The sequence below is a fragment of the Stenella coeruleoalba genome, assembly GCF_951394435.1.
Source record: "Stenella coeruleoalba genome assembly, chromosome: 18".
Lineage (NCBI taxonomy): Eukaryota > Metazoa > Chordata > Mammalia > Artiodactyla > Delphinidae > Stenella > Stenella coeruleoalba.
The window spans coordinates 8,021,787-8,093,875 of record NC_137164.1 but is presented as its reverse complement, the minus strand read 5'-3'; the positions used below and the strand labels follow the sequence as shown (position 1 = coordinate 8,093,875).

Below are 72,089 nucleotides of genomic sequence, written 5' to 3'. Positions count from 1 at the left end.
CATTTTTATCTAAATTCTTCTCGCATTCATTATGCCAGCCCTTCGCTTTATAGGATCATAGAAACACAAACCTGGCAGAGCCTACTAATGCCCTCAAATCAGCCCGAACGCTCGTGACGGCCATTACTCTCATCCTGTTCTCTTATTTTGCCTTTTGCTTGAGTATGAACACTGATCTGTGCACTGCTTCTTCATTCTATAATTTTACATTCTGACAGCTGGATGCAGTATCCAGAAAAGTGCCCCAACTGTTGGCCTCAGATGGGAGAGTGAGCGGAAGACCCTAAATAAGTAATAAACGGGTTAATTTCTGGATAGCAGAGCTAACGCTGTTCACCTTTGTGCACCTCTTTGTTAACTCATGATGGATATTTTCATTTCATTTGTGGACTTATTCATTCAACAAACCTTTATTGAGTATACTTATGTTGGAGCTGAAGAGTCGGGGGAGGTGGCCTTACAGAGGGTGGACTGAACGGGGCTGTGGGAGGATGCCCAATGCTTTCGTGGAACAGGGACAAGCTTAGGAAGTGCTTTTTAAGCCATGGGAAGAAACGTAGACTTTATGTGGCAGGAAAGGGAGAGTTGCTGAGAAGCTTTAATCAAATAGAAGGGGGAGCGGGCTGGCCACTGTGTGGAGGGTATGCTGGAGAGGACACAGTCTGGAAGCAGGAGGGCCCATTAGATCCACTGCAGTAGCCCAGAAAGGCACGGACCAACGCAGAAGGAACAGAGAAGAGGGAACAAATCTAAGATATACTTAGGAGGTAAAATTGAAGGGATATGTTGAGCAATGGAAGGAAGGGAGAGAAAGATACCTCAGGTGATTCTCACATCTCTAAACTGAGCCACTGGGTAACAGATCCAGGAGGAGGAGTGTTTTATCAGAGACAATGTTGACTGAATATTTCCATGTGCTGAACCTGAGGGTCCTGAGGCACATCCAGATAGCAATGTCTAGCCAACAGCTGGAAACAGAAGTTAGAATTCAGGAAAGAGGTAAGGTGTGGGAAACAAGGAGTCTCGTTCATAGAATAACTACCTAAAATACATTAAAACAAAGAGATTGAAAAGCTACAATTAAAAAATTTTAATCATATAGTTGCTATACATATATATAAGAAGATATTCATTAGAAGCTTTACTTAAAAGTCATTAAAATTCTAAGGCACTAGAGCTACACACAGCTAATTTCAGATTACCATCTACTGAACATTCATTATAGGACTAGTATACCTGGTCTCCATTTGGGTAAACCAAAGTAAAAGATCTACGGAAAAAAAAAAGACAGTATCACAGGGAGTAGGTGAAGTAATTATATGTACACATGGATATTCCAAGCACATATGCAGAAAATTAGTTAGATCCTGTCAATACAATGGTACTGGATTTTAGAATGCACACTTAAGGCACATAAAACTGACAAATGAATAGCAGTAAACACTAAACTTCGTGAAAATATCGAGAAGTTTTATGTTGTGGGATCTGATACAGCAGCTAACTTCAGAATCAAGTTGATGAATCCAAATAAGCAGGGCCAAGCACAGGGCTAGATAGAGGTTAACATCCTCTATTAAATCACAGAGCTGTCCCTGAGGCAGATGCATGTAAGGATGACTTCTCTAGGTATTTTAGGAGTCCCCTGAGCTCCGATGAGAACCAAGGGAGCTCAAAGAGACTCTGGAAGGCAGCCTGGATAGGAGCTGAGGTGAGAGAGAGAGAAAGAGAAATGATTTCACTGGCTAGTGCCAACAGTGGCCTAAAGTTCTTACGTGAGTCAGGCAGCATAGCAGGCTGCCTAGAATCAATACTTTCTTCCTGTCCACATGCCTCTGTAGGCTTAAGACATCTCCCATTCTTCTAGTCATATTTAACATATATATATGTGTGTGTGGATACACACACAGACACACATATGACATAGGAAGATGGTAGAGGGAGGGGATGCCTCATCAGAGTACAGTATTTGAAAAGCAAATAGGCCAAGAGGAAGGAAGTAGTAGAACAACTGATAACAAGAACTTATGAACTGAACATGTACACTGGAGAACAATGAAGAAAAACAGGCTAAAATAAAGAGATGTTTCCAAATGTCATAGCCATACTTAAGAGTAAGCCCATGGAAGAAAAGGGAAAATCCAGAATCGTATACTTATATACCTTTTTTTCTTTTCTGCTCTGGAAAGCTCAGAGAGTGAAAAAGCTTCCAAAAATATGTTAATAATAATTACAGTTTTTGTTCATCTCACATCTGGTAGTGTTATTTTTCTATTCGAGACAGTTAATAACCAGTTATTCTGGAAGTCACACAACCATACCAGGCAGTATCATATACAGACAACTGCTAACAGAACAGCAATCCAGGGCTCAGCAATAAACAGCAGTTTTCCCAGCAGTGGCCTGGATGCTGATTTTTGAGGAAGGCCAAAGCTTACATCATCACAGACTACTATGACATTTACATGAACTGGTGCTCAAGAAATATTTAGCTCTCCTATAAAATTTCCCCAAAAAACTCCTATAAAATTTTCCAAAGAATTTTGACTTTCCTATAGCAGAGTTCTTTTGTCATTTCCTTATCTTTATGTTGTTCAATTTTTACCTTCAGTTTTTTGCTGTTGAAGATTTTCAGAAAAAAATCTGAAACTCAAATTATAATTCTGTAACTATTACCAAATGTAGCAATGAAGTCGCCAGTGGATATAACAGATACATACAGGAAATCCCTAAAAAATTAAAACAGAATATGCAACTGTGTTTCTTATAAAATGGAGATATTTGATTTCTAAGACTTTCCCAGGACAGACCTCTGGGTCCTAAATGAGCTCATGGTCTGAACAGAGCACTCTGTAAAACACTATCTTCCCAGGGGAAAATCACTTCTAACTCATTCTTCTGTTATACGCAATGTAAACCAAAATGTTGTGTACAATAACAGGTATATATTTATATATTTTAACTTTACTGAGTTGTAGATTATATACAATAAAAATTTTAAAAAATATAGCCTATATATCAATTTTGTGTATGTATTTATATAAATTTTAGCTCTTACATTTAAGTTTAAAAGACCAGAAAATTGTTACAGTCTAGGATTATGGAGATGCACTGAATATGCCAGATGGTAAATGTTATAGAGGGCTTTAATTTTTTTGGCATGAAGGCTTTGGGCTTGATGCAGCAGGTCACAAGAAGCTGTTTGTGGCCACTGAGCAGGAGAAGCGTGTGTGGGAAGGTATGTTTTGGGGAGACAGGTCAAGCAGTGGTGTGAACGATGGAACACAGTTAAGAGGGAGAGACCAGAAAATAGGAGAGCAATCTGGAAAAAAGATAAAATTAGATCTGTATCTCACATTGAACATCAGAATTAACTCCAAATGGATTAGAGCTCAAAAGGTTAAAGATGAAAGCACACAAGCACTAGAAGACAACATGAATTCTTCTTTAAGGTGTAAGGAAAGACTTTCTAACTATGAATCAAAATGCAAAGGTAATAAAAGAAAAAAATATATATATATATGCTGACTATTGGTGCTTTCTCATGGGAACCCTCACTGTTGTGTTAGCTCATTGCCTACTAGAATGCTGGGTGATGTGCTGGTCTTTCTGTTAAATGTATTGGGCCAGGGTTTCATTTATCTACTGTGGCTCTATTAGAATGAGAAGCAGCTGCTCTGTGATTTTAGGTCTTCCTTTACTAGAAGTAGGGTATGAAAAACTACAATAGCAGAGTGCTCTGCTCTCAAAGGTCTTCCACCGTTTGCTTTTTTCTTCCAAGCAGCACTTTCTTCCTTTTCTCCGCCTCTGACTAGCCCTTGTATCATATTTAGGGGTTCACCTGTTAGACCCCTACATAATGGTGTAAAAGAAAAATTTAACCATCTCTCACATAAAATAATTCTGGAAAGTTGGTTGTCCAGGCTGGCTTGGTAGATTCGCTATGTCAACAAGGGCTCATGCCACACCGAGAATAGGAGATGTAGTCTTTCATTCCAGGTGGAAACATGCAAACGAAAAAGCAGGGCTAAGTTACTAGGAAGGAAGGAGAGAGGGATGTTGCAATGGTCAACTTGCAATCTCTAAAGCACCCTTCCTTAGCTTGCAGGTCTTAGGAAACCTCTTTCAGGACGCTTTTTAAAAAAAAAAAATTAATTTTTATTGGCGTATGGTTGCTTTACAATGTTGTGTTAGCCTCCACTGCACAACAAAATGAATCAGCCATACACATACAGATATCCCCTCCCTTCTGGACTTCCCTCCCATTTAGATTACCACAGTGTTAGGAGGCTTTTTATATAGTAATTCATGTCTGTTCACTTTACCACTATATTCAATAGCAAAGACTATTACTTCATCATCATTTCATCCTGAGTTCTTATCACAGTCCTTGTCATATACATATGTATAATATGTTGAATTATATTGCTTGAACAACTCCTGCCACTTCTACCCATGGCTTTATCGTGTCATTGGAAATTATAGTCCCTAAATTAAATAGAAAGAGCTTTTCTAAGGAGGGAAGGGTTTACTGTATTTGTTAAAGAGCTCATTTACCTGAAGAAGAGACTCTGTGATCTAAACGGCTGACGGTCCATGCTTGCCCAGTAAAGTCCCCATTAGCCGTGAAGTGGGGACCTCACAGAGAGACATGTGGCGTGCCATATTGTTCTCGCTCACTCCCGCTCTTCTACCCGAGGGCCCCGTCTGCACTTTGGATAGGTGAATTCTTCCCATAAATGGTGACCCATGTTTCTAGCTTCTACTGGTGCACCAGTTTTATACCTTGTTCTTGTTTTCATGACTATTTTAAAGACAGGTTGGCAGGAGGCAAATCAGGGGCCACTAGCTGGGTTCTATTTTATTACAGAGATCCCACATTATAGAATTTCCATGGGAATTGTCTTGTCAAAAAAAAAAAAATCTTGCCAAAACTTCAGATTCTTAATGTATAACAGAATCTTGAAATAGCTGCATTCCCAACAATAGTATCTGTAAAATACATGTCTTTCCATTGAGTCAATAAGACCCATTGATTTTCATTATAAAACCAAAAATACATTTCTCTAGAAAACATCTGGCCCTAAAATATCAGGAAAACCATGTTTCATGATACAGCATATCCTTTAATTTATATAAAGAAAGATTTTGCAGTTCCAGTAAAATAAATAAATAAATGCAAATAAACTCTAATAATATATATATTTTAAATCTACACAATTCTTTTTCTTGTTTTGCTTAAAGCTCTAAATGGTAAATAATATGAAGTTTACACTTTTGCTAAATTAGAAAGTTGCAGCTTTGTAAAACTCTTTCTCCAATATTTTAAAGCAGAATATATTTCATCTTTCCTTGGTTTGCATTCTCAGACATGTTTTCTGTCCCTTTCAGGAGCCACTGCTAACAGAACACTACAGAAATAGAGGAGGATATGTGTATGTAGTATGTGTGTATGTATGAGAGAGAGAGAGAGAGAGAGAGAGAGAGAGAGAGAGAGAGAGGAGGAGAGTGAAAGGGAGGGGGAGGGGAGAGAATCCTCCGAGTCTGAGTCTGAAAAAACTGGAAGAGCAAAATAGTGTTAACAATCCAGAAAGTCTGGCCATTGAATAAACCAGAAAACCTCATTTGCTGAAATAAACACTGAGACTCCGATAAGTCGGCGGAGTCTGTCTTTAGCATATGTTGAAGAAGTTCTGTAGCTTAAAAACTGTCTAAGTACTAAATTTAGCAAATTGAATCTGTTGGATTTTATAACAGGCACCAATTACGTATTTGAATAATTATATATTCAGTTATATTGAATAATTGAACACTTTTCAGTTAATGTGTCTTTTAGGAATATAAACAGGTTGGCATTCCATAAATACGTAACTTTTGATTAGGATCATGAAACTCTGAACTCAGAACATGATCACATATTGTATAATATTTGTTGGAGAAACATGTTGGATTACTTTGGATTTGGCAAATCTCCAGCCCATGGGCCAAATCTGGCTTCAACTCTAGTTCATCTGAATCTTGACAAGTATCCCCCGTGTGAGTGTGGGCCTCACAGCGGCTTCTGCAGCCCTCAGGGCAATTTTATTGCTGGGATTATTCAAATTTGAGAAGAGTCTGTGAAGGTTTAATGATGCTTTGGGAGACCAATGAACTGCAGATTTTAACTCAACAAAATGTTGAAAGACAGAAGGTTCAGCTTCCAGGTAACAGCACCTTAGACAGCACAGCTTTAGAGAACAGCAGTTCACCCTGGACTCCCTCTGGTCCAGAAACCACAGGGCTTCTCCTTTGCTGCTGTTGTTGCTGTTGTTTATTATTCCTTCCTTCTTCCCCCTCTCTTCCTTTTTAGCGTTGGTCCAGGTGCAGAGTAGACTCTCAGTAAACATTTGCTGATTGTATAAAGGGGGGGATATTTCCTTCAACAATCTTTCTCTTTAATCTCTGTTTCTCACCACCTCTCATCGCCTTTTTCGTTTTCTTTTTCACTGTTTCCTTCATTTAAATTAATACAACATGGAGCTCAAATACATTTAGATTCCAATGGTTTTAGTTCCATAAAAGAATTTATTTGCTGAAAAGAATTTTAGGATTTATGTACTCCATGAGTAAAGTGATAAATTGACTGTTTTATAGTTCTCAGAAAAGAAAAAGAGATTATTTTTAAATCTTGGTTGATTTCTCTCTTTGACATTGTAAGTTATTGAGAGAAAAAAATTATTTTATTGCTCTTAACTACTTGATGAACTAACTAAACATCATTATTAGAAAAGCACCAAAAATGATTTTAAGAGAGCAGCATTGAAGTAAGCAAAACTTGCTTTGCTTCTTTTCCCAAGTTACTAGGCTCTAAAAGGTTTACTTTAAACACTCAGGATCATTGTTTTTAAGCTTAACCACGTTACATAAATCAAGAACAGGTATGTCCTAACGAAAAGATACTTAATTACAATTAGAAAAAATGCTTTGACACAAGTATTATCTTAGAATATTCCTCCTTTAGGTGTCTTCCCTATAGTTCATTTCCTAACTTGAGATGGTATATGTGTGCCACACAGTGGAGTGGGACTCCCTTGGGAGGTCACTGCAAATGGGGTAGGAGTGATGACTGGGCTGGGGCTGAAGTTGGGAATGGAGGATCCCTGGAGTTGAATTACTGATGGAGACAAAGCAGAGCTGGGAAACCTGCAACTCTGTTTTCCTTTGGCCACTTCATGCTTCCTTGACTCCAGCCACTCAGTCTACCTTAATGCTTTTCAAAATGCATCCATGATTTTTCACCTACAACCTCTGCTCACATACTGTTCTCCCTGCCTGCAGTGGTTGCCTAGGAGTCTATGTTTGTCCAAATACATATAATGTGTCCTTCAAAACCTGATAAAAGTCCCACTGCCTTCTCATCAAAGCTCTTCCAAATTTCCCAGCTCACAGAGATTTCTCCCTCTTCTCAATTTCTGAGGCAGTTTTTGTTCACAATATATAATTTATTGCTGCCTATATAGTGTGGTGACATTATTTGCTCTTTTGGGTAGATGTTCTCATTCGTCTTCTAAGTTCTAAGCTCTTCAGTGGCAGAGATCTTGATGTCCATGGTGCATTAAAGTGAGTCGGTTATAGTAATTCCTCCGTAATTATCTGTTCACTGTAATATAAAAGGTATGTCTGATCTCAAGTTTGAAGAATCAAAGTGGGAGACTTTCCCCTACTCTTGGGAGCTTTGTTCTTATGAGCAGTAAATGAGATAATACATTTCAACCATGCTTTATTAGCCTTGTTATTTTATGACCTCCTCAAATATTGGCTTTTATGAGAAACGCCTGACTTTTCAATTCGGTTTTAACTTGATCCCTTTTCTAATTAGTAATTCAGTTATATAAGAATAAATACAATAACTGATAATATTTCACTTCCATAGGCCACTTTATACTTTGCAAAGTGTCTTACAGACCTCGTATAATCTTCGTAACAACTCTGAAATAGGCAGGATTAATATTTTTCACCCCATTTTTTTAGCAGGTGACAAATTCAGGCTGACAGACTTCAAATGGCTTCCTCAAGGTCACTTCAGCACTGCCCATGTATCTCAGCTCCTTGTCTAATGCACTTGCCCCACTTTAAAGATTCTCGTTTAGGATTATTTCCCAATGGTGGTGAGAAAAGACGCATGACTTCCGTTTGCTCTGTCAGCTTGGCAGAATTGAAATCTCAAGCTTCTTTTGTGGCTGAGTTAACCTAGAGCAATAAAACTCTGGGAAATAGGGCGATGCTGTCCAAACCCATAGCAGTTCAAGTTGAAGCAGAAAGCCAACTTAGCCATTTTTAATGAGGAAAATGATTGCCAGGATGTTGACAGGGAATATCAACACATTCTCCCTCCTAGTAGTGAAGCCTATTTTGGAAACCAAATACCAATCCATTCTATCTGAATAGAGATTTTTATAGTTACCAAAGCACTTTTAAATACCTATTGTCAGTTGATCCCCCCATCATCCTTCAGTGTGAAGCAGAACAGATATGATTATCCCCCTTCTCATTCTATAGCAGGAAATGGGGTTGCTGGCAGGCTCCCTGAGGGGAGAAGTCCTACAGATCTTCCTTAAGACCACCCAACAGTGGGGCTCTGGGGAAGGGACACACAAGGGCAGGGAACCTTAAGTGTATTGTGGAGTTTCTTGTAATTAATTATTGTTCTTCCCCAAAGTCTTCACTTTCCCTTGTGACTAGTTGTAAAATAATTGTGAAAACAAAAAAGGAGATCTTTGAAAAAGAGGATGAATGGGTAAGACAGGCACTGCTGAAATTGAGATCGGGACAAACCTTTTGTGAAATAATAGGAAATAAACATCTATTGGCTTCTGCCCCTGGTTCCTGATAACGTTTGTTTCTCGATGCTGGTTCCTGACACAAAGCTCCTAAATCCTTTGTAATCTCCTCGTGATAGGAACGTCTTTTGTTCTAATGAGGTGACTTTTGATGGATTCCTGGATTAGGGCTGGTCACCAGAAAGACCAAGCCATGATCAGAAGCTTGGAACTTTCAGGCCCACCTCCCATTCTCGGGAGAGGCGAGAGCGGCTGGCAACTGAGTAAATAAATGATCAAACCTTCATAAAAGAATCCCTAAGAGTGCAGGGTTCAGAGAAACTTCTAGGTTGGTGAACACATCTACAAGCTGGGGGAAGACGCACTCCAACTCTATAGGGACAGAAGCTCCTGTGCTCAGGACCCTTCCAGACCTCGCCCGATGTAACACTTCTCTCCTGTTGTTCAGCTGTATCCACTGAAATATCCTTTGTAATAAATCAGGAGTAGTAAGTAAACTGTTTCCCTGAGTTCTGTGAGCTGCTTATGCATATTACTGAACCCAAGGAGAGGGTCATGGGAACCTCTAATTTTAGCCAAGAAGGACATAAATGGTGGGCAACCTGAGGACTCAACCCTCGTGATGGGCATCTGAAGGAGGGGGCGGTGATAACTCTGTTTAGTGTTAGATATAACACTGAACTGATAACTCTGTGATAACTCTGTGATATCAGGAGGGGGCACTGATAACTCTGTGATAACTCTGTTCAGTGTTAGAAATGAATGGAATTGTAGGACACCCACCTGGTGTGGGACAATCGGTGGGTGTGGGAACAAAGCCCCACCCCTGGCGTATTATGAACGTGAGAACTGAGGAAAACTGTGTGCTTTTCATAGACACCTTTGTGCCCCTTTCTCAGAAATCAAACAGCTCATTTAGAAGCAAGATCGCAAGCTTGGTTTCAGGCTTCAAAATTGGCTGACTTGTTTACAAACCACCTGGGGCTAGGAATGGGGATGGCAAGGACCCAGGAAACATGCTAAGTGTCAAGCTCAGAGAAAATTTTGCTAAATTAAGGATATATTTGACTCTAGCTTATTCTTAATATTGAAAAATTAAAATAGTAATATTTTAGCCCAAATATTCTCACAGGTAATTGGTCTCCATTGAGAGTATCTTTCTTTTTCATAGATATTTTAAAATTGAGGTATAATTGACGTATAACATTGTATTACTTTCAGGTGTACAACATAACAATTTGATATTTGTATATATTGTGAAACTATCACCACAATAAGTCTACTTATCCCTCACCATGTATAGTTACAAAATTTGGTTTTCCTGTGATAAAAACTTTAAAGGTTTACTGTCTCAGCAGCTTGCAAATATACAACACAGTATTATTAACCATAGTCATCATGGTGTACATGTCCATGACTTATTTATTTTATAATTGGAGATTTGTACCTTTTGACACCTTTACCCATTTCAACCCTTACTCCCTCCCTGTCTCTGGCAACTACCAATCTGTTTTCTGTATCTATGAGCTCGGTTTCTTTGTTTTTGTTTTAAACTTCACATATTAGTGAGATTATATGGTATTTGCCTCTGTCTGACTTACTTCATTTAGCATACCTTCAAGGTCCAAACATGTTGTAAAAATTGGCAAGATTTCATTCTTTTTTTTTGGATGAATATATTCCATTTTATATATACATATATACCACATTTTCTTTATTCATTCATCCACTGGTGGTCACTTAGGTTCCTTCCATGTCTTGGCTATTGTAAGTAAAACTGCAATGGACATGGGGGTGCATATAACTTTTTGAATTATTGTTTTCTTTGAATAAATGCCCCGATGTGAATTGCTAGATTACATGGTAGTTCTATTTTTAATTTTTTGAGGAAACTCCATGCTGTTTTCCACAGTGGTTGCACCAATTTACATTCCCACCAACAGTGCACAAGAGTTCCTTTTTCTTCACATTCTCCCTAACACTTGTCATTTCTTGTCTTTTTTATAGTAGTCATTTTAATAGGTGTGAGACGATATTTCATTGTGGTTTTTGATTTGCATTTCCTTGAAGATTAGCGATGTTGAGCATCTTTTTACATACATGTTGGTCATTTGAATGTCCTCTTTGGAAAAATGTCTATACAGACCCTCTGCCCATTTTCTAATTGAATTTTTTTTCCTATTGAGTTGAAGGAGTTCTTTATATATTTTGGATATTAGCCCCTTATTAGATATAGGATTTGCAAATATGCAAATGTTGACTCTTCCAATCCAAGAACATGGTATAATCTCTCCATCTATTTGTATCATCTTTAATTGCTTTCATCAGTGTCTTATAATTTTCCGCATACAGGTCTTCTGTCTCCTTAGGTAGGTTTATTCCTAGATATTTAATTCTTTTTGTTGCAATGCTAAATGGGAGTGTTTCCTCAATTTCACTTTCAGATTTTTCATCATTAGTGTATAGGAATGCTAGAGATTTCTGTGCATTAATTTTGTATCCTGCTACTTTACCAAATTCATTGATTAGCTCTAGTAGTTTTCTGGTAGCATCTTTAGTTTTAGGTAGCATCTTCTTCTTTTCCAATTTGGATTCCTTTTATTTCTTTTTCTTCTCTGATTGCTGTGGCTAAAACTTCCAAAATTATGTTGAATAATAGTGGTGAGAGTAGGCAACCTTGTCTTGTTCCTGATCTTAGTGGAAATGGTTTCAGTTTTTCACCATTGGGGACGATGTTGGCTGTGGGTTTGTCATATATGGCCTTTATTATTTTGAGGAAAGTTCCCTCTATGCCTACTTTCTGGAGGGTTTTTATCATAAATGGGTGTTGAATTTTGTCGAAAACTTTCTCTGCATCTATTGAGATGATCATATGGTTTTTTTCCTTTAATTTGTTAATATGGTGTATCACATTGATTGATTTGCATATATTGAAGAATCCTTGCATTCCTGGGATAAAAGCCACTTGATCATGGTGTATGATCCTTTTAATGTGCTGTTGGATTCTGTTTTCTAGTATTTTGTTGAGGATTTTTTGCATCTGTGATCCTCAGAGATATTGGTCTGCAATTTTCTTTCTTTGTAACATCTTTGTCTGATTTTGGTATCAGGGTGATGGTGGCCTCGTAGAATGAGTTTGGGAGTGTTTCTCCCTCTGCTATGGTTTGGAAGAGTTTGAGAAGGATAGGTGTCAGCTCTTCTCTAAATGTTTGATAGAATTCGCCTGTGAAGCCATCTGGTCCTGGGCTTTTGTTTGTTGGAAGATTTTTAATCACAGTTTCAATTTCAGTGCTTGTGATTGGTCTGTTCATATTTTCTATTTCTTCCTGGTTCAGTCTCAGAAGGCTGTGCATTTCTAAGAACTTGTCCATTTCTTCCAGGTTGCCCATTTTATTGGCATAGAGTTGCTTGTAGTAATCTCTCATGATCCTTTGTATTTCTGCAGTGTCAGTTGTTACATCTCCTTTTTCATTTCTAATTCTGTTGATTTGAGTCTTCTACCCTTTTTTCTTAATGAGTCTGGCTAATGGTTTATCAATTTTGTTTATCTTCTCAAAGAACCAGCTTTTAGTTTTATTGATCTTTGCTACTGTTTCCTTCATTTCTTTTTCATTTATTTCTGATCTGATCTTTATGATTTCTTTCCTTCTGCTAATTTTGGTTTTTTTTGTTCTTTCTCTAATTCCTTATGGTGTAAGGTTAGGTTGTTTGAGATGTTTCTTGTTTCTTGAGGTAGGATTGTATTGCTGTAAACTTCCCTCTTAGAACTGCTTTTGCTGCATCCCATAGGTTTTGGATCATCGTGTTTCCATTGTCATTTGTTTCTAGGTATTTTTTCATTTCCTCTTTCATTTCTTCAGTGATCCCTTGGTTATTAAGTAGTGTATTGTTTAGCCTCCATGTGTTTGTATATTTTACAGATTTTTTTCCTGTAATTGATATCTAGTCTCATAGCATTGTGGTCGGAAAAGATACTTGAAACGATTTCAATTTTCTTAAATTTACCAAGGCTTGATTTGTGACCCAAGATATGATCTATCCTGGAGAATGTTCCATGAGCACTTGAGAAGAATATGTATTCTGTTGTTTTTGGATGGAATGTCCTATAAATATCAATTAAGTCCACCTTGTTTAATGTGTCATTTAAAGCTTGTGTTTCCTTATTTATTTTCATTTTGGATGATCTGTCCATTGTTGAAAGTACTGTGTTAAAGTCCCCTACTATGATTCTGTTACTGTCGATTTCCCCTTTTATGGCTGTTAGTATTTGCCTTATGTATTGATGTGCTCCTATGTTGGGTGCATAAATATTTACAATTGTTATATCTTCTTCTTGGATTGATCCCTTGATCATTATGTAGTGTCCTTTGTCTCTTGTAATTGTCTTTGTTTTAAAGTCTATTTTATATGATATGAGAATTGCTACTCCAGGTTTCTTTTGATGTCCATTTGCATGGAATATCTTTTTCCATCCCCTCACTTTCAGTCTGTATGTGTCCCTAGGTCTGAAGTGGGTCTCTTGTAGACAGCATATATACGGGTCTTGTTTCTGTATCCATTCAGCCAGTCTATGTCTTTTGGTTGGAGCATTTAATCCATTTACATTTAAGTTAATTATCGATATGTATGTTCCTATTACCATTTTCTTAATTGTTTTGGGTTTGGTATTGTAGGTCTTTTCCTTCTCTTGTGTTTCTTGCCTAGAGAAGTTCCTTTAGCATTTGTTGTAAAGTTGGTTTGGTGGTGCTGAACTCTCTCATCTTTTGCTTGTCTGTAAAGGTTTTAATTTCTCCATCAAATCTGAATGAGATCCTTGCTGGGTAGAGTAATCTTGGTTGTAGGTTTTTCTCCTTCATCACTTTAAATATGTCCTGCCACTCCCTTCTGGCTTTCAGAGTTTCTGCTGAAAGATCAGCTGTTAACCTTATGGGGATTCCCTTGTGTGTTATTTGTTGTTTTTCCCTTGCTGCTTTTAATATATTTTCTTTGTATTTAATTTTTGATAGTTTGATTAATATGTGTCTTGGTGTGTTTCTCCTTGGATTTTTCCTGTATGGGACTCTCTGTGCTTCCTGGACTTGATTAACTATTTCCTTTCCCATATTAGGGAAGTTTTCAACTATAATCTCTTCAAATATTTTCTCAGTCCCTTTCTTTTTCTCTTCTTCTGGGACCCCTATAATTCGAATGTTGGTGCGTTTAATGTTGTCCCAGAGGTCTCTGAGACTGTCCTCAGTTCTTTTCATTCTTTTTCCTTTATTCTGCTCTGCAGTAGTTATTTCCACTATTTTATCTTCCAGGTCACTTATCCATTCTTCTGCCTCAGTTATTCTGCTATTGATCCCTTTGAGAGAATTTTTAATTTCATTTATTGTGCTGTTCCTCACTGTTTGTTTGCTCTTTAGTTCTTCTAGGTCCTTGTTAAACGTTTCTTGTATTTTCTCCATTCTACCAAGATTTTGGATCATCTTTACTATCATTATTCTGAATTCTTTTTCAGGTAGACTGCCTATTTCCTCTTCATTTGTTAGGTCTGGTGGGTTTTTACCTTGCTCCTTCATCTGCTGTGTGTTTCTCTGTCTTCTCATTTTGCTTAACTTACTGTTTGGAGTCTCCTTTTCGCAGGCTGCAGGTTCGTAGTTCCCGTGTTTCTGGTGTCTGTCCCCGGTGGCTAAGGTTGGTTCAGTGGGTTGTGTAGGCTTCCTGGTGGAGGGGACTAGTGCCTGTGTTCTGGTGGATGAGGCTGGATCTGTCTTTCTGGTGTGCAGGTCCACGTCTGGTGCTGTGTTTTGGGGTGTCTGTGGCCTTATTATCATTTTAGGCAGCCTCTCTGCTAATCGATGGGGTTGTGTTCCTGTCTTGCTAGTTGTTTGGCATAGGCTGTCCAGCCCTGTAGCTTGCCGGTCATTGAGAGAAGCTGGGTCTTAGCGTTGAGATGGAGATCTCTGGGAGATTTTTGCCATTTGATATTACGTGTAGCTGGGAGGTCTCTTGTGGACCAGTGTCCTGAACTTGGCTCTGCCACCTCAGAGGCACAGCCCTGATGCCTGGCTGGAGCACCAAGAGCCTGTCATCCACATGGCTCAGAATAAAAGGGAGGAAAAAAAGAAAGAAAGAAAGAAGAAGATAAAATAAAGTAAAATAAAATAAAGTTATTAAATAAGAAAGATATGTCTGTCAGCAGTGTGGAAGATGGTTAGGACAGGGGAATGATGGTTCCAACAAAAACTAATATTTATGAAGCCCTTGTTATGTACCAGGCATGATATTAAACATTTATATTACTTAAAGTGATTTCCACAATAACTTTATGAGGTGGTTACTATTATTGCCCCCGTTTTATAGATAAAGAAACTGAAGCACAGAGAGGTCAAGTTGCTTGAGGTAGGCAGAGCCAGCATCCAAAGTCAGCCCTGGGTCTGTGTTGAATCCTTGAACACATTCCCGGCTCTTGGAGCACGGCCATTAGGCACCTAATGCTACAATCCAGAAGGAGCTTGTTATCATTGGTGGCTCTTCAGAGGATGGATTTATACAGCCCCCGTGCTAAGTGTTCTAGCCTGCCATCAAAGAAAGGCCCAGAAGGCACCGATGACGGGATCTTGGCGGACATTCCCGACAGTACTCCCCAGACGACACGCTTCTGGAAATGGTCAGAAGAAAAATCCATTTTGGGGAGCAAACTGCCAAGAAGAAGCTGAAGGGCATTTAAGTAGATATTAGTTCAGAGAGTAAACCTTGGAACCGATCGACGTGGCCAACCTGCTGGACGCTGATCCGCAAATCTGAACCCAGCAAACTCGCTCTTCCCTCAGACTTTTCCACAGGCTGTTCCTCTTCACAGAATGCGCTTTCCCCAGATCCTGGTGGAGTTAAAGCTCTCACTTCACTCAGGTCCAGGCTCAGAGAGGCCCTGCTGACTAGGTTATCCAAAATATCCAACGCCATCCAGCTACCTCCCGTCACTCTGCTTTCCCTCTTAGCCCTCTCTCCACCCACAAGCATTTTATATATTTATATATTTGTTGTCAGTCTCCTGTCTTTAGAATGTAAGTTCCTCAAGGCCAAGGTCTGGGACTGTTTTCTTCATTATCTATCCCAAGTACCTCCAACATGCTTGGCTATAGCTGATGCTCAATAAATTATATGTGGAGGGACTGAGTGAGTGAACTCATGAGTGAATGAAAACCTCTGTATAGGGAGTGCTAAGAGAGAAGAGCTGGCATGCTCATATTTGGGAGCAATTTCTCTAGCTTAACAGCTTTGTCATTGCTCGTGGCTTTGGTGCATGGAACGGCCAACACACGGAGTGATGACAGTAGGGAACATGTGCTCTCAATAAACCACAAGGCTCCTCTGTGTTGAGAACATATTACCTGGAGGAAGAACCATCAGGGTCTGCTAAGGTCACCTTATCTAAAGAAAAGATTTGAAGAAAGTACTCTGGAAAGTAGAAGTAAGTCCAGAAAACAGAGCTGAGATGATTTTGCTGCCCCAAAGGGATTTTATGACTTCAATGTAGCTTCTTTCTGGGTAAGAAATTCTCCAACCACCTTGCAGGGGCTGGTCCGTAATTTTTGCTTGAAATGAAATCCTTTATGAGTAAGTATGTAGCAAATAGTAACAACTTTTAAACCGAAATAGGGAAAAACATCTGGATTACTTGGCAATATAGAAGTCCAGCCTGATGAGGAAAGCCAGGCACTGTAATTTGGATTGCCTCAGGGGTATGATTCATCACGTTATCACTCCTTAGGGGCAGAATGGAATCTGTTTACAAAGGAGGAATTCTAAAAACAGAGAAGCAGCTGCAGATTTTCCTGGATTAGACCAGCCATTATCTCAGGTCTAAGGTAACCTTTACAGCTTTTCTCCCCTTGCTACTCTATTGATTAAGTAAAAGCCAGGTACAATAATTTGGAGCCCTGAGTGGTTGGAGATCTTTGATGGATTGGGAGCTAGGAAGGCAGAAGACAGCTGTTCAACTCCTCCAGACCTTTGTAGTCAGGAAGCTGGGACTTCCAACTATGTATGTTGCAGTGGAGAAGCAGGAAAGAAAAGTTTTTCCAGAGTTGGTTTTATTTTAACATATTTTATTTTTGTAAATAGTTTTGAAGTATAACATGCAAAAAAGTGTGCAAATCTTAACCGTACAGCTGAATATATCTTCACATAGTGAATGCACTCACGTGATCTGCAGACACAGAGTATGAAACTGCATTGCACCAAAGACCGCCCCTCCTACGTCTCCCTCCTATCAATGCCCACTGCCACTGGGCAACCACCACCGTGACTTTCAAAAGCATATGGTTTTTGGCCTGTTCTTTTACTCTACACAAGTGGAATCACACATTCTGCTGTGTGAGTAGCCTTCCTCACTCAGCACCACAGCTGCAAAACTCAGCTAAATTTTGCAACTAAACCTCCATCCATTCTCACTGTTTTCCACCAAAGACTGTATGTAGATCCATCCACTACCCTTCACAGATGAACTTCTGTACTGCTCCAGTCTGTGGCCACTGCAAACAGTGGTTCCATGAACATCTGTATATGTGTCTTCTGGTGAGCGTATGTGTGTACTTAGTTGGGTATATATCAATACCTAGGAGCAGAATTGCTCAGCCACAGGCTCCTCACAAGCAGCAGGTTTAAGTCCAAACTCCATAGCACAGACCCCAGTGCCCTACATTCCATGAACCTGTGGTCTGTTTCAGACCCATCTCTCATATCCCACTCTGCAATTCCTAAAGACTGATTGTCAAGCTATCCCATGTCCTGTGCCAAGGCCATTTATTCCCCTTTCTTGCCTGACAAACCCCTTCTGATTCTTCAAAGTTCAGCTTAAATAGCGAGCCCTTGCCTGAGGAGTGCTCTTAAAGGAAAGATGGCTAGAGGATCCATTTATGGAAGAAATCACTTGAGGCCACGATTGTAGCTCTCTGGTAAGTTCAGTGTGTTAATTTTGAATTAATGCTTTAATTTTTTATAAAATATATGTTCATTACAGAAAACTGAAAATAGACAGGAAAAATGTAGTAAAAAAAATAAATACAAGGTACCCAATGAAAGTGCCGTTGCCATTATGGACTGCTTATGTACCATCATCTTTGTGCTGAAGTTGATGATGCCCTTTCAAACCTCAGTGTTTCTCAACACTATTACTGACTCTTGATACTCACAATTTTCAGTGACTACATAATATTTCTTGCATGGATAGACTAATTTGTTTAACTCTTCCCAGTTGGATTGTTTCCAATTTTTATCGTAAACTATGGTGTGCAGAGGACCTATGTGCACACAGCTTTGCCTGCATTTCTGTTTATCTCCTTGGGAGAAATTGTTAGACGTTGACTACTCAAAACAGACATGAAGATTTTTAAGACTCTTTATACGTATTATCAAGTCGCTTTACAAAAGTATTAGATCACTACTCCCACCTGCAATGTATTAGAGTTTGTTTCACAGCACCCTAACCAGAATTGTGTCTCTTTAATTTTTTTTTTTTTTGCTTTTTCCATTGGGTTTGTTTTTGTTTTGTTTTTCACATCTTGCTGTTATACTTTAACTTCTTTGTTTATTAGTTCAGTTGAACCTTTTTCTTCATATGTTTACTGGCTATTTGTTTTTCTTCTTCTATGAGCTAAGTTAGAATCAACCAGCCTCAAGGTACAGAACTGAACATCGGTGAATATGTTCGATAGTAAGAAGATTCATTTACCTCACTCATTGATCAAATTGAGCTATTGTGTAAACTCTTATCTAAGACTATTTGTCAAATTAAGTTTAGTTTTTAAAAAACCATGTTAAAAAACACATAAGGAAGAACTTAATTCATTCAACACTAATTGATAGTCTGTTGTGTACCATTACTGTGCTAGAGATGGTAGACAAAGATAAATTAAACGTATTTTGCTCTCAAGATGCTCAGAAGTTATAGCATAAAGAGTGTAAAACAGATATTTGGTAGAGAGCAGAAAACTCAGAGTTCATTGTGCACTCAGAGGAGAGGATCTAACTCCTTCCCATGAATTAGAGAAATCAGAAAGGGCAGGAGATTTCTGAAAGAAACAGAGTGAGAAGCAGTTTACAAGGCAGAAAAATAGTTACCTTGTCTAACAGACACCAATTATTAAGGGATCCTTCTGTGTCCTACTGTCCTACTAGGAAAAGGTCAGATGCTTGGTGGGATTGGAGAATAAGGTGCGTTAGGAAGAGATAAGAGACAGCAATGGTTAGTTCAAAGCTAAAATATGAAGCTTATATGTACTGATAAGGAATTTGGATTTATCCTATTTTTGGTAAGGAGTCAACATTTCAAAACAAGAGACTATTATTATCCTTATTTTTCAGCTGAAGAATTGGAGATTTAGAGAGGTTAAGTGATTTGCCGAGTTATGCTGTCAGGAAGTGAAAGAATTTGAAACCATATCATCTGACCCCTGAAACAGGGTTTTTTGTACAATGCTACAATTCTTCCTATTACTCCACGCATCCTCAGCATACCCGTGGGAAGTATGCTCCAGGAACTGTGCTGGATGCTCCAGACAGCAGGAGACAAACCTATTCTGTTCTCTCTGCACAGCACACCTCCACACCTGACACCCCCCACCAACATCACATACACAACAAGAGAGGAAAAGCCACCCACCTACCTGGCAAAGGCTAGGATGTGGGAGATGATGCAGCGGGTGCTGGGCTCTCAACGTCCTTTGTTTTAGGCTCAGAACCAAAGAATATATTCATTGACGACAAGAATACTAATCACACTTCTATTTATCTTCCCACAAGCTAGTATGGCCTCAGATATCAAGGGTTACCGAGCATTTTTAAAAATTTACACCCAAATTGATGAAAGAGAATTCTTATTCAGATAATTAGCCTTTGTAAATTGGAATGAAAGGGAAAAAATGCTTTTTTTCCTGGACTTCAGGATAATCATTCTGTCCCTTATTAAAGACCCATTGTTTGGGAACTTTGGGCCATAATCTAGAAAGGCAAACTCCTACACAACAGGGGTGTAGCTCAGTGGTAGAAAGCGTGTTTTGCAAATCCCATTCCCTGACAGCATCCATGAAAGCAAGTTTTCACTTCTATCCTATCAATCTTCTCTTCACTTTCAATGACCTGGCCTCCAAAGTTAAAGAAAACCTGAAAATACTGTCTGTGTTCTTAAGACCTATAGTTTCCTTCCCAGCACTTGAAAGTTACTGGAGATATTTTGCAGGTCTGTTCAGTTTCTATGAATTATTCCCTTACGTATGGGCAGATGCAAGGAGCTGAAGTGTCGATAAGAGGTTTGCTGTATTTTGGCAGGCTCTCTGCTGGACAGCAGCTCATAAAGAACAAAGTCAGGTGGTGAACCTTGTGCCTAGGATGATGTGAGGGACCGCTCCAGAAAAGGCTGCAATTCATTAACCACCATTCGGAGATGGGGGTTAAGGTTCCACCTGCGATCTAAGGCACGTGAAGTCTCATTGTTTTTCTGCAGCCTGCTAATTGCTCAGGAGATGCACATCAACCCTTTGACAGAAGCCCAAAGCTAGTCACACAGATTTGGTGGCAGAGAATTACCTTCACCTTCAAGCTCTTGACATGGCAACCCCTTTATTTAATTTATTTTTTTAATTAATTAATTTATTTGTTTTTATTTTTGGCTTGTGTTGTATCTTTGTTGCTGCGCGCGGGCTTTCTCTAGTTGTGGTGAGTGGGGGCTACTCTTCGTTGCGGTGCACGGGCTTCTCATCGCGGTGGCTTCTCTTGTTGCAGAGCACAGGCTCTAGGCATGGGCTTCAGTAGTTGTGGCACGTGGGCTCAGTAGTTGTGGCTCGCGGGCTCTAGAGCCCAGGCTCAGTAGTTGTGGCACACAGACTTAGTTGCTCTGTGGCATGTGGGATCTTCCCGGACCAGGGCTCAAACCCGTGTCCCCTGCATTGGCAGGCAGATTCTTAACCACTGTGCTACCAGAGAAGCCTTGGCAAACCCCTTTATTTTGATGTGATTTTTAAATTTATAAAATACATTTGAATATTTATATTTATTTCATTTATATTCTATTTATTTTGATTCCCCATTGATTCTTTGTAGTCTGCCTTTGTACATCATTCTTGACTCTTTTTTTTTTTTGTAAAGAGCACTTCCCCTTTCCTCAAAGGGTCACTGCATGTATACTGGGGAAGACTTGAGAAACGCTGGTAAAGGTCTGGGAATTTTTATGAATTTGCACTGGCCATGTAGCTGCTCAGATTTTAAAAGAAAATATAACGTACACAACTATGAATTGCATTTTCTAAAAATCTACCGCTTTTCATCTGAGATATAATAAACAGCAAGATAAGGTAACTTCTGCAAAGACACGGCCAAAGATTTGAGTTTGATAGAATAAGTTTCTAGAACTAGATGATTTTCAAACTATTAAGTATAAGATTCAAAATAAAAGAACACATGTCTAATATTCAAAGCAAAGATGTTTGTTTTGTCTAGTAAAGTTCAGATATTGACTATTTATTGTATTTTTTATGGGTAACAATGTGATACTGATTACCAAGATAAACCAGAGATAAAGAAAAACAATTATGGGAAATTTCTTCTGATTATATATATATATATATAAAAATATATATATAAAATGGGATCTGAGTTTCTGCTTTTTAGCTTGAAGCCATATATGGAATCTTTTGAAAGATTTATTGATTCTTCCAGGAGAAAGTAATTTTCTTCAGAAACTAAGAAATAGTACCTTCTGTTTATTGTAAAGAGAACATCTGTTAATTATGATTTTTTTTCTTAATTCAGGACTCTTGAAGTGAACAAAAAGAGGGCATTAACCAATAAGAGAAACATTAAGACATCAGTAGATAAATGAGCAAAGAGCCTGAGCAGAAAACAGACAAAAGAGGAAATACGGCTGGAGAAAAAGGGAGGAAAAAATAATGGTTAAAAGTGATTGGTATAATTTCTCAGGGAGAAAACTGCGTTTGTTTAGCAAAACACTAAATGGGCCATTTCAGATTGTGAAACGGTAGCCCTAGGACATGGCCAGGTGGAAATGAGAGGGGGACTACAGGCCTCTGAGAAGCACAGGGCAAGGAGCGCAGGGCTCAGGGGAGAGAGGGGAGCTTGACAAGGTGCGGCCAGGAAGAGGCAGGCCAGCCAGATGCAGGGAACCAGGATCGAAGAAGGAAAGGGATCAATGAGAATTTCCGAGGAGCAGGAATGGCTGGGCCCTTTTATTTATTTTATTTTTTATAAGTAAATTAAAGTAAATGAGATAAGTGTTTTTTTAATTAAAAAAATTTTTTTTTGCCCACGTGGCATGTGGGATCTTAGTTCCACAACCAGGGCTCAAACCTGTACCCCATGCAATGGAAGCGTGGAGTCTTAACAACTGGACCCTCAGGGAGGTCCCAGCTGTGCCCTTTTATGATAGAAATGTCTCATGTTTAACTTTTAGGTTGTTTGCCGTCCTAAGAGGTTTTGTTTACTTGCAAGTTCCATCCCTCCTTTTGCTGCCCCTCGTATGAAGAATGTTTGAGGGGAATGAAGAAAAGGGGACGGAGTGATGAGAGTCACATGAGGTAAGAAATGGGAGAGACTGGGAATTCCATTGATTCAAAAAATTGTAATAAGAATTGACTAGACGAAAAGTATCAAGTCTCCAGATCTGTCACAGTGGACACTAGGTTTTCATCACCCAAGGGAACTGAAGCTACTGAATATTTTAATTTAAATATAATGGAGGGACTTCCCTGGTGGGACAGTGGTTAAGAATCTGTCTGCCAATGCAGGGGACACGGGTTCCAGCCCTGGTCGGGGAAGATCCCACATGCCACAGAGCAACTAAGCCCATGCATCACAACTACTGAGCCTGCGCTCTAGAGCCCACAAGTCACAACTACTGAGCCCACATGCTGCAACTACTGAAGCCCGTGTGCCTGGAGCCTGTGCTCCACAACAAGAGAAGCCACCGCAATGAGAAGCCCACACACCGCAACGAAGAGTAGCCCCTGCTCGCTGCAACTAGAGAAAGCCCGCGTGCAGCCAAGAAGACCCAACGCAGCCAAAAATAAATTAAAAAATAATAATTAAAGAAAAAAATAAATAAATATAATGGAACAAGGTGAAACCAGCAAGCAGGAGAGCTTGCTAACATCCCTGCAGCTTATGTGAAGGTAACAGATTCTTCCTCAAAAGAATAAAAGGTGGACAAATTAAAATAAGCGCCAGGCCCTATTTTAGCTATCAAAATAGGGAGGAAAACATTCACAATGAGCTACAGTCTTGCCGTTTCGTACCTTCATATATCGCTGAAGTCACTGGAAAAGGAGCTGACCTTTTAGAAAAGCAATTTAGTAATTATATATCAAGAGACATAAATATGTCAATATGCATAGATCAGTAATCTCACTGTGAGACTAGATTCTGAGAAAATCATCCAAATATGAAGACGACATCGTCGCTATTTACAGAAGCTAAAAAGTAGAAATGATGTAGATTGGTAACTGTTTGAGTCCACTGATTTGCCTTGTTTTTCTCCTTAATTCCACTGAAATTGGCAAAGAATTAAGAGGAAATTTTTAAGAGGAAATCCCGTATCAGCTCTGAAAAATTAGGGACATTACTATAAACAAGGGGAAAATAACGTATCATTTTTAGACTATATAGCAGGAACCAGAGAAGACTGCTCACATTTCCACATGAGCAAAGAGAGACCTCACCTAGGAAATGAGTGCACAGGACCCGCCAAAGGGACCCCAACGAGCCCTGGGAAACCTCAGACACCGGAAGAGAAGGCCGGCCATCCATCAGTCCACGGGGTGCAGGGGTGATACCTGCTTAACGGCACCCGTTTCCCCCACTTTTGCCCCAGTCTTCACTGACACGGGTCGGCAGTGGGCTCATGATGACAGTGGTCGTGCTGCATTACCCACACAGGGAACAGCAGCAGGGATGGTTCCGCCCACGGCAGCCTCTTCTCTCCCCCACTCCTCACCCCCTACGCCTCACCCCACCGCCAGCAGATTAGTGCAAGTCAGACCTGTCCTCCTGGAGGAAGACCCCGCAGAGCAGGAAGTCTCCACCCCCAAGCCGTGCCTGTGCACCTACCTCACTGCCCAGAACAGTCGCTCAGCCGACAGGTCAGGCTTCTGATCATTCTACCCTCACACCTCCCAGCCCATGGGGACCACACTGTGGTAGAATAAAACTTTAGAAAATGTCAATTTTCCTCTTTCACTATTTGGCAACCGCTGAAAGGTTTAACACGCAATCTTAAACACAAAACAAAGCAAAAGAAAAAAAGCTGCTTCAACTCCTGATACTGAACATACATTTTCTCAAGTTGAACAAAGGAAAATCAACAGATAAATAACAAAATCCTGTCAAAGGAAGAATAACAATACTTTGTTAAAGGATAAATAACAATATTCTGTTAAAGGATAACTTTTTTCAGAAAAGTGAATCATGTTGGCCCTACAAATATAGAACGAACATGTGTCAAAGGTTTCATTTAGTTCATTTTCCAGTAAGTTGTAAAAAAGGTGGGAGGGGCAAGGACAAATCCAAAGAGTAGACACAGACATAAACAATCAGGAACGCAGAGGTGCACTTGTGATTAGACGCAAAACTAGCCTCTTGCACAGAGCAGCCAATCACATCTTCACCTCGTGAAAAGCGTGGTTAGCATGACTGTTGGCCCTCTAAGAATTAACTTCTATCTCTATAGAGTTGCAAAATTGTCAAGCCAATGAAAAGCTCAGATCCCCGCCAAATCCAATAACCTATTAGAATCCTCTAGACCAGGGGGTCTGTGAACGTTTTCCTAAAATATTTCTATAGCTATTTTAGGGGTGGTAAGGTCTCTCTCAACTACCCAGCTCTTCCCAAGGCCTGGGACCAGTGCAGTCCCACAGGGGCCCATGCTCAGAAGAACCCTGTGCTTGGGGTTTAATGCTCTGTGATTGCAGCCTCCAAATTCTTAATAATTTCATCTTTGAATTTGTGTTTTATAAGCGACGTCCATCGGGACAATGGAGCACATGCTGAGGGCTTGGAGCTTGGCTCCCGTGGACCCCCGCCTCCCCACGATGGGTTCTCTGCTATATGCTCTCCACCCCACGAAGCCCCGGGCCCTCTCTGTCCCTGCAACCACTGCTACCCTCCACCTGGGCATCAACCCGGTGGGGGCATTTCCTGGACTCGAATATAAGGAAGGTCAGGGTTGGGCACCTGGTCACTCCTGCTGGCACTTCCACAGCATGTTCAGTGGGCAGCTGGTTGTGTGTGGGGGGGTGGCTCTCACCCACCCCTGATCCAGTAACAATTGTGCCCCAGCATGAAGATGGCAGTCTGCCATCTGGGTCACTCATTTGCCCTGGGTTGGGGCTGTGGATCCCTAGGAGGGGAGATCATTTGGTGGCTAAGAGTGAGTAGCTTATTGTTTTAATTTGGCTTCTCACACATTGTCTGCTTTATCCTTGATGCTTTCAGCCAAATAAGCCAAAGGGCAGCTGATACTGAGCTAGAGATTTACTCCAAGTGTTTCCAGGTTTTCTTTCATCCTCAACTCGCTTCTGCTTGCACTTGTTCTCCTCTCCCAGCTGCAGACTGCAATTCTGACCTTAACCCCATTCCAACTCTGTTATATTTGCTGTCATTTTGGTTGTTTTAGCTTTCATTTGTATGTGTATTGGGTGTTATGTGTTTGTAACAATATAGGCTTAAATTTCTGCATAGTTACTTTCACAGACGTTTTCCTGGTGTCTTATTTCATCACTTTTAACTAAGAAAATTACCCTGGGCATTCTGTTCTATTCTATTGCTCCATCTGCCTATTCTTTCATCAGTAGCATGTGGGTTCCATGTCAGTGTAGAGGGGTGAAGAGACAAGCCCAGGAATTAGGCAGACCCTGGCTTCACAGCTGATTAGCTGTTTGATCTTGAAGAAGTTAGTGATCTTGAACAACCACTTTAATTCCATCACTTCTTCTGTAAAATATGGATAATAATAGCGCCTGTTTCACAGCATTATTGTGAAGATTAGAAAAGATAATGTGCAGAAAGTGGTTAGCATAATGCCCAGCACCTCACAAGTGCTCAAGAAATGACAGTTTATCATCATCATCACTGTCATTAGCTTTCTTTAAGATGGACTTTGAAACCCAGTAGTTCACTTCATGTTTTTAAAGCAATTTTTGCCTGATTATTTTTTCAGTAATTTTCAATCAGTTTGCAAATTTCCAGAACTCTTTTGGGACTTTTAAATTGTAATCATATTAATCCTCTAAGATAATAGGGTCGTTATCTTTAAAAGATTCAGTATTCCCACCTGAGAACTCAGTGGATCTCTCCATTTATCCAACTGTTACATCTATTGGGAGAGTTTGTCATTTTCTTCATATTGGCAACTAGACACTATGCAGGAGGGACATTTGTCAAGGAGAGGCCCACTGCCCATGTGAGGAGCGAGATTTAGCATCATACCAGGGTCAGAGAAAAGGTGGAACCACGAGGGCCTATTTGGAGGGTTTGGGGCATGCAGACTCTGAGAAAAGGCTCCCAGCTACAGAATGTAGGTTTGTGCGCCTCTAATGGCCATCTGCAAACCAGGCAGTGGGCTCTCACCAGAGACCCTGATTTTGGACTTGCCAGCCTCCAGAACTGTGAGAAATTCTAAGCCACTCAGTCTGTGGTGTTCTGTTAGAGCAGCTGAGCAGGCTAAGACATTCACCTTGTTTCCATCTGAAGTTGTGTTATTCCCCTAAGTCTTCTGTGAATTACCATCAAGTGTTAGTTTGGGTCTCAGCTGTGTGCCTGAGTCCCATGGACTTGGGCAGAGCAGCATAGCACAGCCTGGGGCAGCCTGTGGAGCGGGTAGGACGACTTGGTGAAAAGAGGAGAGCGAAGCAGGCCCTGGAGATAAGCCACTGATTGACCTTCAGGATGGATTTCTAGAAACATGCAAACTTAGATTCCTTTATCCTCCTACTCTGCCCCTCAATCTTCAGTCCTTTTCAGACCTCACAAGACAGGAGTAGAGACCTCTGGTAGGAAAGCCAGAGACTAGATCAACATTTTAAGTTAAAGGAAGCATTTTCCCAAGTGTTCTCTCCCCCCTGCTTCTCTCCTTGCGGACTGACCTGGGGCCTGCATGATCTCCCACTGATTTCAATCTGGAGATCTGAGGGGTTGGGTAGCACCCGACAGGAGAGAAAAATTGAAAACTGATTGCTTGCTCTGAGCTTAAGGTGGTAACAGGAGGAAAGAGAAAGGCAATCTTCTGCTTCCATTCTACATTGTGTCGGTTGCCTGGAGAGAATAGTGAGGGTCCCCCATACAGGCACCCAGTTGACTTTTTAATAAGCTAAGACATGAGCATTTTGTCATGGAGCAGAGAGGGCTGACCCTGGCCTGCTTTTGGGGATAAGAACCCTATTGTGGCCGAGGCCTCCCTCAAGCCAGGTTCACATGTTTATATTTGTAAAGCTTCTTCCCCTTCTCTGCCTTCCTGACTACACCTTCTGAGATCTGGAAGTCTCAGATTTTATCCAGTTATCAAAAAGCCTCATGAGGGCTTCCCTGGTGGCGCAGTGGTTCCGAGTCGGCCTGCCGACGCAGGGGACACAGGTTCGTGCCCCGGTCCGGGAAGATCCCACATGCCACGGAGCGGCTGGGCCCGTGAGCCATGGCCGCTGAGCCTGTGCGTACGGAGCCTGTGCTCCGCAACGGGAGAGGCCACAACAGTGAGAGGCCCGCGTACCGCAAAAAACAAAAACAAAAACAAAAGGCCTCGTGAAAACACTTTTAAGACTAAACCAGGTCTAAATCACCCACTTGCCTCAGACCTACAGTCAAATGGAGGTTGACGCTCACACAGTTGAGTAAAACGTCCTTCTGCTGGGAATGTTGCCACATAGACTGTGAATTTTGTATACAGTTGACCCTTGAACAACATGGATTTGAACTGCAAGGGCCCATAAAGACAGGTTGTTTTGTTTTGTTTTGTTTTTCACACACACACACTGTATTTTATTTTTACAAGAAATAAATAGACTGACACCAAGCACTGTAAATGGATGACCGCAACAAAAGCAACAATGACCGCAATTACCAAACATGAAACACACTCATACTATGTCATAATATTGACATTCAGTCCAGTAATCCTCCACTGTAACAGCTCCTTTACTTTGTAGTGAAAATTGATTTGTATATTTTTTGCTTCTGAGTCCTTGTGGGATTTTTTTTTATTCAAACAGAAAGTCACAAAAATTATAATCATCCTCATCAGTTCATTCAGTCCCATGTAATTAATATTTTTTATCTTGATCTTTTGTTACCACTTTTATGAATTCATCAGTTTTCCATTAGAGTTCTGAAAATGCTTATTCATTCAGTTCAGCAGTATAGTCAGTTTAGACAGGTTTTTTTTTCCCCCCAACAAATATGTACTGGGTTGGCCAAAAAGTTTGTTCAGGTTTTTCCGTAACATCTTATGGAAAAACCCACATTAACTTTTTGGCCAGCCCAATACTACAGTGCTACATGATCAGGGCTGGTGGAAGCCATGGATGCAGAACTGTGGATACAGAGGGATGACTGTAAAGTTATACTTGAGTTTTCCATTGTCCAGAGGGGTCAGTGCCCCTAACCCCCGCACTCTTTAAAGGTCAACTGTACATCCACTCCCTGCTTCCACCTTCCTGCCCTCACAGAGGGAGCCACAGCCTCCAGAAGAATTCCCAGCCCCGCTCCAGCCAGTCCCCTTCCCAAGCCCAGCTCACCTTTCCCCAACATTTTGCCTCTTCAACAAGCAGTGTGCTGAAGAGCAGAATTTACAGATCACACTCTGCAGTGGGTGCTAGTAAGGTCAACTACAGGTGGTTAAGTAGAAAAAAAGAGACTCTGGGGGAAAAGATTAAGAGGCCAACTAGGAAGGAGAGGGGTTGTCCAGAAAACAAGAAAGGGTGCCAAGAGACATGGAGTCCTAATTCCATCAAACACCTCAGAGAATTCCTGTGAAATGGGCACAGACACATAAGGCCATGGGTCACATTAGCAGAGCAGTTTCAGTGGAGTGCTGGGGGAGGGCTCCAGGTTCCAGGGGGGTCAGGAATAACCAGGCAATGAGGCAACAGGAACTCATGGGGCTGCTCTTTTTTTCTTTTGCCTTATTTGATATGTTCAAAGCACATTATGGGGCTTCCCTGTGGCGCAGTGGTTGAGAGTCCGCCTGCCGATACAGGGGACACGGGTTCATGCCCGGGTCTGGGAAGATCCCACATGCCGCGGAGCGGCTGGGCCCGTGAGCCATGGCCGCTGAGCCTGCGTGTCCGGAGCCTGTGCTCCGCAACGGGAGAGGCCACAGCAGTGAGAGGCCCGCGTACCGCAGAAAAAAAAAAAACACACATTATGTAACATGCATGTAAGTCATGGAACATAGTGATGAAATGAACACCACCACCTGCCTGAAGAGCAGAGCACAGCCAATGCTATTGCATCTACCGGGCCCTGAGGACCGATTTTTCAAGAAGTTTGATTCTAAAGGATAGAATAAAGTGAGTGATGTAAGCCAGAGCTGGAAGAAGTCAAGAAAAGCACTTTTTCAAAAGACAGACTGGGAAGCTGAAGATACAGGGGAGAGTGGAAACACGCTTAGCAGCCTTGCAGGGCCCATCAGAGGAGGTCCGGGGACCAAGAAACAGGCTTCCGGCAAGCTTTGCAGCTGTGCTCTTCCTGAAGGAGGAGCGACTAGCACTTGTCTTTCTCTGATGGGCCAAGTCTAGGAAGAGCATGATTAACACCAACGAGAGGGATGTACGTCAAAGCGTCACCGGCAAGCCCATTCACAATTCCCGGGAAATAAAATAGAATCTGGGTAACAAAATAAAGTCTAACCTTTTCTTTTCCTTTGTGCTTAGTCTAGTTTCACTGGCTCACAAGGTGCTGCATTCCGAGGCGTCACACCCGGCACTTTACACCAGAGCTCCCGGTAACAAACGGCTGTGCTAACACCCCAGCCCAGCGCCCGCACACGACTCTCAATCCAAGATGGCGGCAGCGGGGCGTGCAGAGAGGCGGTGCCGGGCACTGGAGCTGGAGCGAGAGCAGCACAGCTGCGCCTGCGCCCACTCACAAAGACTCCTCCTCCTCCCCTCCCTGCAGTCGATTTCCGATTTCCGTATAAAGCAGCCCCACCCACTGTTTGTCCGGAGAACGTCTGCTCTAGCGTGGCAGCGCTCGTCTCTCCTTTCTTTGAGCAAAGAGGAAAGCTTTCCTCTGCTTTTGAACCAAATTCTGAACTCGTTTCATTGGTGCCGGCGACACAGGGCGGGAGGACCCTTGTTAGGACCCAACTGGAAAGGGTCGATGACAAAAGCGCCGTATTTGTTGCAGAGGTAAGGCCCCGAAGCCTAATTCCTGAACGGTGATAGGAAGGCACCCAGCTCGGCCTGGGCTGCGCTGCACAGTGGCGGGAGCGCTAGTCAAATGGCCATTTTGACTTTCTCCCACAGGATGTCACTTTCTGTCCCTAAGCTCAGGATCCAGTCCCCTTGATGCAGCAGGTAAGGAAACGGCCCCCTCGTAAAGACAAAACATATCCTCAAGACAGAAGCAAAGGTTTCAAAAAGAGACTGGGGGACAGAAACCAAGTAGTTTCTGACAATGTGCCCCTGTGTATGTCACCCCTTCGTGGTTCTCATCACCATGACACCTGATGCGTTCAGACACTTCTGTCCCTCTGCCCTCAGGCTCACATGTGGAAAAAACATATCGTTCTTTTCGACTTTCCCCCTAACCAGGACTAAAATCATCTGGGTTGGAAAAACAGCAGTAACAAAAAATATCCTCCCAAATTAACTGATAAAATAGAGCAATATTTTCTGAACATAAAAAAGTACTGAACTTTGAAAATACCAACCTTGGGCTCCTGGGTAACAATCTGTTCTTCTCCTACCAGCTCTGCCCTTGCCCAAGAACAAATTTTATTTAACATTTATTATGTTCTAGGAATGGGCAGAGTGCTTCAAATGGATTATCTCCTTCAGTTTTCATACCATTTCTCATGAGGCAGTTGTTAATAAGATTATCTCATAATTTTTTTGTAAATGAAGCTACTGAAGCTTGGAGATGGGACTAACTTCCCCAAGTTCACAAGGTGCATCACTGGCAGAGCTGGGATTCGAACTTTTCTTTTTTTTTGGGGGGGGTAGGAGTTTATTAATTAATTAATTTATTTTTGCTGTGTTGGGTCTTCGTTTCTGTGCAAGGGCTTTCTCTAGTTGTGGCAAGCGGGGGCCACTCTTCATTGCGGTGCGCGGGCCTCTCACTGTCGCGGCCTTTCTTGTTGTGGAGCACAGGCTCCAGACGCGCAGGCTCGGTAGTTGTGGCTCGCGGGCCTAGTTGCTCCGCGGCATGTGGGATCTTCCCAGACCAGGGCTCGAACCCGTGTCCCCTGCATTGGCAGGCAGATTCTCAACCACTGCGCCACCAGGGAAGCCCCGAACTTTTCTTATGAAGGGCGCCTGACTCAGTTATGCCAGACAGCCTTGGATTTGTCCTTCAGTCACTGCAGGATCCACCCATAGCCTCTCGGAGTGGTGTTTCATACAAGGTCTCCGTTCTTCACTGCCCTGTCTCCCCTTCATTTGATGTGCTGTAGATGTTACAACTCTTTCGAAATAAAGTCCCCAGAATTAAATCTCCTCTTTCAGCTGAGGTCTGGCCTGTGCATAGGACGGTTGGTCTATTGCTTTCTTTGTGATGAACATAAATTTTTTTTTGGCGATGAACCTATTTCTTTGTTAATGAAAGACTACTCTGTGCATTTATTTCTGTTAATTCAGTGTTGTCCGTCCTGCACTATATCACAAATTTGTTTTTAAAGGTAAATGAAGGATTTTATATTTATCCTTATTAAATTTTATCTTATTTGTTTCAGCCTATTTTTTTCGCACGTCAAATCTTTTCAACATTTTTTTCATCCAGCATATTAGTTTTTTCTCCAACTTTTTAGTATCTGTGTACCTTTACCCATAAGATATCAAAGAGATCGATCCAAGAACATAGCTTTATGGCCCTACAGATCATCTTTAGTTGCCACTGATCCTTCAGATAATGCTGGATTTCTTTTTATTCAGCCAGATAGGAACACAGCTAATTATACTATCTTGTAGCAATATTTAAAAAATATTCTTTAATGAAGGTTTAAAAGACTGTCAAATATCCCGCTTTTACTGAAGATATAATGTTGTCAATTCACAAAGTCAGAGAAACAAAACAATGTAATTATACTTTCATTAAACATGTTCTCTATCTTGATTTGTCATTGTACCTAAGAGCAAAGCTTAATCTAGGTTTGTCCAGGTAAAGACAATCGATACTGTGCGTATCTGATTGTGTATTTCTTTTAGTAGCACACGAAGCAGGCTCACTGGTGAAAGCAAAGATTGCAGAGAGGAGAGAACAGGTGTGTGTGTGTGTGTGTGTGTGTGTGTGTGTGTGTGTGTGTGTGTGTGTGTGAGATGAGTAGAGCTGAGCAGAAAGGAGAAGACAGGAAATTATCTTTCTGGAGAGTGAACAAGCACACATAATAGAAAGCGTGCTCATCTGAGTTGCCACTATATACTCAAAGAGAAACAAGGCTGCTTGATTGTATATTTGACGTAGCATTGTTGAGCTGCTGGGTGCAGGTGGGAAGCAGATGCATAGTGGGGCTTAAGTAGGGTTTCAGCTTTGCAAGGCCAGTGAAGTTAGGGAGGGCGGCGTGAGGGGATTATGTTTCTAATAATGATCTATGGAAGCTATGCTGAGTAAGAAGGGGCACAAGCCCAAGGGCGTGGTAGTAGGAAAGGATCAGGTCGATGCTCTGGTAGGTCTGAGAATTTCTGGAGTGGACACTCAGGGTAGGAAACCTGGAAGGAAAAGATGTGGTTATCAGGCAGAGGGCTTTTTAAAGATTCCAGAAGAGCTGCTGAGGTGGGAAGAATGAACACATCGCTGGAAGCAAACAGCCCAAGGATTTGAGAGACCAGGATACTGAATCAGTTGTCTATGTGGATGTTGAAGTTGTTAAGATTGATGACAGGAGCGAGAAAGAGCACAGTTGGTGAAATCATCAAAGGATGAGAGGGAGTGGGGAGGGGTTTACAGACAGCAACAAGAGGAGCGGCAAGAGGTCAAGTGTGATGGCGTGGATTTCAGGTGATGAGGTGTGGGTCATCTGCAGAGTTACAAATGATCACATGATCTGGACACCAACATCAGAGCGGTCAGATGTGCAGCTGGTTGCCTGTGCTGTTTCATTTTTGTTTGGATATTGTGGCACAGTGTGGGAAGGGCTACAAATACAGAGTTAAAAAGAGGAAGAGAACCTCTGCTTTCTGAAGAACGCTCAGTGTTAATCACATTACAATACGCTTAATGTACCCCCACGGGCAGTGGCAGACATTTGAACAAAGAAATCAAGATGCTCTAGGGCTGGTAGCAAATGGTAGGTGAAAAGCATACTAATAACTCAACTGTTTCTGACATTGGAAGAAGGAGTTTCACTCCAGGCAGATTAAATATAGAGGTTTTGCCTGGAGACTATTAAAAAAAAAAAAAAAAGTCCCAAGCTACTAAGAGAAACAGAGCTATAATTGGACTCATCTAACAAAAGTAAAATTTAGATAAAATGAAAGTTCTCTGTGAAATTATTGTGGGTCATTTTTTGTAATGCAGCTGAACAATATCCCTAAGGCTGTTTGGTATGATTTTTTTTCATATCTTATAATGATGATAAATTCAGTTGGATTTCTGATTATGTTAACTGGAATTTACAACAAACACACAAAAGGTATGTGTAAGATAAAGCTAGGTTTTATAATGCAGTTTGTACAGGTTTTGCCATTAATTAACTAGAAATGGAGGAAATTAAATAATGTAGAATTCATTAAATCCAAGAGAAAATGTAAAATATGTAATCCAGGAGTATATGTATAATATATAATCTCTCTTCTGTCACCTTCAAAAATACTGAAGTGTTTTCTGTCACAAATGAAACCAACCCAAGCCCCATCTCCTTCATAAAACCTTCTAGAATTCCCTAGGTCTCATGATCTCTTCTGACATCCTATAGCATTTTCATTCAAAAAAAATATTGATCACCTTTTATGTATCAAGTACTCTACCAAGAATTGGGGCAGTAGGAAAATAATATAACTAATCAGAGGGGAGAAATAGTAAACGCAACAATTAAAATGACTAGTTCTTACTCGCCAGGCATTGTTATAAGTGCTTTTACATGTACTAACGCTTTGGTTTCTCACCACAACATTGTGAGGTAAATATTATTATTATGCCCATTTCAGAGATGAGGAAGTAAAGGCACAGACAGGTTATGTTACTTGCTAAAGGTCACAGCGCTAGTGATTTGGTAGACTCAGATTCAAAAGGAGTTCTCCCTGATTCTAAAGCTCTTAACGACCTAAGTCACTCAGTTGCTTTGTATCTCGATATCCATATCTTAGGGAAAAAAAGCATAATACTCCACATCTGCCCTACCTAATTTAAAGGGTTGTTATGTGAGATTCAAGTAAGATAATAGGTTTGGAAATACTACTTCAAAAATTAAATCTGCTGTAGTAATGCTAAGTATTACATATTATGATGACATTTGTGAATTGCTTTACATGGACTAACTCATTTGTCTCTCAAAACGACACTCTGGGTCAGCTCTTAAGGTCATGTCCATTTTATGATGGGGAAACTAAGATACAGAAAGTACACACCTGTTCAAGGGTCCAACCCAGGGAGTCTGACTTCAGAGGCCGTGCTCTTAGCCCCTAAATTCTGCTGCCTGTTTATTAAACTTTGTCCTGTGGACAGTACATGGGGCCAGGCTGGGCCAGGTGTCCATGGTGCTAGAGGTGGGCACTGCTGAATTAGGACTAGACCTCAGGGAAGATGCTACTCCTTTCCCTGGCCTTTATTTAGCCTAGACCAGAGGCCATACAGATAAGCTCTGTCCCCTACCACATTGGTATCAACCCATACCCCCAGCAAAATGACTGGATGGCAGGGCCCTGCCATGAAGCCTGTCACTGAGTAAGCTCCTGCCCTTCACAAGGTAGCTGAAGCAAATATCAGTTCCTGAACTAAACATCACATCCTACCTTTCCCACAGGAAATGCTCAGAGTACCTGTTTCCTGTAATTCCAGATTGCCTCTGCGTGGACGTGTCCCAGGACCGAAACCCACTGCCTCCAGAAAGAGTCCTTTCCATTTTTACTTAGCTCTGCTTTGTAAAGAGTCCTTCTTTAGATAGAACTGTAAATGGCTTAAATTGAACTATGAATCGAACATGTTTGGACTGGTTCAAGATCTGCCCTACTTCTCATAACAAAACTGCTTTGGCTAAGTATCTATATACCTGGTGCAGAAAGACTTGCTCCGGCCAAAACTCGCATTGTCTTCTTACTCACTGTGAGAGCTGTGTTGGGGGGTGGAGTGGGGTGTGCAGGGGGTTACCTACAGGTCTGGCAGCAGGCCCCTCCCTTTACAGCGCACTCCACTCCTGTATAGGAGAATGAAAATCATATTAGCAAGTTTAATAGTCTGAACATGGTAAGGAGACTGGTTTAACTCTGTCAGCCCATCATTTCTCCAAATTAGTTGCCAACAAGACTCCTTTTTAAAAAGCAGAATATCTGTTAACTCACTGTAGAGCTAGAAGTAGAGTAAAAGAAACCAATTTCAACAAATGGAAGTTACCACTGTCAATCAAGCTTGGCATCTGAAGCCTTTCTAAGTATCAGCTGGTGGTTTTCACTGTGAAAAGTGAGATAATTTCTAAGCCATCAACTTCTTCATAAAGGCAATTTGGAAATACATTTTGGGAAATGTTGGCTAGAGGATGTATAACTGAAACTATAATCAAGTGCTAATCTAACAGACACTTCTTCAGGTTCTAATCTCAAAGAAAAATATGATTAATACTTCTTACCAATAGATTCAATGAAGGTATTTTTATGAGTTTGCACAGGCTCAAAAACATTGCAGAGAGCACTCCATGCAAATTCTGCATCATTAAAGTGTAAAATCATTTGGCAGTTCAAGAGAAGAAAATATTCTATTGATGTGAAGTACAATTTTTACATGCTAATACATTTAATCACTTTCAGCCTCTATGAAAATTAAGAGATCTTGGAAATCATCTGGTTCAACTAATTTCACAAATGTGAACCTGAGGCCCAGAAAAAGAGATTCTATTCATAATCACACAGCTAGTGAGCAAGAGAGAGCTAGAATACAAGACTTCCAATTCCATACTTCAATTTGGTTCCAACAAAAATTTGAGCATGAGGAATATACTTTCATAAATCAAATATATGTGAGTAATTAGTGCTCAACATTTCAGCAGATATAATGGAAAGAATACTTTCACTCCACCCTCTAGATCTTTCTGAAGTTAGTTATCTTGAGAGTTGTACAACGTATGAGAGGCCTTTTCAGATATCATAAAATAGCTTTAGAATGGGACAAGAAAGGAAATTCCAACATTAATGGCAAAAGGACCATTTCTGTATGAACCAGAGTTTATCTTCTATGAAGATATTTACAGAGGCCACTCAAGATATTTACAAAGCCCACTAAGTCTCTGTTTCATATAAGTATAAAAACTACTCTGTATAAATTTCTTTGGGGAGGAGATTGGCAGGCTTGATACATCCAATGAGAGAAAATTTTCATCTGCTAATAGAGTTGTTACTAGTTCAACAAAAATACTTGACACATAATGTAAAAATTTATTGCCTCCAAAATTTTTCTATAAGATCTGAAATAAAACTTTATATCACATTTTATTACATGGCTTTCCTCCTTTACTTTGATACAAGTGAAAAGAATATAAAAATTTCTCATTTATTCAACACCAAATATATTAAATTGTTAATTTCCTTAGATCATCCTTGACACTAAAAATTCTTTTCGTACCGCTATTTGATAGGGAATAAATCAAGAAAAACCAGTTTCAACAAATTGGAAACATTTCAACAAATGGAAATAATCACTGTCTGTCAAGTTGTTGGGAGCCTTTCTAAGCATCTGATGGTATTTTCCACTTGGCAAAGTGAAAAATCTAAGCCACCAGTGTCTTCATAAAGGCAATTTAGAAGGAGTTCATATTTGAATTAGGGCTCTACTCAACTTAGGTAAACGTAAAGGAATCAGAATGAATTTTGTGTTTACAATATAGTGAAAATAATTCAAATAGGAATTTTCTAAAGTGAAATAATTCCCTTAGATATTTGAGAATTTTCATGCACGGATCCAGGATGTTAGGGTTAATTTTTAAGTAATTCCTCTGCATGCCAAGGTAACATTTTTACTGGAAAATACTTTTCTTCTCAAGAAATTTCAGAATTGCATACCCTCCCCCCCCACACGGGCACATATTCCTTAGCTCAAACAAGCATGGGTAGATATGAGTTGGAATAGACATTAGACAGGGGAAAGAGGCTGTCAAACGATGTGCTGAGGAGTGAGGATTTATTCAGTGCCTCCTTGGAGTTTGGTTCCCATAGCTGTAGAGGACGGGACTCTGTGTGAAGAATTGAAAGAAACATCTACTGAGTAAGTCTACACATGAGCAGTTTTCTCTTCTCTAAGCATTACCACCAACTGTGTTCTTTGGCATCATGCTTCGTGGTCCCTTAATGTCCCTTCAGCAGATTCTAGATCTTTCTGTTCACTTTCAGATATTATAATCCACTCTGGTTCAACATCTCAAGCTTAAACGAGATTTGGATTTCATTCTGAAGCTCTTCTCCCCTACTCCCCAATGTGGTCATCATTAGAACTGTTTAAGAATCTTCTCGTCCTCCTTCTGAGGACATGTCAGGAAAGAACTCCCACAGCCTTTGAACTTAGGGTGGCCATATGACTTGGGTTTGGCCAATGAAATACGAGCAGAAATGACATGGATCACATCTGGGCAGAAGTTTTAAGAGCTAGTGCATGATTTGCTGCATCCCCTTCCTTCCTATGCTGGTGAGGGAAGTATGTGTCCAGGCGAAGGCTCCTTCAGCCCAGGTCTGTGAGTGACCACTGTGAGTACAGCCCCCTGCCAATGTGCTTCGGAAACAGCATGAGTGAGAAGTAACCTGCTATGTTGAGCCTTTGAGACATGGGACTTTTCTGAGATGCTGCAGCCTATTCTGCACCTAGCCTATTCTGGCTCCTACATCCCAGCATAGGCTTGACCTGTGAACCCATCTGCTTGGAATTGAAGGAGGTGGTGGGGTGCATGGTCTGCCTCTGCAATAACGCTTCTCTCAGTTAGGACCGGTCCCTCCTAACTTGGAAGGAGGAAGAAAGGAATCACAGAGAAGATAAGGAATGTCTTATATCCACTGGCTGATGCTGGTGGCAGGGAGTGTTGCTGGCCTTATTCAGGTTATACCTGCTCCTGGGTGTCCTCTGCTGACACAGTGGTCGCTGTAGATGGATACGTGGTGTTGAGTGTCTCTCTGGCTCTCTCTGTTGCTGAGGATCCCTTCAGGCAGGACATTTACTTACACTGCCCAGCAGGGGACTCCCTCCTGGCCTGGTGTCCATCTTGGCCACTCCATACCTCCTGTGTCTGGTCCTCTACTCCAAGCTCCTTCATGGGACCAAAGGACATGAGGAATTAGCGTGAGGGTGTCCACGCCTGTCCTTTTCTTTCCAGGCACACTAGGCTACTATAATGAGGCCCCTTTTTCCTTACTAAACCGTTTCCTTGATGTGGGCCCCACCGTCAAGCCTCCTGCCTTTGGAATATCCACCTGAGAAGCAAACCCCAGTTTCCATATTTTTACATCCTTATTCCTGAGGACACCCCAGACTTTCCCAGGAGCTCTCTCACCACGCTCAGCCAGCACCGAGTTGGGAAACAAGAACTGGGCGTCCTTTCTTGCTGGCACTCCTCATGGATGCACGTGGGTGCCTAGGACTCTCCTCCTTCCCTTGATATTGGAGGCAGAGGGATAAATCCCACAGGAATACCACCATCCCCATAAGGCCAATGATGGCCACTTTCCTCCCTCTCCCAGGACCTCTTCTCAGAGGAGACTTGGGGGATGCTGAATGTAGGTGGTGGTTAGTTGTAGCAGGGCCTGGGGTGGGGGATGGACATCTGGCTTTTCTTGTCGTGGGCTCTCTTTAGAATGTGTCACACTTTCTTGTCTATGACTCTGTGGTTTAATAGTCACAGGCTAGTCCCACTAGGCATCAGGTCACATTTATATTTGGAACTAAGTTGATTGGCTGGATATGCTAGGGGACAGAGGAGCAGGGCATTGACTCAATCATTTGTGCCTTCTTTTATTCCAGTGTTTATCAAGAGTGACTATGTCCCTGGCGCTGTTCCAGGCACTAGAGCTATGGAGCTGTAAGACACTGCAGGAGTCAGTAGTTTGATGGACGAGTACTTATCATACAGAGTATTATGTATCACGTTATGGGTGTAGCACATGTGGAACTCTCTAGGGGACTGTGGAGAGGCCAATAACCCAGGCTTGAGGTTGGAGAAGGACAAAGGATGAGCAGGAATAACACAGGTAAAGGAGGATGGGGAAGAGTGTTGTAGCAGTGGGGGCACCAGAGGCCAGGTCCCAGGTGTGCGCCGGGAGGGCTCAGTCTGGCCAGGCGTGGAGTGTGAATGGAAGTGGCTGGTTCTACCTGGGAGGTAAACAGGGTGAGGTCTGGGGCCTTGCGTGTCCCTGAAGGAATCTGAACTTTCTGCGGAGGGCAAAGGAAAGCCATAAAGGATCTAAGGCCAGGAGCAACACAGTCACGTTTATGTTTTAGAAAGTGGACTGGAAGCGCTGTGGGTGATAAATGCTGTGGGGCCCAGGCTGCAGGCAGGCAAGTCAGTTGCGATGATTCTGGAAACAAAGGAGACTGTCCTGAACTAAACATTTCCGTGTCAGCGAGGCCCACGATCTTGTAATGAAATGACAAACCAGCCTGGAGACACAGTGAGACTGGAACCTGAGATGACGCTATTTGTGTACAACTCATTTCCACACAACTCAGAAATGACACTTGCATAAAATCGTGCGTCTATTTATCTGATATTTTCGCTATCTGGTTCTCAGATAGAAATCTCAAAAACACCCAGTGGAGATGTTTCACATCAGGTAAGTGGAAACCCAGTTTCAAAGCTGTGGCTTTAGGCTTGTAAAAGCAATTGAGGTCAGTGCTGTGAAACACAGCGTAGGTGAGGCTGGAGAGTTTTCGCCTCACCGCAGAGCCCTGAGGTCAGCTGTTAATTCTGTTCCACTCCCTCCCCCAATCAAAGGAGAAGGCTGCTGTCTGAAATGACAGGCTTCTGAAACCAACCGTACAGTACCAGTATTTGCCTCAGTTCTGGATCCTGTCCCTCAAGACCACTAGGTGACACTGTGGAACATAGTCATTGCATTCAGGTATTTTCTCAGGCTGGAAAAGGAATGCAGCTTTATATCCCCCCTGCCAAGTTTTAGAGAAGCCACTTGCTTGTCAACCATTTCCCCCAATGCAGTTATTTCCCACTAGGTGGGATAGCTGGGTTCAAAAAAGAAAAGTCACTAGAAAAGTTTGCTATTTAATGGATGAATTTCTTTGTCATACTCTTAGAATACAGCTACCTCCAAATTAATTGGTTCTGTGGGAAGCAGCCGCATAGCACAGGGAGATCAGCTCGGTGCTTTGTGACCGCCTGGAGGGGTGGGATAGGGAGGGTGGGACGGAGGGAGACGCAAGAGGGAAGAGATATGGGAACATATGTATATGTATAACTGATTCACTTTGTTATAAAGCAGAAACTAACACGCCATTGTAAAGCAATTATACTCCAATAAAGACGTTAAAAAAAAAAAAAAAAAGGATGTTCATTTAGGAGGTTTTCTTGACCAGAGTGATACCAGCAGTGATAATCCTCATCACCCCCCCCACCCCCGCCCCCAAAAAAGAATTGTTTATGCTGTTGACACTGTCCTTGGGCTTTGGGCTTTGGGTTTGCTGCACTGGGGTTTGTTTTTTCCTGATCCTCTGAAATATAGTTTTCTGATAGCAGGGGATTTGTGTTTTCTCCCATTATTATATCCATGCCCTATGTACTTAATGGTTTTCCTCTTTTTCTCATTTTTCTAACTTCTTGTTCTGCTCTCTTGAATAGTTCTGTATTTACCTACTTTATTTATTCATTGATGCATACTCTAAAGATTTGTGGTTGCATTGTTCTTCTTATGGAAAAGACATTGTGTAGCTGGAAACAAACATGTCTGTGCATTCCACCTTGAGGGACGTACAACTGATTACATCTTTTTAAGGTTGTTTTTCAGATTGTCTAATCTTTCTGGATACTTGATGAAACAAACATACGTTTCTCTTTTTTTGCTGTTGGTTTTTGTTTGTTTCCTTTGTTTTTTTTGTTTTTAGTTTGCCTCAACAACTTCAGCAGATTGAATTTCTTATTTTCATCATTGAAACTCAAATTTTACTTTCACTGTAAATGTACATCCTTCCCTTTATTTAGCATCAGATCAACTTGGCATTCCTAGCCTATTTTTTCCCTCCAATTTCTCCTTTAGAAAAGATTCTATTGCTTGGTTTGCCATATTGATCAATTATAGGTTTCTGATTTATAGATCAGTAGAACAACAAAAAGTGTGAATCCCTGTCCAGGACCCAGCTCCAGCTGAGCTGTGAACAACGAACACAGTTCCAGTTACTTAAGATTGATGCTTCACTCCACCAGCCCCAGAGGATTCCACGTGGGCCACATGTGGGTCTATCAGCAGCTGTCAGTGGGCTGTGGAGTTGGCAAGGAATCCTCAGCTGCTAGACTCAAGAGTACCTTTCTTCAAGTCAGTGACGATTACAGCAGCATCTGTCCGAGCTGACCGCCCCCCCACCCGAGGGAATCTAGCGGCAGATTGATTCACTTCCTGTTGGGTCTCCAGGATTCCTGGAATTTCTCTTTTCCTTCAAGGCTCCACCCCCATGACAGCTTTGAACACTGCTTTTCTGGTTTGTATAAAGATGTGAAAACTTCGTGACAGAATTTTCCAAACGGATCTCTGGAAATAGTCAAAATGTAAGCAAGTTTTAGAATATTCTTCTAGTAATGGTGTGGAAGGTGGCTTTCGGAAGGACAGATCTCTGAAAGGACTCAAAGCATAAAAATGTTGCATCATTATATCCTGTGTATTTGTTATCATTTATTTTTTATTTTTAGCAATGCTGTACAAGAATGTGATGCCACACGGTTTATAATGAAAAATAGCTTCTATTGCTTTTTTATTTTTATTCTTTTGGTGTAGAACATTATGTATTGACTTCCAACTTTAACAGAACAGAGGATTCAGGTCCCACATATATCTTTAGGTCATATTTTTTAGTTACATCAATATTCAATGAAGGGTTGCCGGTGTTGAGTTAGTCTCGTTATCAGGAATAAAAACTAGCTTCACACTGTCTACCTCATGACTGTCCCGTGGCCAAGGATGATTGTACAACGTTTACTATTCTAAAATGCATCTTAAAAAGTGTTAAAGTTCTTAAAATGGAAAAATGAGCTTCAGAATTGACAAACGCCTATCTACTGATGAGCTTCTCAGCAAAGTGATCTGATGGGATATTTTGATGAGAGATTTCCCACTCTTGGACCCCTAGGTGTCTTCCTCTCCGTGGCTTATTGGTTTCCCCAGAGAGGGACTCTTCTAAACTCTCACCTGTGGCTGTTGTTCTGGGAAATACAAGCACATCTCAGACCTAGTACATCCTAAATTGAATTCTTGCTCTTCCCCCACAAAAGTGCTCTTCCTTCAGTCTTCTCACTTGTTAGTGACAAATATATAGTCTCTTATTCTAAAATGCTGGTGTCATTCTATTTCTTAAAAATTGATTTATTTATTTTATTGAAATATAGTTGATTTACAATGTTTCAGGTGTACAGCAAGTGATCAGTTATATATATATGTATATATATATACTTTTTCAGGTTCTTTTCCATTACAGTTTATTACAAGATATTGAATATAGTTCCCTGTGCTATATAGTAGGTTTTCGTTATTTACCTATTTTATTTATAGTAGTATATATCTGTTAATCCCCAAACTCCTAATTTCTCTCTCCCCACCCTTTCCCCTTTGGTAACCATAAGTTTGTTTTCTATGTCTGTGAGTCTGTTTCTGTTTTGTAAATAAGTTCACTTGTATCATTTAAAAATGCTGATGTTGTTCTTAATGCTTCTTTCTCTCCCATACTCCACAACGCAACGACTGAGAAATACTGTTGGTTGTACCTTCAGTATAGATCTAGAGACTCACCACTTCTCAGCCCTTCCATTACTACTCTGCTGCCATTCTGGTCCAAGCCACCATAGTTTCTCCTCGATGACTGCCATAGCTCCTCCCCAGTCTCTATGCTTCTTCCCTTACCCCCAGCACTGCTTGCCCCCTGCCCTCACCACCCACAGCCCGTTCTCAACCCAGCTGTAAGAGCGATGCATCTCAATTACAAGTCAGAGCATGTCAGTCCCCACTTAACAACTTACAGTAGCTCCCACCTCACTTGGAGTGAAAGCCTGAATTCTTACAATGGCTCCCAAGCCCCAGATGATCAGGACCTTTCTGACTTTCTTTCCTACCTCTTTCCCCCTCACTCCCTGCACTCCACCCTTTGCTCTCCCTGTTGTTCCTCAAACATGCCAGGAAACAGGGCCTTTGCTCCAGCCGACCCCCTCCTGGCATGCTTGTCCTTCAGAAATCTACATAGTCAACTCCTTCACTTCCTTTTAGTCTTTGCCCAAATGTCTCCCCCTCAATAAGCCTGACCACTTTATTTAAAACGATGCCACATTTTCTTCATACCTGATTCCCCTTACTTTGTTTTGTTTTTCCTTTAGCACTTATTACCTTCCAACATACTACAACATATTTCTTTATTGTCTGTCTTCCTCTACTTTCTAGGTATAATTGTTTTGTTCGCTGATGTGTAACAGTTGAGTAGTTGCTTAATAAATATATGCTGCAGAATTAATAAATTCACAGGATATATTCCCTCTTAAGGATTCAAGATAAGATTTAATGAATATCTACAGTGTAACCAAAGATTTATGCACATTTTCTCATTTAATCTTATCTATAACCCGATGAAGTAACACGCTCTCTACTTGACAAACGTGCAAACATTTAAGGAAATTTTTCTGAAGGTTCTTAATTAATTGTGGAAGGTGGAATCTGAATGCTGGTAACTAAACCCCACATTTTCCCCATTATGTCATGTTGGCTTCAACTCTTAAACCATCCAAGCTCAGCTCCCTCCTCTTAATTACCACTGTGTCTATAAGTGCCCAATCCAAGATGGTAGCCACTAGGCACACATTGTTATTAAGCCCTTGAAATGTGGCTAGTCCAAATAAAGATGTAAAACACGTAAGATTTCAGACAGTATGAAAAATAATTTAAATATCTTTTTTTTTTTTTTTTTTTGCGGTACGCAGGCCTCTCACTGTTGTGGCCTCTCCGGTTGCGGAGCACAGGCTCCGGACGCGCAGGCTCAGCGGCCATGGCTCACGGGCCCAGCCGCTCCGCGGCATGTGGGATCTTCCCAGATCGGGACACGAACCTGTGTCCCCTGCATCGGCAGGCGGATTCTCAACCACTGCGCCACCAGGGAAGCCCCGAATTAAAATATCTTGATGAGAATTTTAAAGTATTTATTATATGTTGACATAATATTTTGATGTGTTGGGTTAAAGTATGTTATTAATTTTACCTCTTATGTTTTTTGATGTGACTTCTAGAAAATTTGAAACTTCATAACAGCTTCTGTTACATTTATACTGGATAGTGTTGATCCAGACCATTTGTCCTTGGCTTTGTAATCACAAGAATTCACATTTTCATCTTTCTTCAGTTAAAGGCAATGAAATCTGAAAAAAGGGAAGATAACCTCTGGAATAAAATTTCCAAGAGCTGTCATCAAAATGAAAATGCCATTAAAATGAAAATGTCATAGATATGTTTGTTTGAAGATCATAGATAGGTTTGTTAAATTATCTCTGAAAGGGCTAACTAGGTGTATGGTTTTGATCTGGGAAGGATTAAAAATATTGCAACCTCAGGCACTGCCAGGGAATATAAAGTGGAGACCTGGGAAGTTTCAATAATCGAATAAACAAAATAGACCACTTGTTGGTGTCATTTTAGAAGAAGATGTAACCATGGCATGAAACTACATTTATGGTGATCTCTACGTTGAGAACTAGTGACTGTTATCTCTGAGTGATTTACACAATCCAGAAGCCCCCATCGCTTGATGCTGTGTAGATAGGGCTATAGGTGTGAAAAAAACCACTTTTGTTGCCTAAACTTGCTTAAATTGGATGTGTTGAAGGTTGTTCAAATATTTTAATTTTCATCAGGAAGATCTGGAATGAGAATTTATATATCATTTAACATGTGTGCTTTTCAAGTGAATCCATTCTATTGTCATCCTCTAAGTAGGCATCCTTTTTGTCCCAAATATCTGAAAATGGGAGGCAGAGGGAAGAAATGCAGAAATATATAGCAATACCTTTGTATTTGAAAGCTGGTTGAATTGTAATTTTGCTATTAGGAAGTAAGAGATCAGAGATAGTTCTTTATTGACTAAATTTGTTATTTTTTGTTTTGTTTTGTTTTGTTTTTTTGGCCGTGCCTTGTGGCAGGTACGATCTAATATTTCCCCGACCAGGGATTGAACCTATGCCCCGTGCAGTGGAAGCACGGAGTCCTAACCACTGGACTGCCAGGGAATTCCCGACTAAATTTTTTTAAAAAGGAAAAGGAGAAAAATATCTAACATCCAATACCCAAGCTGTTTATCGTTCATTAAGAGAATCTAGACGTTTCATAAGGAGTTAAGAGTTAAAGAATCACAAAGTTAAATTCAGTCAATATTCAAGCCTCCAGAAACACTCTGTGAGGGGAGGACAGGCATGCTATGGAATATTCTAACGGTGGTCCCCACGGGGAAGTTTCCTTTTGGGATATGTGGGGCACAGCTACAGGATGGCACAGCCCTGAAGAACCACGTCACTGGAAGACCGGGCAGGCTGTCTGCTGGCATTCCTGACGGGCACGTGCAACTGCTGACCTTGTGGTCATCTCTATGTTGCTCTAAATTTTCTTCAACAGTTCTGGTTTCATGCAATCACTTATTTTCCTCAATGTGAGTCAATGGATATATAATTAAATGTTATCTGATACAGGTCTTTTTTTTAATGAAATAAAATGTTATTTAAAGCACATGTGAAACCTGTACTAAAATGCTTAATGTGTGTTACATATATAAGTAGCCTTTATTACTAAAGTGATCTTTGGTTATCCATTATTTTGCAACTCATTCAGATATGAGGAAGAATTTTTTTTTTTTTTTTTTTTTTTGCGGTACGCTGTTGTGGCCTCTCCCGTTGCGGAGCACAGGCTCCGGACGCGCAGGCTCAGCGGCCATGGCTCACGGGCCTAGCTGCTCCGTGGCATGTGGGATCTTCCCGGACCGGGGCACTAACCGGGGCACTAAGTCGGCAGGCGGACTCTCAACCACTGCGCCACCAGGGAAGCCCAGGAAGAATTTTTTTAATGAAGCCAGTTTTAGATTTACAGAATGATTGCAAACATAATACAGAGAGTTCCCATACACCTCACACCCAGTTTCCCTTATTACTAACATCTTACATTAGTGGGGTACATCTGTCACAACTAATGAACCGATATTAAAACATTATTACAGCTAAAGTCCATAGTTTATTCAGATCTACTCAGTTTCTCCCTCATGTCATTTTCTGTTGTAGGAGCCCATTCAGGATTTCACATTAGATTATCTATCATGTCTCCTCTGGCTTGTGACAGTTTCTCGTCCTTTCTTGTTCTGGCTGACCTTGACAGTTTTAAGAATTACCAGTCATGTATTTTGTAGATGGTCCCTCAGTTGGGATTCTTCTGATGTTCTTCTCGTGACTGAAAATGAGTTTTGGGAGGAAAACCAGAGAAGTAAAGTGCCACCTCATCAAGTTGTGTCAAGGGTACATACCATCAGTATAACCTATTCTTGATGTTGACCTTGATCACCTGACTGAGGTAGCGTCTGTCAGGTTTTCCACTATAATTAATTATTATTTTTTCCTTTCCATACTGTACTCTTTGGAAAAAAGTCACTATGTGAAGCTGACGCTTAAGGGTAGTGAGTTATGTTCGATCTTCCTGAGGGCAGAATATGCACATGAATTATTTAGAATTCCTCTGCTTGGGAGATTTGTCTATTCTCCCTTATTTATTCACTTAAGCAATTTTATTATTGTAGAGTCATGTATATTTATTTTACACTACTATATTTATCTTGTTGCTCAAACTGTTCCGGCTTTGGTTATTGGAAGCTCTTTCGGTTGGATTCTATGTCCTTTTAATATACTCCTATCATTGCATTTTTTAAAAAATTTTGAAACTTTCTTAATTTTTGGCATTAACTACAATATGCTCTAGGCTCATTTTGCATGTCTTCTGGCCCAGTCCCAGAATCAATCATTTCTACAAGGAGCTCTGGTTCCTTTTATTGGATAATTGTATTCGAAACCAAGATCTGGGTGGTAGGTACGTTTGTTGCCACTGGAGTGTTTGCCATTACTTCTAGGCCCTCTCAGCTGACAGGGCACGGAGATCCATATGTACATACCAACCTGTGTATGTACACACATCTATAATTATTCTATACGGAATCAGCTGTATCTGAATTAAGTTAAACATGAGTTCTTACTGATGTCTCCATCTCTAGTCCATTACCACAGTCCTTCTAGCCTCCTGCTCTTGTTCACCTGCCACTTCCCACTCCAAAAGTGAGAAACCTGGCTCTCACTATTCCGCATCCGTTTACTTAATTGTTCAATTCCAGTATACTGGTTTTAGAACGGTTAACCCATGTCCCCACGGGGAAAACTTCATCAGCTAGAGTACAGTGCTTATGTATAATTCCTTTTGCCTTTAGTCTTAAGAACCATTCCTTTCCAAAGTTATTTAGGTCAGCATCTTATGCTTTCACTTTCTTCAGTGAAATTGTTTCATACATTCATAATGTATTTAGATTCTTTGGTCACGTTCTGCATTCCATCCTGGGATCCCTTATCTCTCAAATGACTTTTTAAAAATCTGTATACATTAAGGTTTACTCTTTGTGCTATAAAGTTCTCTGGGTTTTGACAAATGCTTAATGTCTTATATTCACCGTTAAAGTATCATACAGAATAGTTTCACTCCCTGTGAAATTTCCTATGCTTCTCCTAGTCAACTTTCCACCCCTCCTCCAATTTCCTGGCAACCACTGACCTGATTACCATCTCTATAGTTTTGCCATTTCCAGAATGTCATCTAATTAGAATCATACATTATGTAGCTTTTTAAGACCCTGTTGTTTAACCTTTTAAATGTAACACATATAACTACAGATTTCCCCTTTAGCATTGCTTTTGCTGCATCCTATAACTTTTGGTATCTTGTGTTCTCATTTTCATTTATCTCTAAGTATTTTCTACTTTCCCTTGTGATTTCTTCTTTAATCCATTGGTTAAGAGTGTGTTGTTTAATTCCACACACTTGTGAATGTTCCAGTTTCATTTCTCTTGAAAAGAATGGTTATTGTACTGTTTTTGATTAGTGTTCTGTATATGTGTGTTAGTTTTAGTTGGTCTATTTTGTGTCCAAGCCCTCTATTTCCTTCCTCACCTTCTGTCTGGTTGTCCTATCCATTATTTAGATTGGGTATTAAAGTCTCCAAGTATTACTAGAGAGTTATCTATATTTCTTCCTTCAATTCTGTTACATTCCTCTCAGGGAAGCTCTACTGGTAATGAATTCCTTACCAGGTGAGAAAGTCTTCATTTCCCTTTCACTTCTCAAGGATAATTCACTGGATACAGGCCTCCCGGGACGAACCGAGGCCACCTCGCAGGTGCTGGAGGGACAACTGGTCTCACTGTCCACACGTTAGGGTTGCTGCATCCTTGGACCTTGACGGGTTGGACTAGATTTCCCACCAAACGGTCCCGTGGAAGGCTTCTGGATTTGCTGCCTGCACATGCCCAGTTCGCCTCTCTGTCTGTTCCACGGCAGTCCTGCCCCTGCACAGACTTTGGGCCAGAGGTGTTCACCCTGAGGTGAGGGCCGTGGGGAGGGGTGGATGAGGCATTGGCGAGGACTGGGGTCTGCTTGATGGGTGGCGTGGGGCGAAATCCTTGAGAATGAAGTCCGGGACCATTGCCCTCCAGCACCCAGAGCACCCAGGTGTCTCTCATCCCAGGACTCCCCACCTGAGCATCGTAGAACCCTGAGATCCGCGAGATCCCGCGAGATCAGGCTTCCTCTGGGAAGAGAGGGTGCAGCGGCAGAGCCTCGGGCCTGAGTTCACGGTTCCGTGAGCTGCCAGCGGTGCTTGCAGAACCCCAGCTCATCCTCTCCCGGCGACTCCCCACGCACCTGAGGCCACATAGCACCCCCCAAAGCTCCAGCCGTGCCCTGTTTGCCCTCCTGGGGAACCCCGCTCCGCGCGCCCAGGCCAAGGCCCATCCGGGGCCTGCTTGCAACCCCGGGGAAAAGGAATAAATAAATGCTTTTGCTGCTTTCTGGGAGAAGTGGGCTGGATGTCGGAGAGTTGTTACCATCGGTTCTCTGCAGGTAAGGCCGCCCACCTCCCGCCACCTCCTGGACTCTTTCAAGGTTTTCTGTTTGCCTGTGGCTTTCTACAGTTTGAATATGGTATATCTAGGTATGGGCTTTCTGGGTTTGGGGTTTTTTGGGGCTGTGAGTTTGTTTATTTGCTTGTTTTGTGGTTTCTCTAAGCTTCCTGGATCTGGGGTTTAGTGGCTGTCATACATTTTGAACTTTTAATTCTTAAAATTTATTTTTAAATTTTATTTTTTAAATTAAAATTTATTTTTGCTCTTGTTTCTCTTTATTATTCACCTGGTATTTCCATTATGCATAGTTGTGCCTTTTGTACTTGTTCTGTTCATTGTTATTTTTATTATTAATATTTTATTTTTGATTTCCAGTTTGGGAACTTTCGACCTGTATTCAAGCTCACTGACTCAGCTGTGACCAGTCTACGGTTGAGCTCGTCCAAGGTAATCTTCATTTATATTACAGTGTTTTCGATTCTGGGATTTTCTTTTGGTTCTTTCTTAGAGTTTCTGTCTGAGACGCATCTCTTCTTGCATGTTGTTTACCTTTTCCATTATAGACCTTAAAATATTAGACTTATTTTTAATGACTGGACAATTCGAATATCTGTGTCATTTCTGAGGTTGGTTCTGTTATTTGCTTTGGCTCTTCAGACTGTTTTTTTCTTGCCTTTTGGAATAATTTTTTGTTGAAATCTGGACACAGTGTGTTGGGTAATAGAAACTGAGGTCAGTAGGCCTTGAGTGTGAGGTTTTATGCTCATCTGGCTGGGGTCTGGGCAGTGATTGATGTTTGCTGTAGGTGTCAGGTGCTTCAAATTCTTTTATTGTCCTTGATTACGTGTCCCTTCTTGACTTTGGGATTCTCTAAGTTCTACCCAGAGGGAGTCCATGTTCCCGCAGCCCTTTCAGCTATAACTCACTCTTATTATGCTGGGGCTCCGTTGGTGTGGTGGTCTACTTGGGAGAAGGCGCATTCTAGAATCTTCCAAGTCTGTTTCATTGGACCTGTTCTGTAGCCTATGACCACGAGTGTTTCTTGTATAATTGCCCTCCCATGCTCCTTAGGTAAGACAAGAAGGCTAAATGGGGGCAGGAATCAGAGGAATGACCCCCCCACCCCCACAGTTGTAGGACAAGTCTCTGGTAAAGTCTTTCCCCCTGGAGAGAAGACTATAGTTATAGAAAAGGTCTGGGCCAATTTCACAAGCATTCCTCCTCATCTCCCATGCCAGAGCTGGGAGGGTATCTATATCAGCTGTTCATCATCCTGTGAAGCTGGTGGGATTGGGATTCATGGAGATAAAGCCAATGAAATGTGTGCCGCTGCCCCTCCCCCATCACAGTCCCAAGGAAATTCTCACTCTCAAGCCGGTGCACACTCAACCTCCAGCAGTTCATCCAAATTTTCATTTACATGTTCCCACCAGTGTGACTCCAGAAGCTTCTGCTCCAGGTAAGCAGTTCTTGGCTGTGACTGTCTGGATTTCTCTGGCTCTCCAGATTTCAGGGTGGCCGTTTGCCCTGTGGTCCAAGAACAGACTTTAGTTTTTCAGTCTGTCCAGCCTTTTCTTGTTAGAAGGACCAGGGTGACACCTTGCAAACTCTTTACATGTCAAAGCTGAAACTGCAAATTTTGAGGTCTATGATTTTTAGTGAGTGTTAATGAAACAAAGTCGTTTTTAGGGTTTTAGAATTTGGGGAGAACTGTTTTTGTTGGGTTTGTTTTTTTAACACAGTAGGTTCTTATTATCTATTTTATACATATTAGTGCATATATGTCAATCCAATCTCCCAGTTCATCCCACCACCACCTGCCCCCACTCCCTTTCCCACCTTGGTGTCCATACATTTGTTCTCTACATCTGTGTCTCTATTTTTTTTTTAATGAGGTGAAGTGGAAGCACTTTCTGAGCCATGAGTCAGAGCCTACATCATTGCATCCAAAACCTTGACTGAAACAGAATGTGATGCCTCCATTAGCTAAGACCTGGGACAAGGTGGTGGGAGAAGGAGGGCGATGGGGTGGGGAATGCTCCTAAATACCTGGACGCTTGATGTCGTAAAGACTGAGCATTTAGATGATGGGCTGAATACATTAGTTTCGTCATTGCATTTGGTTTTCATGAGAACCCAGTATATACCAGGAATATGCTGACCATTGAGGATTAGCCATGTTTACCCGCATGGAGCCCATATCTTAACAGAGGGTCCCCAGGATTGTTTACTGTCTATCATTTCCTCCTTCTCTCTAACAGAACCGTAATTAGTTAGGGTAGCAAGAGGAAATCCTCTGATCTCTTGGGAGGGCAGACCCTGTGTCAGCTTCGGGGGCTATATTATAATCAGCCTAAGACAGTCATGATATTCCCATTACTCTTTGCTAGAAACCTGGTACCCCGGTCTCCTCTTTAGCTGAGCAACGCAGGGAAAAGTTTTTCAGGGGGCTTCCAGGGAGGATTTTCTTCCTAAATAAGAAGAGAGGGCCTTAGGAAGTAGAAGCCTTTGTGTGTCCCTTCCTTCCTTCATGGGGATTTTGGTGTAAGGATGTGATGTCTCAAGCTGCAGAAATCATTTTGTGACTCTTAAGGAGGTAAGCAGAAGGACACAAAGCTGGAACATGCAGGTAAGAGAAGAGAAGGCTAGAAAGAGCTCTAGACCACAAAGTGAACGCTGGGTCCACCTGCCTCCAATTATGCCCTGTGGTTTATATCAGTGCTTCTAATAATATGAGTGGTGAATGATATTAATGCTTGTAGCCTTCCCCCTGTTGAGTGAGACAGATCCATGGATCTTGTGCTTTGATGTTGAAGCACTGTCAACTTGGAATCAAAGCACCTAAACACTCTCGGTTTGTGTGTTCACTTTATCACAGACTTGTAACAGATAGTTCACAGGCTGGCGCTAGTTTGCGGCCAGTATTTTGAATTGCACCCATTAGTTAGCACTTGTTTAATGATGACGCAGGGGCTTTAGGGAAACATTTATGTTTTTATATCTAATCTCTTACCACCCTCCACCTCCATCACATGATTCAGAGAAGAGCCCAGCCCAGTGGCAGTGGGTAGATCGTGCACTCTGAATCACCTTTGTCTCCAAAACTAAAGCCAGTCTGTCTGGGCTTGGCTTCCTTTCTCAGGAGGATCCTCAGTCACTCTGACAAAAGCATTTGCCGGGGCCTCCTCACCTGTCCTGCCAGGTAAGCCTAGACAAATCTCAGGATGCCCAAATCTCAGGAGCGGACATGACCTGGCCTCACACTAGTTTTATATACACATAAACACACATGCACACGCCCCCCTTCAGACAATTTTGTGTCTTTTCCTTCCTGTGACAGTGCCTAAGAGCTCATTTGAAACAGATTTCATGTAAGTCATGTCTCTGACGGAGGAAGTTATGGAAGGGAGCTCATCCTGTAAGTTGAATTCTTACAGCAATAGACCTGGTTAGGGGTTCCCCAGGAATAGTACTCAGTACGAATCCTTGGCAATTGAGAAGTCTTACTGGATTTCTCGAAAGCCTGTCTATCTGGAAAAATGCATCACTTCCAAGAGGATGCAGAAATATGAAGGGTGGAGTAGGGAAAATTGTTAAAACTGCAAGTGTGCATCTAGTTACCTTGGTCAGAGAAATAGTTGCTTAGAAAATGTGATAACACTGTGAAGGAAAAACACAAAAAGAATTTCATGGGGAGAGATGCTTATATTCTCTGATTGGAGTGAAATAATGTCAGTTTGTAACTCAGACAGAGGAAGGGATCATTCCACACAGAGATTCTTGCATTTCCTTCTCAGCACAGACCACGGCATAAGACTTTGACATTTTCTTCCTTTTCTCAATCAGTATTTCTTAACTCCTGTGCCGGGTTGCATAGTGTCTCCCACCTCCCAAATTCATGTCCACCCAGAATCTGTGAATGTGACCTTATTTGGAAATAGAGCCTTTGCAGATGTAATCAAGTTAAGATGAGGTGTCCGTAGAAGAAGAGCGTTACTGGGACACACAGGGGAGAAGGCCGGGTGAAGACAGAGGCCGAGACTGGAGTGCTGCATCCACAGGCCAAGAAGGCCGAGGATTGCTGGCAACGCCAGAAGCTGTTTTCATAGGCCACCCAGTTTATGGCACTTTGTTCTGGCAGCCCTTGGACATTAATACAGCCTCTAAGGGGTACATAGTACAGCGCTAGAAGCACTAGAAGTGCTAGAAGCGTAATAGCTCTCTATGACTTTAGGTCATGTCTCTAGAACACCAGCATATACAGATGAAAAGGGAAATGAAATCACCCAGTGTTCTGTTTAAAAATCAACAAAGGTGGGGCTATTGCAATAACAGGAGAAGACTGTCTTGCCAGGTGACTGATGTTTTCACCTTTCATTGAGACCCAGATGAAATGGTTCAGGATATGCACTGAGTCTCTCATGACCTCTAATCCTATTCCCCTTGCACTGAAGCTTCTTGTTTTCCTGATAGCTGGTTGGCTGAAAGAGTGTTTCTGAAACTTTGAACGATGAAAATTACCTGAATTTCCAGGGAATCTGGATGTTTCACTAGCGCTTAGTAAGTATCAGTAGCAAATTTTAATCAGCGGATTTAAGTATCCCAGACTTACATAATCAGAGATTACCCAGAGAACATAGAATATATTTTGATGCATTTGATCTAATTATCAACCTCCTCTTGTATTCAACAAACATTTACTGAGCATGTATGTATGTCAGGCCTGAATAGACTGGCAAGCACGGGGACGTGGGTTAGGCGAACCTGCCCTTGAATCCTGATTATGCCCCATGCTGTTTGCAAGGTTATTGTTTGCTAGGGCACGTTATTTAATCCTGTTGGATGTCTGCTTCTTTGTCTGTAAAATTGCGGTAATGTGGAGCATTATATAAATACAAGGTGTGCACAGATATTTGCAAGAGCAGGGCTTACAGCACTAAAGGAAAAACTAGAAATATCAGAGATGTAAAACTAGGAGGACGGTGTATTTTTCTTCCGTGAATGGAAAATATACTTTGAGTAAGCTGCTCCCCAAATACCCTTTGTTCTGAAATAGAAAAGATCTGAGAAAGATTTCTTTATAAGGAGCATTGCTTATCAGGGAGACAGATGAAAGGCAGGTTCTCTGACTCAGCTGCGACAGTAATTGAAAATTCCTTAGGAGCAAATTGACTTCTCTCATGACTAAAAAAGAAATGGTATAAAGTTTTTTAAAAATGTGGGAACAATAAGTTTTAAAAATATGCCCTACTTGCAGACATAATATATAGAAGAACAAAGAGCAAAAAGACACAAAAAGGGAGCTACCAGATCAATCACTTGCAATCAAATGCATTTCTCTCTTGCAGACCGAGAAATAAAAACCAAGTAAAAGAGTCCAGAATGTCCCTTTTTTGGTCATCAAATGTCATCAGACTCTTAATTATATAACTTTAACCATAAGCACAGCACAGTAAAAAAATACTGTTTAAAAAATAACAGTGGGCTTCCCTGGTGGCGCAGTGGTTGAGAGTCTGCCTGCTGATGCAGGGGACGCGGGTTCGTGCCCCGGTCCGGGAAGATCCCACATGCCACGGAGCGGCTGGGCCTGTGAGCCATGACCGCTGAGCCTGCGCGTCCGGAGCCTGTGCTCCGCAATGGGAGAGGCCACAACAGTGAGAGGCCCGCGTACCGCAAAAACAAAAAAAACAAAAACAAACAAACAAAAATAACGGTAATTATACATCTGTTTCTTTCTCTCCCTGAGGATAACATTAGCAGGTGTTCAGAGCCTCATGCTACTGGATGTTGACGGGATTCAGTTCTAGTTCTGGTTCATGTGATCCTTCACTTCCCTAACACAAGAAATCAAATGACTGCCTCTCCTCCATTCCTTGTAGTTGACATTTGTCATTTTTTTCTGTTTATCTGGCATTTAAACTCTGAAGTTTGAAAATTTCCTTGTAAGTCTGTATGGGAAGCAAATAGAGCCTACCCCAATGAAAGCTGAAAATCCCAGCTGTGGATTTTCTGTTCCCTTGTAGTCCGAGCATGGGCATGTAAAGAGTACTGATTTACCAGTGGGAAGCATCAGCCTTAGTTCTTGAATTAAGGGCTGTACATAGAAGGAGGGGCCACAGAGAATCCTTTCTGGGTGTAGGAAACAGCAGCAGTCACAACAGCAGTGTGTTTCCATAGTCCCTGGAGGCGGTGGTACAGCTGTGGCATCCTGTATCCATTGCCAGTGGTGACAGTGGTGGGCGGGAGTGGTGTCCTCAGTGATCAGTCTTTTCTTGAAGGAAAATGGGAGGAGTAGGAAGTGTACTGTTGATTGCTCCAAACCTTCATTTCTACCAGTTTTCTAAGCCTGGTTCTTTAGTTGGTTGAAAGTTGTTCAGTGTTCTCTTTGTAATTTCATTTCATTTTTCTCTTCTCAGCTAGAGACAGAAACTTGGCAGATACAGAAATAGTTGCAGGCAGTAAATAGACTTTAAGGACAGTCAGGCAATTTGAGATTATCTGACCTGCTTGGGGCTGAAGGCAGTGAAAATGCAGCTAGTATTTGGGGATGGGACTCTGACTGCTATGGCACTCAGTGGCCAAAAAACTAGTTAAAATATCACCAGTGTTTATTTGGAACAAAGTGTCGGTTGAAGGCCGGGCAAATATTAGAGAAGTTCTCAGTTATGAATCAAGTGCTGGCAGCTTTGGGCCACTTGCTGCATAGACGACGGTTTGACTTCCTGGACTGGTTGTGGCAGGTTGTGCTTCAGAATTCTATTCAGTCTCCCAACAGCTTAAGAAAGAGAATGGTAGACTGATATCTAAGTGTTCATCTATCTTTGACTTAAAACAGTGACTTTCTATGACTGTGCTTAAAAAAAACCAGGAGCAACAAAAAAAGTCTCAACTCTTAAGGCCATTGGGGTTAAATGAATAAATAAAACCTCTACAGGTTTATCCAGACTGCAAAATTAAAAGCTGTTGATTCATCGGCTCTGCCAGGTCACTTATGTAGGAGTCCAAGTATTGATTGAGACGTACTGAGGACCCATGACGTGGAACAGAAAATAAGGGAGGAATCGTGAGACTTGGATTACCTCAACCTCTGCTGATCCTTCTTAGCCAAGAATCCAGTTTCCCCATCTATTAGCTGTATCTACATTTTTTGAGGAGTAATGCCATGTGAAAGGCAAAGTCAGCGTATAGCATGCTCTCTTACCAGAATACCAATGACTAGAGGTGTACAGCAGCATAGCCAGGAGTTAGACAAACTCTAACCCAGGAGGAGAGGACTTACATAGCTATCCGCCATATGGTAAAGCATGAGGAATATGTTGTAAATGTATTTGGAGATGGCAGACTTAGAAGAGAATGTAATTTTGATTTGATTCCATGTGCCGGGTCAAGCGTGTTGATTGGTCTTAGCAGCACTTCAGTGCTCTGGAGGTCTCTGGAACCAATGCGATGAGGCAGCTCACAAACCAAAAATGGAATTTGTACATGTCAGAATGTGATCTGGTGCACAGAGACCTGACTTGAAGCACCATGATAGTTACAGCTCTTCACGCAATCCCCAAACCTAAGCCATTTCAAAGGCCCAGAATATCTTGAGTAAAGGGAAGACAAGGTACCACATCACAGATAGTTACAGTGACTCTCATCCTGGAATCCCAAGAAGGAACCTGCACTCCTTCAGCAATTTACTCTTCTCTGTAACCAGTTGACTGAAGAGAAAAGAAAATTTAACCTTACCTGTAAAAGACTCTGCATGATATGTGAACTCTTAAAAGCTGGCTTCTGTAGAATTACAGACCCAATTGGGATGACACTGAAACATAGGAAAAAGTGAAAATCCTCCCAGTGTATGTTAAAGTATTTTGCCTGGAAGGAGAGATTACTTAAATTAAGGACCTACAGTCAATCACTGACTATCACTAATGGTTCTGGGAGATAGGAATATGAAACAAGATTGGAGGCCGAGTGACAAGGATGCTTTGGGGAGAGTTATGAAGGTCAGGTTTTTTTGGGTTTTTTTGTTTTTTTTTTTTTTTGCGGTACGCGGGCCTCTCACTGCTGTGGCCTCTCCTGTTGCGGAACACAGGATCCGGACGCGCAGGCTCAGCAGCCATGGCTCACGGGCCCAGCCGCTCCGCGGCATGTGGGATCTTCACGGACAGGGGCACGAACCCGTGTCCCCTGCATCGGCAGGCGGACTCTCAACCACTGCGCCACCAGGGAAGCCCAAGGTCAAGTTTTTGAAAAGGGCCAGAGTGTAAGAATTTGTGTTCCATATGAATGTTCTCCCAAAAGCACTCTAGTGCTAATCGGGGAGCCAAAATGTCTGGCTTTGTGAATGTACGTTCCCTAATCTTTCTAATACTCTTAATGGGATCCTGAACAAAGAGCACATGACGGCAGGGATGGAGGCTTTACATGAGCTGAATAGCCTTATTCTCGTTGATTATAAAGATATTTCCACCAGGGAACATAACAGTAGCTCCCTTGAATTGGAACTTGAGGATGCCCCCTGATCATTTCCGGTTCCTCTTGCCAATTAACACATGGGCAACAAAAAAAGAGATGGGGATTTTGGTGTTAACTGATTCTGATTGTCCAGAGAAAAAAAGGCTGATACTCTTAATGGAAGAGAGGAATTTGCACAGAGCTCCAGGTAATCTACCAGTTCCTATCCTACCAAGTCAAGTAGTAAGAATTAATGGTTTTTTGACAACAACTCAATCTAGGTAAAGTACTCGTGGTTCAGATTCCTTACCTAAAGAGGTCACCATACATAGTAAGGAATCTGAACTAGCTGGAGGTTTGGCTGAACACAAGGGGAGAATGGAATTGGTAAAATAGAGAAGTCATTAAACCACGTATGGCCTTGTGACAAGTGCAGAAATGCGGATTGCAACGTATACATAAATTACTTCTTGCTGAAGCACATGCCTATTTGTGTATTTGAATTACTTCTTATTTCCACTCCCCTTCTCCTGCTGTTTTATAAAGGGTGTGTTGATGATTTCAACTTCATATTTTAATCCATAGGTTGTAAAAGACTGAGATGGTAACATGACAGAGTTAGGGGGAAAATGGACATCATCCAGAGTTCCAGGATTTGGAGCTAAGTTTATTAACTAATTGTACTTTAGCGTCCACCTTCTATGATAGGAAGCAGGCTGCTTCTTCCAGGTAGTGGAGAATTCTGGGCATTTCCCAAATGTGGGAAGAGAGTGCAGATGCTAGACGTCCCCAAAAGGTGGATGCTAGATATCCAGGTAGAATTCTCTTTGGGTGCCCAGCGTAATATAGAGATTTCTGTGGGGTGGAGGGGGAAAGGAAGCAAGACATACTTCTGCTTCAATCATGTAACCATCTCCCCTGCTACTAAAAGTGAGCTTATCCTCATGTCCTAAGTAGGACAATGTAAAGTACAAATAATTTTAGTCTTGAAAGAACTAGTTGGAGGGGGGCGGGGGGATGAGCTGTGTGCTCTGAGGCAGCTGCAGATTGATGACCAATTAAATGATCATTTGGGAGTTGTTTATTGAGTACAGCTTGGCTTGGTTACATCTGTGACTCCTGTTCTACCTGAACTATTCAAGAAAAAATAGGCTTTCCCGTAGTGCCTGACTCAACTTTGTGTGAGAGAAGGTAGAGGGCAGAACATCCGCCAATCCAGGATCCCCCATGGATACCAAAATCTGTGGACGCTCAAGTCCCTTTGGCGTAGTATTTGCAAATAACCTACGCATAGCCTCCTGTATACTTTAAATCGTCTCTATATTACTTATAATACCTATACATGTAAATGCTTGTAAATAGTTGTAAATACAATGTAAATGCTGTGTAAATGGTTGCCAGTGCACAGCAAATTCAAGGTTTGCTTTTTGTTACTTTCTGGAATTTTTTTTCCTATTATTTTTGATCTGTGCTTGGTTGAATCTGCAGATGTGGAACCCATGTATGGAGGGCTAACTGTGCACCAGTATACAGGCTTCATTTTTGTGTTGGTTTGTGTAGAGGGGATCATATGGTATATACCTTTTTTTTTTTTGTAACTTACATTTTCACTTAACATTGGAAATATTTTCAGGTAACTATACAGATTCACCCGACACTTTACAAAGATTATTCTATAGTATGGCTGTCTAATAATCCATGTAACAGTTCTATTGGTGGGTATTTGTATTGTTTCTAGTGTTTAAATTCTTGTGAAAATGCTTCCAGAGATTATATCTGTTTGTGCCTCGCTGGGAACATAAATATTTCTCTTAGATACCAGGAAATGAATGTTCTCTGAAGAGTGTGCATTTTACAAAAGACTGTGACTTTGGGGACTGCATGTTAACTTTAGGAGTAGATACTAAAAACATCTCAGAGTGGGAGTGTGCTGGAATGAAGTGGCTAAACTCCCTCGTGGCCTCATCAGAGAGCAACTCTAATGACTGAATCATCCCTCCAGTCGCTTTCAGCTGTAGTGTTAGAAGACTAAATCCATCTCTGGCTCTCCTAGGGAACTCTTTTGCGGCACCAACTTCCCACCATAAGTAGTTGTAGAATGATTGACTAGATCATATACTCTTCCAAATTCAGGGAGTCAGGATTGACAGCTCTGTGTCTGTGGTCTTAGCAAATTCTGCTTCTGGGGTGCCCTGTGGATTGAACCAGGGAGAAAGCTTGAGTGCACTTGGTCAGGAGTTTTCTTCCCCCTGTCTGAAGGTGAGATGGCTCGGTTATGTTTGATTCAAACCCAGAGTTCCTAATCAATTTGGACATGAAGCAGTTAACCACAAACTTGCTGGTTAGCAAGGAAATATGGTTTAGGAAATAGGTCACAAACTCTGGGTTAGACAGACCTGGGTCTGACTCTCAGCTCCCCCACTAACAAGTAATCTGCTTAAAGTAACAAATTTAAAGTTTGTTACTTTAAGCAGATTACCTGACTTTGCTCACCATCATCTATGTAATGGGAATACCAGTAGCTACTTAACGGATTTGGACTAGAGAATAATATAAAACCTGGTAAATAGCTGTCCTATAGTAGGTTCTCCTGAGAAGAGAAATATGCAAGAAGGCAAATGTGTACATGCATCAGCTGTCTAGATTATTATCTAGGATGAAATCGTATAGCTGTGTGATATAGCTGATACCAGGCAGTCACTTTATCTTTCTAAATCTCAGTTTCTTCATGCGCAAAAAGATTCAGCTATCTTAGGTTGTTCATTGCAAATCAGTGGTGACCTTTGGCTTTCGTGGGAACCTCTACTCATCCTTTATTCATTTTATCATCCCATCCTGGCTATTTTCAATGGTATTAAGGATTTTATTTATGGTAGTTGCAGGTCTTGTCTAATCAATGTAGGGGAGCCAAGTGCTGCAGCCTGTGTATTTTCATGGTCTTTACAACCCAGACTGAGGTATAACCATCTGTAGGGGCTGTGATCTGTGCCAAATGTGATGTAAATGATCAGTTAACAGGGTTTATTTCTTATGTGAGAACATTTTCCTTGACCACTAATTAGCATAAGAATTTAGCTCAGAGTTCTCACTTTACTTCTAGTTGGCCAAATACCACTTACTCTTTCTGTCACCTATTTGATGATTAACTTTTTCATGAAGACAGTAAATTGGAGAGTAACAAATGGAGCTAAAATCACAATAAGAATATTAGCAGGTTCTTCATGGAGAAGTGTGGAGGCCAGAAGGCTGCCAGATTCAAAGTGCTGAAAGGAAAAAGAAAAAAAGCAACAAAAAAACCAAAACCCTATTGATCAAAGATCCCATATCCAGCACAACTGACCTTCAGAAGTGAGGAAGAAATTAAGGTATTCCCAGATAAATAAAAGCTGAGGGATCAGAGTGGCCATCATCAAAGGATCTGCAGGTAATGGATGCTGGAGAGGGTGTGGAGAAGAGTGAGCCCTCTTGCATTATACAGCCACTATGGAGAACAGTATGGAGGTTCCTTCAAAAACTGGAAGGTAGGGCTAGGGTGCGACCCAGCAGTCCCACTGCTGGGCGTGTACCCTGAGAGAAACATGGTTCGGGGGGAGTCATGTGGCACAGTGTTCATTGCAGCTCTGTTTGCAGTGGCCAGGACATGGAGGCAACCTGGGTGTCCATCGACAGATGAATGGATGAAGAAGATGTGGCGCATGTGTGCGATGGAATATTGCTCAGCCATGAGGGGAAACGAAGTTGAGTTGTTTGTGGTGGGGTGGTGGACCTAGAGTCTGTTGTGCAGGGTGAGGTAGCTCGGAGAGAGAGGGGCAGCTGCCCTATGCTGACACGTGTGTATGGAATCTAAAATCAGAAGGAGTGGTTCTGAGGAAGCTAGGGGCGGGGCAGGAGTGGAGACGTGGATGTGGGAGGTGGACTTGGGTACACGGGGAGGGGAAGGGTGGGCTGGGACGAAGTGGGAGAGCGGCATGGACTTACGGATACTGCCGGGTGTGAAGCGGATGGCAGGTGGGGGGTGGCCACATGGCGCGGTGAGATCCGCTCGGTGCTTTGTGGCTGCCTGGAGGGTGGCAGGGCACAGGAGCGAGGAGACGTGGGGATGTGTGTGTATGTGTAGCTGATTCTCTTTGTGTGGGGCGGAAGCTAGCACACCATTGTGGAGCAATTGTGCTCCAGTGAAGATGTTAAAAAAAAAAAAAAAAACTTTTATAAGATCCACCACCCCCCCCAAAAAAAAATGCTGAGGGAGTTGGTTAACACTAGATCTTCCCTGGAAGAAATTCTGAAGGGAGTCCTGAAGGTTGAAATGGAAGGAGCCTGGATGGTAACTCATGCTATATAAAGAAATAAAGATCTCCGTAAAGATAAATGCATAGGCAATTTTAAAAGCTAATATTGTAACAATGGTTTGTAACTCCCCTTTTTGTTTTCTACATGATTTAAGAGACTAATACATTAAAAAATAGTCTAAAAGCTAGTATTATTGAAACTTTGGTTTGTAACTCCACATTTTGTTTTCTACATAATCTAAGAGACTAATGCATAAAGAAGAACAATTACTAGTCTATGTTTTTGGACACACGGTGTATAAAGATGTAATTTTGTGACATCAGTAATTGAAAGAGTATGGGGATGATGCTATATAGGAGCAGAGTTTTGTATGTTATTGAAGTTAAGATGGTATGAATTCAAATTAGAGTGTTAAAATTTTTTGATATTAAGTGTAATCAGCATGGTAACTACAGAGAAAATAGCTATAGAACATACACAAAAGGATATAAGAAAGGAATTAAAATGTTTTACTGCAAAAACTAAACATAAAAGGAGACCGTGATTCAAAAGGTGAGGGCAAAAAGCCATAAGACATAGGGAAAACAAATAGCAAAATAACAGAATCAAGTCCCTTGTTATCTGTAATTATTTTAAGTGTAAATGGATTAAATTCTCCAGTCAAAAGACGGAGATTGGCAGAATGGATAAAAAATCATGGTCCAGCTATATGCTGTATACAAGGAACAAATAGGTTGAGTATGAAAGGTTGGAAAGAGATATTCCATACAAATAGTAACCAAAAGAAAGGAGAGTGCCTATACTAATTTAAAACAAGATAGACTTTATGTCATCTTTTGGTTTCATATAGAAGAATCCATTGAAATTCTAGGTCATGAAGATTTACCCCTATGCTTTCTTCTAAGATTTTTATGCTTTAGCTCTATTATTTATGTGTGAATCCATTTTGAATTAGTTTTTGCATATAGTGTGAGGTAGAGGTCCAAATTCATTCCTTTGCATGTGGATATCCAGTTGTCCCAGGACCATTTGTTGATCAGATTACTTTTACAATGTATATTATGCCAGGGAAACTGGTCACTCACTCCACTCTTCCTTCCTGGCAAGGGGAACTCTTTCTAGCTGGGAAGTTCCCTCCTGGCATTGAGCAACGTCAGCTTGGGGATGGGATGCTGCAGGCAAAATTGAAGCTGTCTTCCTTCTCTTCTGCAGTTACTTTCAGGTATTTTTGTTCTACTATGTTGCTGAAGTTTCTTAAGTGGACTCCAGAGCTCTCCCAGAGCTGTTTTTGTTTGTGGATAGATGTCTGATTGTTGATCTTTGTGGCGAAGCAGTGGCTGGGGCTCCTACATCTCCAGTTTTTTCAATATACATCTTAACTTATCAGAATCTATTTCAGATATATACTAAATTCCAGTGAGATATAGGAATGTTACTCCTTTATAGTTCTGTAAAGTCCCTTTTTCTCCTCTTGTGCTATTTTATACCTACTACATCTATATATGTTACAAACCTAACAATACATTGTTATAATTGTTACTTATTATATTCTCATGTCTTTTAAAGAAGCTGAAAGAGGCTAGGGGAGCAAGTATATATTTATAGTTTGTTATAATAATTTTCTTATTTATCATTGCTGGTCTTTTCATTTGTTCCTGTGGATTCAAGTTACCATATGGTGTCATTTTTCTTATTCTGATAAACCTTTGTTTTCATCTAACTTCTTTGTGCTGTTGTCAAATATACTACCTTTATATATGTATAGGCTTAACAATACAATCCATATTGTTGTATACCGTATATATTTAAATCAGTTAAAAGAAAGGGGAAGAAATATGAATTTAAACTGTCTTACATAATTACATTTACTGATGCTCTTCACTTCTTTGTGTGTGTATTCCAATTACTGTCTGAGATAACTTTTAGCCTGAATATTTAATGTTCTTGCAAGGAGGGCCTGATAGCAACAGATTCTCTTTTTCTGTTTGTCTGAGAATATCTTTATTTCACCTTAATTTTTGAAAGACACTCTTTCTGGAAATAAGATTTTCGCTTAATAGTTTTTTTTTTTTTTTTTCCTTCCAGCACTTTGAATATGGCATTGTGCTGCCTTCTGGCTTCTGTTGTATCTGATAAGTCAGCTATTAATCTGTTGGGGCTCCTTAGTACAAAATGAGTTAGTTTTCTCTTGCTGTTTTCAAGATTTTCTCCTTGCCTTTATCTTTCGTTGAGCTTCTTGGGGGGGGTGGGTGGGGGTGTGTGTGTGTGTGTGTGTGTGTGTGTGTGTGTGTGTGTGTATTATAAATCACATTTGGGAAGTTTTTAGCCATTTTGAATATGTTTGAATATGTTTTCTGGTCCTTCTCTAGTTCCTCTCCTTTTGGTACTCTCATTGCACGTGTTGGCTTCCTTAATAGTGTTGCACATTTCTCTGAAGTTCTGTTCATTTTTCTTTTCTTTGTTCTTTATTCTTTCTGTTCTTTGGATTACATAATCTCTATCTCAAGTTTGCTGATTCTTTCTTCTGCCAGTCCAGCCTTTTGTTGAATCCCTTTAGTACATTTTTTCATTTCAATTATTGTCCTTTCAGTTCTTGAATTTCCTTTTTTTTTTTTTTTTTTTTGCGGTACACGGGCCTCTCACTGTTGTGGCCCCTCCCGTTGCGGAGCACAGGCTCCGGACGCGCAGGCTCAGCGGCCATGGCTCACGGGCCCAGCCGCTCCACGACATGTGGGATCTTCCCGGACCGGGGCACGAACACGTGTCCCCTGCATTGGCAGGTGAACTCTCAACCACTGCGCCACCAGGGAAGCCCCGAATTTCCATTTTTTAAATAAGTTCTGTCTCCTTTTGATATTCTCTGTTTCGTGAGACTTTGTCATCACCCCTTTCTCTTCTGCAAGTGTGGTTTCTTTTAGTTCTCCTAACGTATGTATATAATGGCTGCTTCGAAGTCTTTGTTAAGCTTAACATCTGTGCTCTCTCACAGATAGTTTCTGTTCAGTGTTATTTTTTTTTTTTTTTGCATATGTTTAGCAACTCTGGGTACTGTTGTCCCTGCCAGTGGTTTCTTTCTTGCTTGTTAATTCGTTTAACAACTCAATTGGACTATTTCAGTGATATTCACTGATGGTTATAAAACCTCTAATGTCATTCCTCAGAGGCACAGCCTTGGGCATGTACCCTCACCCTGGGGTAATATGGTTTTAGCGGGGCTCTTTCACTGACACTTTCTTTAAGGCTTTCCCAGAGGCTGCCTGCCTCTGTTAGCATCACAGTCAGATGTGAGGCTTCACTAATTGTCAGATGACTGCTCTAGTGTCTGCAACAGTGCCCTACAACATAAATTGTTCCACCATCCAATTTAATTTGTGCCTCTTTGCAGGGGTACTTTTTGAGTCCAGTCTTTAACGTTGTTCCCCCAGGAGGGATTTTCTTAGCCATCTCTTTCTGTGATTCTCTCCGGTAAACAAGCAAGCCCTAGGGTTTAGCTCCTAGTTTTTAGGGAGATACTAGCCTCCTCTTAAGTGCTTATCCACCAAATCTTCCTTGTGTCTGAAAACAGCCTTGGGCTTGCACTTGCCCACACTTCTTCCAAATAAAGACAGTTCCTTTATGGAGAGCTTTGGAGCTCTGTGTTCTCATGGTGTGTCTCTCCCCTGGGCAGAATCTCCAGAGCTGGGCTCAAATGCCCTGTCCTTTGAGTGTCACCGTGCTTTGTGAGAAGGATGCTGGGCAGGGGCCATAACTTCTGGTCTTCTTGGCTTTCCTCACCCAGCATGGAACCTCCACACTGTGAGCAGCCTGGGGTAAGGGACAGTGGGACCACCTGTATCCTCAACCTAACACACCTGAGGTAGAACAGCCACCTTATGAGGTGGAAGGGAGCTTCTGAATTTAGACTCTGCAGCATGAAACTGGGCGTAATGGGATGAGCTGATGGCCTGCTTCTCTTGGGGGAGAGGGAGACTTGTCTTCTTTGCCACACCCGCCAGAGTGGAATTCCCATCACACAGAGCTCTGGGTGGGGAGAAGGGGAGCAGGTATGATTCAAGTGCTGCACACTCACTTTCTTAGCAAGATATCATGGATCTTCTTGAATAAATGTTTCCTCATTTGTTGTATGACATTAGGACAATTTTCAGGGACCCTAAGTAGTTATTTTTTACACAGCTTTTTACCAGTTATGGCTGTTTTGCTGGGGGGTGGGTCTGCAGAGTGTATCACGTGGCCACTCCAGAAATGGTCTACCTTGGAATGTGCAGAGCAGGACTGGATCCCCAGATCCTTCAGTTCTTTGGATTCCAGATGACTCAGCTTCTCTTGATCCTCCTTGCATGTCTCCAAATCACTATACATAAGTAGTTTGCATGGAAGTAATTAGCTCCTTATTATTTTTTTGTGTGTGTGGTACGCGGGCGTCTCACTGTTGTGGCCTCTCCCGCCGCGGAGCACAGGCTCCGGACGCGCAGGCTCAGCGGGCATGGCTCACGGGCCCAGCCGCTCCGCGGCATGTGGGATCTTCCCGGACCGGGGCACGAACCCGTGTCCCCTGCATCGGCAGGCGGACTCTCAACCACTGCGCCACCAGGGAGGCCCTAGCTGCTTATTTTTAATCAACACTTCTTAACCAACACTCAACTTCTGCTAGCTAGGCTTCCTGTTGGGCATAAACAAAGAGTAAATCCAACCCCAAGGGTGATTTTGGTTTTATCTGAGTCTAAAGTAAAATAAAGTAGCTGTTGCAGAAGAGGAGAACTGAATAGCTCCTGAGGGTATATTAGGCAAGTAAGTGATTTTGCAAAACAAAATCAGCTCAGAGATGGGCAAAGGGAACAGTTATTAAAATCTTTTATAATCCAAGTAATATCCTACTTTTCCCTCTTTTATTCAGTTGGCATAAACCTAAATAATTTCAGTAATTTATTGTGAATTGTCATTCCTAAAACAGTTTTATGAGATCAAATATGAATGCAATCAACTATTTGGATAATTACCTGCAGATATTTCTAAAAATATCCCAACTCAATTGTGGCTATATTGCCTAATCTTTAATATGGGGTTAATAATAATAATAATAACAACAACACCTTTCCTGTTTGGTTCATGGGGCAGTTCTGATGGCAAGATAAAATAGTACATGGGCGCTCTAAAATTTAAAAACTTTGTAAATGTATTTGAGGTATTGTTTGAGTATATTTGAAGTTCTTATTATTTTCAAAGGGACCTGAAGAAAAAAAATGTCAGATAAATGCAGACAAAGTAGAAATTTTGTTAGACAATTCTTTGATCATCTCTAGTAGATTCCATTTCCCTCCAACTTTTGCTCCCTTCCTGAGAGCAGATTTGTTCACCTTAAACTTAAATTAAAATATTGAAGATACCTACCACCTCTGTTTCTGGAGCAGATTTGCTTTTCATCTGTTTTATTATGGGATTTCCACACAAGACTTCTTCTGTGCAAATCATGCCAAGACTAAAATAATTTTGAAAGCCACTGTCCTAGAGAACTTAAAAATATGATTTTAATTGCCCACATATAAACTGCGCATACATTTTCCTAAAATGGAAGGCACGTAAGAAAAAGGTGAAGCAGTGTAGAAATCATGCTTCCATTGGGAAGATGATAATACTGATAGCACCTGCCATTATTGAACATTTATATTTTTCTGTTTAACACTTAAAGCAGTCCTGGAACAAAAGTATTGTTATATTTATTTTTAAATAGAAAGACTTGATGGTAGCTGTTCTTAGGAAAGAAGGACAAAAGGGTGGGAAAGGGATAGAACAACTTTGGGAGCTGTTGACAGCATCCTGTTATCCATGTTCTTAATTATTTTATCATAGATGTTTTGTACAAGCTGAGAGATTTCAACTTCTTGAGGGTGTAAATGTGAAATGGATTTTTTTTCCTCATCATTGCTTTCAACTGTATTATTATGCTGTGTCTCCTTAACTTCCTTGTTACATTTGATTATAAGAACAGACTTATTCCAGCTGTAACAGCTGAGTGTTGTATATATTTTTTAAAACTTCTGTGGCTCTGAGAGCAAGAGGAGGAAGAGGGTTGCAGATGTCTTCTTAGACATGCTCTTATATAACTGCCCTCATGTGGCTTTAGGGAAGCATCTAGGGTCTCACTCTGGTTTAGCCTGATGCTGGTGGCTTTGCTAATGTGGGGATCTCTGGCGTGTGTGTGCTTTTCATGGGGTGCTTTTGGTGGGTACTTTCACCCTGACTCCTTCAGTCACTGACACAACCCATCAGGGAGCAGCCATGTTTCCCTTTGGCTCCAGCTGTGGGACACGCCAACCTTGCCCAGCTTCCCTGCAGCCACCTGGTAGCCCCAGAGTGCCTATCCCTCTTACGTCTTGTGTTCCTTCCACAGAGCCTCAGGAACCCCTGGAGACCATTTCTGCATCATCTGAGGGCCATGGGAAACGTGGCAGGGCAGATAGGGCCCACATTCTTTCCAGGTTTTATAGACGAATAAACAAACTTGGAGAAATAAAAGTATTTACCAAGGAGCTAGAATTACAAATAGAACTTGGGTCTCTTGACTTCCAATCCAGAGCTATTTCCACTGCACCATGATCTCTGTATGTTGTTTTCATGAATTCTCTATGAGCCATGTGACTAACACAGATGGCCTCAACGTTCTGTGCCTCAGTTTTCTCAGAGGTAAATGGGGATGGTAATATTACCTGTGTCACTGAGATGTGCAGATTCAGTAATGCATATAAAGAGCTCAACCTATGATTGGCACATAGTGCTTTGTAAATGGTATCTATTATTATTGTTGTTGTTTGTCATTGTTACTATTGGATACCAATCCAGCATGTCTATCTCAGTTTACTTATTCTGTTATGGCACATTAGGCATTGGTGTTGCACAGTAACATGTGTAAGTGTTCCTTTCAAAAACTAAGAGTGGGATTCTGTGCTCTAATTACATGTTAATATACCCTCCTTAATCATTTCTACCTAACTGCACGTGATAGGGAAACTGAATCCGTACCTTTTGGCCCGTCATTCTGAGAAACAGCTATGGAGACGAGGGATAGGATAGGAGAGTCCAGCATCAGCTCACAGATCTAAGAAAGCGTCCTTCACTGGTCATCACCCAGAACGCATGCACTGCTCTACAGCCTGGGGCCAACAGGGTTCTCTGTAGCCAGGCAGCAGCCCGAATGCTTACCTGGATGAGAGAGGTCTTCTGGGAGGGCCCGTTTTCCTGCTCACCCAGAACCTCAGTCTCCACTTGCGGGGTTAGCTTTTGGACTGTAACTGCTATAGATACTTAGTTTCTTACTTTTGTTTTGATGATTTTAGTCTTTTTGATCATTTAAAAATTTTCAGGAGGTGGTAAGTTACAAATAGTTATATATATGTATGCATAAGAATCATGGAATCTTATTACAAGAGAGTTTTTCCAGCTGGTTCCAGAGGAAGTCTTGTATCTGTTCCTGGCTCATGGGCTCCCTCATTCCCGCCACCTCTGCTAGTGGTTTCTGCCTCCTTCTGTATGGCCAGTGCTGGGTAGCGATGAAGTGTTCTCGGGTCTATGGTGACCTGCGAAAAAGATGACAGTGTTCTCAGTTTAAAAGACTTTCCTTAAAAATGATATTCTTTATTGCTTTTTGTTTGTTTCAAGAGACCTTTTATTTTCTTTTATGATGTAATAGTTATAATGGATGGTGGGAGTTTTTTTAAATGTCATTTCTTGGAAAAATATAAACCTGGCAGGACTGTGACCATCTCCCCTTCATATTTATCATATTTTAAGTTAATTTTTACATGGGTAATAAATTCACATGGTTAAACAAAAATAAAAAGGAAAAAGTAAATGGTTCCCTTGAACCCCACCTACTTCTGTTATGATTTCTTACTATTTTTGTGATTCTTTATGCATATATGTGTGTGTGTATATGTGTGTATATATATATAATTTTTTTTACCTCTCTCCCAGCCTATTTTAGACAAAAGATAATATTCACTGCTCTGCCCCTTGCTCTTTCACATAAACATATTATACTAGAGGGTTTTTTTTGTCTATATCGGTACATGGAAGTATCTTTTATTCTTAATGGTAGCATAGAATTCAAAGTAGGAATAAACTGTTATTTATTTAAGCAGTCTTCTAATGGATATAGGACTGTTTCCAATCTTCCGCTACTATAAACAATGCTGCAGTGAATAACCCGGCATATTTGTCACTTAACACTTGTGCAAGTTTATATCTATAGGACAAATTCCCTGAAGCTGAATTGCTGGGTCTGAGGATAAATGTGAAGGTAGTTTTGATGATGTTGACAGATTGTCCTTTGTAGAGCAGTGAGGTAGGAGGGTTATACCGATTTTCACTCCCTCACCAGCAATGTATGAAAGTACCTATCTTCCAACAGCTCCACAGTGAATCTTTTGGATTATTACCAACCTAATAGGTGAAAAATGGTTTATCTGTACAGTTATTTTTTTTAATTAATTTATTTTTGACTGCATTGGGACTTCGTTGCTGCATGTGGGCCCTCTTTAGTTGTGGAGAGCGGGGGCTACTCTTCGTTGCAGTGTGCAGTCTTCTCATTGCGGCGGCTTCTCCTGTTGCTGAGCATGGGCTCTAGGCGCTTGGGCTTCAGTAGTTGCGGCACGCAGGCTCAGTAGTTGTGGCTCACAGGCTCTAGAGCACAGGCTCAGTAGTTGTGGCGCAGGGGCTTAGGTGCTCTGTGGCATGTGGGATCTTCCCGGACTGGGGCTTGAACCCGTGTCCCCGCAGGTGGATTCTTAACCACTGTGCCACCAGAGAAGTCCCTGTACAGTTTTAAATTGCATTTATATTACTACAAATGAGGATGTACAGATTTTCCTGTATTTAAGAGCCATTTGTATTTCCTTTTCTGTTAATACTTTATATACTTTGCCCATTTTTCTATTGGGTCATTAGTTTTATTCTTGGTTTTCTGGTTATGAATATTATTGCTTTATTATTTGATACATGGATACTCATAATCTCATATCTTCATAAACATTATAGAGTTCTCTTGTCTTGTTATTTCAAACCTAAACCCCACTTTGTTTGCTATTAAGATTGTAATCTCTGCTTTTTGATTCATATGCTTGCATTGCCCAGTTCTCCTTTATTCATCCTTTTTATTTTTAACCTTTCTGAGCCATATCTTGTATACATGTAAACTCCTTTTTGTTTGTTAGTAGAGTTTTATTTTGTGTTCGTTCTGTCAATATATTTTACATTATATTTTCTTTCATAGTTTATTTTATGAGCTTTTTACTCTGTGGAGTCTCTGTGCTTTATTTCATGTCTCAGAGTTGAATGTTGAGAGGCAATGTTTCCAACACATAATATACCAAGTTTCCGTTTATTTCAGGAATTATACCTTTTATTTTTTTGAAGTCTTTTGATATTTTAATAAAAATAGCTGGTCTTTACGTAGTTTGAAGTGTCCGTATACCTTTATATGATATATACCTTTATTTGTTTAGTTCTCTGTAGGACTCAGTGTATAAACTGGGTCACCTTTGTCTATATTGTTTAGCTATCATTGTGTGTGTGTATAATCTTCCTTATCTATTTCCACTTTACACTGTTTACTTTTCATATATCATCTGTGTCACTTGTGCTTTCTTCAGAAGTATCACTTCTCCCATGTACTCATTCAAATTTCATTTTTATTTCTGTGAGAGTTTTCACTTGTTCTTATTTGTTTTCTGAGTTCTTCTACTTTAATTTCATCCTGTTACCTTACTGTCTCTTGTTTGACTTCCTGTATTTCTTCATTGAAGGTACTCCTTATTAAGTTCTTTTAAATTCAT

The 72,089-nt window shown here is 41.3% G+C and overlaps 1 long non-coding RNA gene across 1 annotated transcript; it reads left to right on the top strand.

Annotated features, from left to right (window-relative positions):
- Positions 1-29,622: 29,622 nt before the first annotated feature.
- Positions 29,623-46,069, top strand: LOC307176626. The gene is made up of 3 exons (XR_013824851.1): positions 29,623-30,208; positions 39,165-39,391; positions 44,323-46,069. It is a non-coding gene; the product is annotated as an uncharacterized lncRNA (long non-coding RNA).
- The last annotated feature ends 26,020 nt before the right edge of the window (positions 46,070-72,089 follow it).